Here is a 72,089-nt window from a genome sequence, read left to right as displayed (position 1 = left end):
TCATAATCTCTTACATATGATAAAAATATGTGTGATCTGTTGGAGATCACACATATCATTCAAAATCAGATAGCCAATAAATGTCTAAAGTAAATCTGGAACAGAAATCATAAAACACTATTATTTGAAATATTCCTTAGGAATGAATATTTTAAATTTTACGTAACATCTTTTTCTAGTCATCTTGGTTTCAAGTATCAGTAAATTCAACTAGGCTGCAGAACAAGCACTCAGAACTGTCTTACAATAGATAAAAAGAAATTGAGAATATCTACAGATTTTGAGACTGTTCGGCTGCTAGAATGGACTAGTCAAAATGTTTTGTTTTTGTTTCCCATGAACAGAAAAAGGATAGGTGCTCTTGCCTCCACATATCATTGTATTACTTTTACACTTTTAAGAAACTTACAAAAAAGGAATAGATGGGCTTCTCCATGACCCTGATTCATCATTTATAGATATATTATCTTCAAGTGGTGATATATACAATATGATGTCATGAAAAACCTTGCTACTAAAATATCACATTTTTCTTTGTCTAGTTGCTAATAGCCTTCTAAGTTCCTATATTATATTTCCAGAATTGCTGCAGGTTAATTTTACTGGAAACAGTGTCAAAATTTATTTTGGGGGGCTCCAAAATCACTGCAGATGGTGATTGCAGCCATGAAATTAAAAGATGCTTACTCCTTGGAAGGAAAGTTATGACCAACCTAGATAGCATATTAAAAAGCAGAGACATTACTTTTCCAACAAAGGTCCATCTAGTCAAGGCTATGGTTTTTTCAGTGTCCATGTATGGATGTGAGAGTTGGACTGTGAAGAAAGCTGAGCTCCGAAAAATTGATGCTTTTGAGCTATGGTGTTGGAGAAGACTCTTGGGAGTCCCTTGGACTGCAAGGAGATCCAACCAGTCCATCCTAAAGGAGATCAGTCCTGGGTGTTCATTGGAAGGACTGATGCTGAAGCTGAAACTCCAATACTTTGGCCACCTCATGCAAAGAGTTGACTCATTGGAAAAAACCCTGATGCTGGGAGGGATTGGGGGCAGGAGCACAAGGGGATGGCAGAGGATGAGATGGCTGGATGGCATCACCCATTCGATGGACATGGGTTTGAGTAAACTCTGGGAGTTGGTGATGGACAGGGAGGCCTGGCCTGCTGCGATTTATGGGGTCACAAAGAGTCAGATACGACTAAGCAACTGAACTGAACTGAACTGAACTGAACTGAATTTTACTTTCTTTTGCCCTTTATTATGTAATTTCAAAACCTCTTTTCTCTCTTTAATATGGCTCATTCTTGGTCACTCAGATCATTATATTGGGCATGTGTGATCTTTAGTAACTTAAGCCTTTATTTCTTCATCTATAAAATGGGGATTGTAATTATACTTTAACATGTAGTGCTCAAGATAGCATTTGGAACCTACTAATACTTTTTAAAGTAGATTACATTATTCTTATTATATAGACTTTCAGACTTGCTATCTTGACTTTGAAATTCCACATATATATTTGAGTTCTGTTCTTTTATTCTATGGCCCAGAAGATTTACCATAAGAAGCCAAGTGTCACACCTACCTGATGGCTCAATCTGAAAGAAGGGCAGACTTCTTTCAGAAGGAAAGAGGTCACCAGATTCTTCTATCAGGGGTAGTAGACCCAAATACCCTTGAGCTTTCTGATTAACTGGGGACAAATATTCTGCAGTTTTCAAAATGTCACCCTTAATATCTCAACCTTTTTGAAAACAAGTATTCTCAGAGTCTATCTGTAGTTCATTCACATGTATATTTTTCTGTTTTCTTATAACCAATATTAAGCCTACTGAAAGTAAATACATTTGTTTTTCTGAATGTGCCTGCAGCAACAGTCTTCTCAGTGTGAATTGCATATTCAAGTTTCCTGCTGTTTTCAATCCATCTAGCATTAACCAGAATTTACCTGTTTACAATAAATGGAGTGGATATTGGGTATTTGATCAAAGGCAGTCCTCAGGCCTTATAGTTTCTTCCATTGTTGAAATTTAATGTCATTTAACCTCTGAGAGTAGAGCACAAGCTTTCTTCTAGACCAGATTTTTCTAATTTATAGAGGAAGCCTTTTGAATGAAATGGAGCTGCAAGGCTGGTTTTTATTTGTTTTGACTCAAAATGTTTGTGTTTTTATATCACTTGCTTGCCCTGGGGTGCCACAGAATGGGTGATTTTTATAGATCGGAAAAATAAATCAATCGATATAAGAATTTATTGGTCTGTATTTGCCATTAGTATTACAATCTCTTTTCTCCTGTGACATCTTCTACATACTCAGTTAATAAAAGAAAAGCCTTTGTAGTGTTTTAAGTCATGGTTATACTAAAGATGAATAAATAAACCACAAAACCTTACATCAGTCTTACTCCAAAAAAAAAAAAAAAAACGGGAATGAACAGCGTTTGGAGACTAAAGAGCTAATAGCAAGGCCCATATAGTCTTTACTACTGTGTTATGTTTGTGATTGCCATTAATGTTTTTAAGCATGTTATGCTGACAAGATTTTCTCAGTCTGTAATGTCTTTGTATTAATGGAGGGATCTAGGTGGTTATATTCCTGAAGTAGGAAATGGCAACCCACTCCAGTATTCTTGCCTGGAAAATTCCATGGATCGAGGAGCTTGGCGGGCTATAGTCTGTGGGGTCACAAAGAGTCAGACATGACTGAACACATGCATGCACATAGGAGGTTATATTACATTTGAGGGAATAGAAAATGATAGAAAGCAAAGAAAATTGGGAAGGAAAAGGCATGATTTACATAATACAAAGGAAATACAGAGTGTATGACTTTATGAACACTTACTATAATACACAACATTTCCCTTTTTAAAAGTCTAAATAAATATTTGACTAAAGATATTTAGGTCAAGAATAAAATACAACACTTCTTTGTATTAATGCTTAAAATACTTAATGTGAATAATGAAATACCTTTTAATTAAAATGGATATAGCATCTGGTGATATGTAAAGGTCCTTTAATTTATTTATAAGTAGTTTTTAAATGGAAACATCATTTAGATTTTATGAGACTAATTTAAATAATGAAAGTAAACAGATGTGGTGCTGGGACTGGAACATAGTGGGTATGCAGTAAGTGTAAAGTTAACATACCAGGGATAAAAATGAAAGATAACATATGAAAAAACAGTCATATTCAGTATGAAACAGAAAGGAAATTGATTTGGGTTCTTTTTAACGTGTGTAACCCATATAACTTAATATTATTTTCTATGTCCCAATTTCTTAATCTAAAAGAAGTTGATATGTTAGTATTAACCTTGATAAATTTGCAAAGTTACTGTGACAATACAATTTAGTGTTAAAATAAACAAATTCATTCCTTCAACTAATTTGTGTTGGGCATGCATAAACTTTGTTCCAGCTATGGATTAGTTACTAGGAAGGTCATAAGATCCCGCCTACGAGAGATGGATAATGTTTACAGAGAGACCAAATACACCAAAGGACAATGACCAGAACATATGTAAAAATGGAACTCTAGCCTACAACCCTCTGCATCAATGAGTTGTAAGCCAAATCAAACTTCTAGAACAATTGACCCCATTTGGGGTCAATTGGTCAGTAATTGCTTGCTTCTTTAATTTTTGCCCTCACTTTTAATCCAAGACCAATCAGAGAAAGCCAGATATGCTTCTCAAACCAATCACATAGGCTGCCTCACTGATAAGCCTGACCTCAGCATCCCCAGCCAACAACCCCAACCAGAGGCCATGTAGAGCCTTCCCTTTGTTCACCATGAAGAGTCTACATTCCTCTGCCTTCAAGTTTCTGACAAATGGAAGTGATGAGGGCTTACTCCCTGCAAGTTCAGAATAGGTTTCTTCTGCTTTTTCTCATTTGAGTGGTATTTATATCCACTTTACACAAAAAGACATATCTTATATCAATAACTGAGCAATGTTAAGGGGGAATTTGTTAGTGTGAATAATATGGTAGACCATGGTGGATAATGATCTTTACAAGGAAACTAAGGAAAATTAAAAGGCAACAGTGGATTTCCAATTTCAGCTAAAGGGTATAAAGAGATTGAAGGTCATCAGTCTCAAACTTATAATAAGAAAAAAAAAAAAACTGGACAAAATGAAAAGAATGATTTTTCTTAGTCTGTCACAGACTAAGAAAATGTGGAGGATCTGCTGCTTAGAGAGAGAAACAGCATCCATGACTTATTTAATAAGAACAGAAGTCAATGGATGTCAGAATGGTAGGAACACTTCAATAGTAATTTTGAAAAATTGCTGAAGATTGTGTGTGAACTAACATAAGAGATATAAGCTCCCATAGTCTTAGAATTCCACCAAGTTGGGATTCAAGGAAAATATCCTTGTGAGCCTAGGAGGCAGAAGAGGAAAATTACCATTTGGAAAATATGCCCAGAGCCTTCTCCATAGCTAAAGACTACTCTGTGGTGGAGAGGGATTTGCCAGAGCAAAAAAGAACCAGGTGCTGAGATTCCCAGACAGGGAATGTAAAATAACTATGATTACACTTGAAGTTCTCTAATGGAAAAAGTAAATGACATGCAAAGGATGGGTATTGTAAGCAGAAAGAAGGGTGGAAATTCTAGAAAGAAAAAAAAAAAAAAGAAATGCTAGAAATCAAAACCATAGTAAGAAGAATAAAGAGCACTTCAGGCTTCCCAAGTGGCGCAGTGGTAGAGAATCCACTGCCAATGCAGAAGATACAAGAGACAAGGGTTCGATCCCTGGGTCAGGAAGGTTCCTTGGAGGCAATCTAGTCCAATATTCTTGCCTGGAAAATTCCATGGAGAGAGGAACCCGGCTAGCTACAGTTCATGGAAGTCACAAAGAGTCAGACACAAACTGAGCACAAACTGATGGAACTACAAAAAGATCAGGCTAAAATTTTTCCAAAACTGAAATTTAAAAGTAAAAAGGAGGGGGATACAGAATAGAACTGCAGCAACTGATGGAGAATCCAAAAAGTCATAAAACACAATCTTTGAGATCTGTGCTTAAAATACTGTAAAGTCATTAGATTGAAAACTAGTCAGAGCATTATAGGCAGAGTGATCATCATGCATGCCCACAAAGTCATGGAATTTGGAGAAGATCTGACACATAGAGGAAAGAGTTTTAAATTTAATATGACTATAATATAGAATTTGTGGGAAGAGAAGAAAATGATGCTCAGAATCAGGTTGTTAACAGTTCACCATATTCTTAAGTTCAGACTTAAACCTGAGAGCACTAAGGAGCTAGTATAGTTCTTTGTGCAGCTTAGCAGCATGAATTGACTTGAATTCTGGGAAATAAACTTTCAAGGAAGCTGAATTGTGGTAGACAATAGAATAATCAGAGTATGTGTTTTGGTTTTGGTTCTTTAAGGGAGAAGGAAGGGTCAAGATGTATGAAAGTTAAGAAGGCCCTACTGTTTTCTATCTCATTTATTTTCCTGCCATAATCTTTCTTGACCCTGTTTTAAATGTCAAGAACTTAAGAACTGAAAATACTATCCTGTGAAGGTGTCATAAGCCAGTCCATAAACCCCTTCAACCTGAGTGTATAATTTTAAATTCATGAATGCTCAGGCAATTTGGGGGGTGAGTGAAATTATTAACTTTCATAAGATCATTCCAAGATTTAGTGGTCTTTGAGAAGGATAGTAGAAAACACTGAAATATAATTTTGTTTTAAAAATACAGCAAACCATAAATTCTTTTTTCTACTACTATTATTATAGTTTTAACTATATGTGAAATTACTATTCACTCACTGAATTTCATCCCAATATCTTTGCCTTAGGGAAGCATGCTATGATATCTCCAAACAGAGTTAATCAGCCCTTTGCTGGGCTTAACTCAATAGTATTGTCCTTCTATTCTTGTCCTTATCACACTGTGAAATATAAACCTGTCTTCCCAATTAGAATATGAATACATGAGCACATTTTCAGAACTTATCATGGCACATAAAAAAGGTGATCCCTAAAATGTTGATTGAAAATTATACCTAGAAACATATAAAATATAAATTATATTACTTATGATATCTATACTTTATAATTAGAAACATTTAAATAAAAACATACTGGGATATATTAGGATTTTGACTATTAATATAGTTTATGTTTGATTAAAAACTGCCTTAAATTTAATCTAATTAAATATATTGAGGATTATTAAGAATTGATTAAGGTAACAGATAATTTTTAGGCATATAAATACCAGAGAATCAGGGCTGAAGTAACAATACAATTGCTTATAGGTTTCAGCATCTAGAAGGAGACAGAGAAGACATCTATATAGTTTCATGCTGTTTTTGTTCATTGATTCTACAGAGTAATTCCTCTGTTAAGATGTATTAGAATATGTAATTTCCAGCATTTAGCTAATCTTCCATTATTTTTCTTCCATTCAAAAAAGCATGTGCTGTGCTGCGCTCGGTCGCTTCTGACTCTTTGCAATCCCATGGACTCTAGTCCATCAGGCTTCTCTGTCCATGGGGATTCTCAAGACAAGAACACTGGAGTGGGTTACCAGGCCCTCTTCCACAGGATCTTCCAAACTCAGGGATCGAACCCAGGTCTCCTGCATTGCAGGTAGATTCTTTACTGTCTGAGCCTCAGGAGAGCCCCCAAATACTGGGATGGGCAGCCTATCCCTTCTTAGGGAAACCTCCCCACCCAGGAATCCAAACAAGGTCTCCTGCATTGCAGGCAGATTATTTACCAGCTGAGTGACCTGGGAAGTCCCCTAAAAAAGCATATATGACTGCAAATTAAAATGTTTGAGGTTACTATAGGAATAAACTAATTTCTAGTTTTCACTGTTAGCAGTAAATTCCTCAAGAAATTCAGAAATTTAATAATTTATAGTAACAACTTAATTACCATCCTGAAAAACTAATGGTGACACTTAAGTATATTATAACACCATTCTTGAAAATCTCTGTTTTAGAGTACTTTCTAAGTCCAAGTAAGTATTTTAAATATTAATTGCAATTATAGCAAAATTTCATTACATGTTAACAGGGTGATAACAGATCCTTTCAAGCTCATAGGTTGCTTTAGTAGACAAAATACTCAGAGTGCAATGTTTTTCAGTATACCTTGTACACTGTGATATTAATAACTCTTCCCCATTATGATCAATTGTTATTATGAACAATAATATGTGTTTTATGAAGTACACCTACATGCATCATTTTAACTGAGAGAGATAAATAGGGCATGTTTTTTGAACTTTTGATTTATCCATAAGTAAAAATTAGAAAAAGTTATTTGCTGAATATCTTTATCTGTTCATTAGAGCTTAGCACAATGATAAATTACAGACTTATTTTAAACTTGGACTGTATTGAATTTCCTGGCTTTGCCACTCATCGAATGGCAAAGCCATTCAAATGAATACCATCTGCTAATTAATCACTTTATTCCTTGTAATTTCTGATGATAGTAAGTCACTTATATATGTCCATTAAATAAATAAAACAGGAAAATTGGTAGTTTTGGACATTCTCATTAAGCAACCAAGTTTACTGTTGTCTACACTTGGTACTGAACCTGCTTCTTCCAAGTTGTCATAGTAAAGCACTGCCTCATACTAATATCTAAGGATTTTTTTCTTTCACCTGAAGACAGAGAACATTTTTGTCTAAGTCTCAGTGGTATAGCTCCAAAGCATATAGCTCAAATGAAGAATAACCTCAGGCTTCCATGAGCACCAATATGGGAGTCTGACACTTGTCCTATGACCAGACAAGTAGTTTGGTTTCTGATTCCCCAGAGGATCAAAGTGTTCTGTAATACATAGTCTCTTTGTAAGACATGCATAGTTGCCCCTGCTCAATTTAGAATCAACTGATTCTACAGGAAAATTTTCACATATTCTACTAAAAATTTCAGTTGAATTTTTCCTTATTTTCCTGTTGAGAGTCACTATGGATTTCAGTAACATCATGCAAAATCGCCAGCCCTTGGCTTAAAACTCAACATTCAAAAAACTAAGATCATCACATCTGCTCCCATCACTTCATGGTAAATAGATGGGGAAAAAATGGAAACAGTGACAGACTTTATTTTCTTGGGCTCCAAAACCACAGCAGATGGTGACTGTGACCATGAAATTAAAAAACACTTGCTCCTTGGAAGAAAAGCTATGACAAACCTAGACAATGTAATAAAAAGCAGAGGTATACTTTACCTACAATTGTCCATGTAGTCAAAGCTGTAGATTTTCCAGTAGTCATGTATGGATGTGAGAGGTTGACCATAAGGAAGGCTGAGCACTGAAGAATTGATGCTCTTGAACTGTTTTGTTGGAGAAGACACTTGAGAGTCCTTTGGACTGCAGCAAGATCAAATCAGTCAATGCTAAAGGAAATCAACCCTGATTATTCACTGGAAAGACTGATGCTAAAAGTTGATGCTATAATACTTTGGCCATCTGAAGAGAAGAGCCGACTCTTTAGAAAAGACCCTGATGATGGAAAGATTGAATGCAGGAAGAGAAGGTGGTGAAAGAGGATGAGATCGTTGGATGGCATCACTGACTCTATGGACATGAATTTGAGCAAGCTCCAGAAGAGAATGATGGACAGGGAAGCCTGGCATGCTGCAGACCATGGAGTTGCGAAGAGTCAGACATGACTGAACAACTGAACCACAAAAAGAAATGGAAATGTATGCTCTGTTCTTTAATTGGAAGAACTAATAGTGTTAAAATTTTCATGCTACACAAATTGTACCTCAGATGAAATGCAATCCCTATCAAAAGAACCATAACATTTTTCTCAAAACTAAAATGAATTAATCCTAAAATTTATTTGGAATTCCATTTGAGCTATTTGAGGTCCTAAGAGATGAGGTTGTGAAAGTGTTGTATTCAATATGCCAGAAAATTAGGAAAACTCAGCAGTGGCACAGGGCTGGAAAAGTTCAGTTTTCAATCCAATTACAAAGAGAGTCAATACCAAAGAATGCTCAAACTGCCACACAATTGCACTCAACTCACACACAAGCAAAGTAATGCTCAAAATTCTCCAGGCCAGTCTTCAATAGTATGTGAACCATGAACTTCCAGATACTCTAGCTGGATTTAGAAAAGGCAGAGGAACCAGAGATCAAATTGCCAACATCCATTGGATCATTGAAAAAGCAAGAGAGTTCCAGAAAGATATCTACTTCTGCTTTACTGACTATGCCAAAGCCTTTGACTGTGTGGACCACAAAAAACTGCAAAATACTTAAAAGAGATGGGAATACCAGACCACCTGACCTGCCTCTTGAGAAACCTCTATGCAGGTCAGGATGCAATGGTTAGAACTGGACATGGAACAACAGACTGGTTCCAAATAGGAAAAGGAGTATGTCAAGGCTGTGTATTGTCAGTCTGCTTATTTAACTTATATGCAGAGTACATCATGAGAAATACTGGGCTGGAGGAAGCACAAGCTGGAATCAAGATTGCCGGAAGAAATATCAACAACCTCAGATACGCAGATGACACCACCCTTATGGCAGAAAGTGAAGAAGAACTAAAGAGCCTCTTGATGAAAGTGAAAGAGGAGAGTGAAAAAGTTGGCTTAAAGCTCAACATTCAGAAAACTAAGATCATGGCATCCAGTCCCATCACCTCATGGGAAATAGATGGGAAAACAGTGGAAAGAGTGACAGACTTTGTTTCGGGGGACTCCAAAATCACTGCAGATGGTGACTGCAGCTATGAAATTAAAAGACGCTTGCTTCTTGCAAGAAAAGTTATGACCAAACTAGAACACATATGAAAAAGCAGAGACATTATTTGCCAACAAAGGTCCATTAGTCAAAGCTATGGTTTTTCCAATAGTCATGTATGGATATAAGAGTTGGACTATAAAGAAAGCTCAGCACCAAATAACTGATGCTTTTGAACTGTGGTGTTGGAGAAGACTCTTGAGAGTCCCTTGGACTGCAAGGAGATCCAACCTGTCCATTCTAAAGGACTTCAGTCCTGAATATACATTGGAAGGACTCATAATGAAGTTGAAACTCCAATACTTTGGCCACCTGATGTGAAGAACTGGCTTATTTGAAAAGATCGTAATGCTGGGAAAGATTGAAGGCAGGAGGAGAAGGGAATGACAGAGGATGAGGTGGTTGGATGGCATCACCAACTCAATGGACTTGAGTCTCAGTAAACTCCAGGAGTTGGCGATGGACAGAGAGACCTGGCAAGCTGCAGTACATGAGGTCGCAAAGAGTCAGACATGACTGAGCAACTGAACTGAACTGATTGAAAATGTATAAACTGCAAAAGACCCTGAATATCCAAAATATTTTGAGCATGAAGAATAAAACTTGAGGTATCATGCTGTCTGATTTCAAACTATACTGCAAAGCTACAGTTATCAAAACAGAATTTTTTGGCAAAAAATCTGACACATACATCATGGAACAGAATAGAGAGCTTAGTAACAAACCCACACACCAAAGTTCAGTTAAGCTATGACAAAGAAGCCAAGAAAAATCAATGGAGAAAAGACTGTCTCTTCAGTAAGTGGTGCTGGGAAAACTGGACAGCTACATGTAAAACAATAAGATTAGAATATTTTCTCACACAGTCTACAAAAATAAAATCAAAATGTGTTAAAGACCTAAATATAGGGTCTGAAAAAAAAAAAAACTCTAGAAGAAAGCATAAGCAGAATTCTGGCATAAATTATAGCAATATTTTTTTTTTTTGATCTATCCCTTAAACAAAATAAATAAAAGCAAAAGCAAGCAAGCAGGACCTAATTAAACTTAAAAGGTTTTGCACAGCAAAGGAAACCATAGTTATCAGCAGGCAGAGGGACATGATAGAGGTATGCGATTTAAAGATACAGACTACTATATATAGAATAAATAGGGTGTATTTACATACATACAATGATATATTATATAGCCCAGGGAAATATAGCTATTGCTTTGTAGTAACTTTAAGTGGAGTGTCATGTATAAAGTTATTGAACCACTATATGCACACCTGAAACTATTATAATATTGCAAATCAATTTAAAAAAATCACCAGCCTTTTAATTATGCCCAGATCAAAGGTCTGTCTAGTCAAGGCTATAGTTTTTCCAGTGATCATGTATGGATGTGAGAGCTGGACTTTGAAGAAGGCTGAGCAATGAAAAATTGATGCTTTTGAACTGTGGTGTTGGAGAAGACTCTTGAGAGTCCCTTGGACTGCAAGGAGATCCAACCAGTCCATCCTAAAGGAGATCAGTCCTGGGTGTTCATTGGAAGGACTGATGTTGAAGCTGAAACTCCAATACTTTGGCCACCTCATGCAAAGAGTTGATTCATTGGAAAAAAACCCTGATGCTGGGAGAGATTGGGGGCAGGAGGTGAAGGGGACGATAGAGGATGAGATTGTTGGATGGCATCACCGACTCCATGGACATGAGTTTGAGTAAACTCCAGGAGTTGGTGATAGACAGGGAGGCCTGGCGTGCTGCGATTTATGGGGTCACAAAGAGTTGGACATGATTGAGCGACTGAACTGACTGACTGACTGACCTGTATCTCCAAGGTGCTGGAAATACTAATATGCTTTTTAATTCACTTCATAATCTTTTCTGTCAATATTATTTATTATCTCAAAGAGACACTTAAGACAGACTAGTGATAGATTCACTGATAGGCACCTTTTTATTTTATTTATTTTTTTTAATTTGGACATTTGGAATAAATTTGGAGCCAGGAGCAAGAATGTTGTAAAAACCATTTTTGGTGATGAGGGGGAAAAAAAGATAATGATACAAAAATCAGAGTTCTAAGAACATAAGCAATGTGGTTCATGAATATGATGTTTCTACTCACCTCCATCAATATCTATTATTTTGTCTAAATATAGGATAACTCCAAATTTTTACAGTGTTTTGCATGGCTTTTATCAATAAAATCATGTTTTAATCATTCAAAAGAATGTCCTATAACCTCAAATATTTATATCATTATAATGATTTATATATATATAAATATATATTTGATATACATATACATATTTGCATATATATATTCAATATGTATAAGATATACCCATTTGAATGCAGAGTTCTAAAGAATAGCAAGGAGATAAAAGAAAGCCTTCCTCAGTGATCAATGCAAAGAAATAGAGGAAAACAATAAAATGGGAAAGACTAGAGATCTCTTCAAGAAAATTAGAGATACCAAGGGAATATTTCATGCAAAGATGGGCACAATAAAGGACAGAAATGGTACGGACTTAAGAGAAGCAGAAGATATTAAGAAGAGGTGTCAAGAATACACAGAAAAACTGTACAAAAAAGGTCTTCACTACCCAGATAATAATGATGGTGTGATCACTCACACTCACCTAGACCCAGACATCTTAGAATGTGAGGTCAAGTGGGCCTTAGGAAGCATCACTATGAACAAAATTAGTGGAGGTGTGATCGAATTCCAGTTGAGCTCTTTCAAATCCTGAAAGATGATGCTGTGAAAGTGTTGCACTCAAAATGCCAGCAAATTTGGAAAACTCAGCAGTGGTCAAAGGACTGGAAAAGGTCAGCTTTCATTCCAATCCCAAAGAAAGGCAACGCCAAAGAATGATCAAACTACCGCACAATTGCACTCATCTTACACACTAGTAAAGTAATGTTCAAATTTTCCAAGCCAGGCTTCAGCAATATGTGAACCGTGAACTTCCAGATTTTCAAGCTGGTTTTTGAAAAGGCAGAGGAACTAGAGATCAAATTGCCAACATCTGCTGGATCATCAAAAAAGCAAGAGAGTTCCAGAAAAACATCTATTTCTGTTTTATTGAGTATGCCAAAGCCTATGACTGTGTTGGTCACAATGCATTGTGGAAAATTCCAAAAGAGATGGGAATACCAGATCACCTGATCTGTCTCTTGAGAAACCCGTATGATGGTCAGGAAGCAACAGTTGGAACTAGACATGGAACAACAGACTGGTTCCAAATAGGAAAAGGAGTGTATTGTCACTATGTCAAAAAGGCTGTGTATTGTCACTCTGCTTATTTAACTTATATGCAGGATACATCATGAGAAACACTGAGCTGGATGAAGCACAAGCTGGAATCAAGATTGCCGGGAGAAATATCAATAACCTCAGATATGCAGATGACACCACCCTTATGGCAGAAAGTGAAGAGGAACTAAAGAGTCTCTGGATAAAAGTGAAACAGGAAAGTGAAAAAGTTGGCTTAAAGCTCAACATTCAGAAAACTAAGATCATGGCACCCAGTCCCATCACTTCATGGCAAATAGATGGGGAAACAGTGGAAATAGTGGCTGACTTTTTTTTGGGGGGTGGGTGGTGGAGGCAGGCTCCAAAATCACTGCAGATGGTGATTGCAGCCATGAAATTAAAAGATGCTTACTCAGAAGGAAATTTATGACCAACCTAGACAGCATATTAAAAAGCAGAGACATTACTTTGTCAACAAAGGTCCATCTAGCCAAGGCTATGGTTTTTCCAGTAGTCATGTATGGATGTGAGAGTTGGACTATAAAGAAAGCTGAGCTCTGAAGAATTGATGCTTTTGAGCTGTGGTGTTGGAGAAGACCCTTGAGAGTCCTTTGGACTGCAAGGAGATCCAGCCAGTCCATCCTAAAGGAGATCAGTCCTGGGTGTTCATTGGAAGGACTGATGTTGAAGCTGAACCTCCAATACTTTTGTCACCTGATGTGAAGAATTGTCTCATTTGAAAAGACCCTGTTGCTGGGAAAGATTGGGGGCAAGAGGAGAAGGGGATGACAGAGAATGCAATGGTTGGATGGCATCACTGACTCAATGGACATGGGTTTGGTAAACTCCAGAAGTTGGTGATGGACAGGGAGGCCTGGCGTGCAGTTCATGGGGTCACAAAGAGTTGTACGACAGTGACTGAACTGCACTGAACTGAATGATTAATGAGAATATTATCCTAATTTAGCCCCTTTCAACGAAAAATACAGAATAAAACTATATTTTTACATCTGAAATGTGATTATAATAAAAACTTTGCATTTCCTGTATGGACAGGTAATAATTCTTATGTTATTCTGATGCTATGAGCTAAAGTATGTCTATCTTTTCACTATAGAATTTGTGAAAGCATTCCAAACTCTCCAGATGTTAGAAATAGTTTATTTATTATAGAAGAGTTACTTTACTTTCTATTCTCTTAACTGAAATGAAGTTATTTAGAATCATTAAGTAAAGTCAGGAAGGCAGATTAAATGTACAATTAAAGCTATAAAGGAAATGTGCTAATGTTAATATCTTTCCTTCACAAGAGGCAAATTTCATGACTTCAAAAATATAATGATAATTTTCTTTGGGATTAGTGAAGCTAAACCCAGTTTTCTGGATAGGATTCAGGTCAGATCATTATATTCTTTCCTTTATGTCCTTATAGAAATTTTATTTGAATAGTATTATATCTCATATACCTTTCCTTTTTTTTTTTTTTTTCTATTTTCTATTTAGCTGGCAATAAAATTGAAGACAACTCTTTTAAACTTTATTTCATTTTGCGTTTCTTCTGTTTATGCAAGAATTTATCTGGTCAGTTCGGGGGGTTATACTCAATAATAATGCCAGGTAGCCTTTTTTTTTTTTTTTTTCTTATAGCCTTAGATTTTACAAGGTAAAAGAAAGAAAAAAGTACTTTTGATGACCAAGGCAATAACAAAACTTAATCTCTGAGAAATTTTTTATACAGCAGGTGCTCTTTAACAATAATAGGCATAGGGAGAGATTTTATTAAAAAGGAATTGAGATTACAACTCAAGATAAACAATTCAAACTTTATAATTTGTTGTCAGGCATGTCATGCATTACACCAGAATAAGTCCATTGACTTATTTTTGTTATTTGTATAATGATAGCAAGAAGATACTCTAGACAGTGAATTCTGGAGTCATTACTGCAATTCTGATAAGAAATAGGAATCTTTTCTTCTGACTTCTGCCTTACAATTTCACCAGAGGCATGTTGTAATCATCTCTACATGCATCACCTATTGTGTCTTACTACTACATAATATAATAGGAAGTAACAGCTGAACAATCTGATGAGTTAATTAGAGTTCTGAGGAGCTCAGCTAATACTTACAATCTGCTTTGTCACCTGGAATCACACTTGCCTCTGGGGCCAAAATTTGAAGATACATATATTGCAACCTTACATTGATTCAGATTTTGTTTACCATCAGAGTAGCAGAGTTCAACAACCTGATCTGCATCATTTAAAAATCATTTTGCTTCAGATATGAATGTATGAAATTGCTTCATACATGAAAATGTTTATAGTATTTCAAATAAAATTAGAAAATAAATTCAAGTATACTAATATTGATGTCTATATTCCTCCTTTAGCTGAATCATGTAAAATGTGTTAAAAATATTTAATAGGAGACAAACTACACTATTAGAGCCAATAAGTAGAACATGTTTGGCACTTAAATCTTACTACCAACTCATTTAAATTTTTTTGTATTTCTGTGTTTTAAAAAAGATAATTTGTAAGGTATGACTAACATGCTGGTAAAATCATTATAACAAGTACTCAAATTCTGACACTTTAAATTAAAGCATTATCACCAGAAATGAATAAAAGAGAAATGAGTCAGTCTCCAGTTCCTGTCGGTTTCAGCACCTTTTTTTAATTATCTGTTTCCAACATCCTGGAATTTCGCCTTAAGAAGCATCACTATGAACAAAGCTAGTGGAGGTGATGGAATTCCAGTTGAGCTATTTCAAATCTTAAAAGATGATGCTGTGAAAGTGTTGCACTCAATATGTGAGCAAATTTGGAAAACTCAGCAGTGGCCACAGGATTGAAAATGTCTGTTTTCATTCCAATCCCAAAGAAAGGCAATGTGAAAGAATGCTCAAACTATAGCACAATTGCACTTGTCTCACACACTAGTAAAGTAATGCTCAAAATTCTCCAAGTCAGACTATAACAGTACATAAACCGTGAACTTCCAGGTGTTCAAGTTGGATTTAGAAAAGGCAGGGGAACCAGAGATCAAATTGCCAACATCTGTTGAATCATGTAAAAAGCAAAAGAGTTCCAGGAAAAACATCTACTTTTGCTTTTTGCCTATGCCAGTTCATCCTAAAGGAAATCGGTCCTGAATATTCATTGGAAGGACTGATGGTGAAGCTGAAACTTAATACTTTGGCCACCTGATGTGAAGAACTGACTCTTTGGAAAAGATTCTGATTCTGGGAAAGATTGAAGGCAGGAGGAGATGAGATAGTTTGATGGTGTCACCGACTCAATAGACATGAGTTTGAATAAACTCCAGGAGTTGGTGATGGACAGAAAAGCCTGGCATGCTGCAGTCCATAGGGTCGCAAAGAGTCAGACACAACTGAGCGACTGAACTGGAATAAATTGAACTTCATTAATGGCAATAGCCTACCGTATCCTTAACCCAACCATTCTGAACAAAGTTCCAGCTCACTTCCTCCTTCAAAATGGGCTGGGCTACAGACATCGGCCTATTCTAAGTTGGAACAATCATCATTTGATACCCAGGTATTTGGAACAAAATGGGGTGGAGGAGACAGTCTATGAGAGACAAGGGGAGACAGAAAGATGGGGAAAAAAAAAAAAGAATCAGTTCCACCAAGAAGCAAAACAGAGGGAAACAATATACAGAAAGAGAGAATGAGCACAGGACAAGAGAAGCAGAAACAAAGAGGGAGGTTAGCACATCCTGTTTCCCTGTCAGTCTTTTAGTTCCCTGTTCCAATCTTCCCGTGTCCCTGGATGGACACTGGCACCCTGTGAAAGATTTCTGACTTATCTTTGGAAACTGACATCTTTATTTTGTTCAAATTAATTTCTCCAACCTGCAAGTAGAGATTTATGTAAACCACAAAAATTCTGCATATAATATATTAATAGCTACACATTTCTACAGATGAGATAAACACAGAACAGGTACTTAAATGGGAATCTGTGTATGTTGTGGTATGTTGGTTTCAGCACAGAAGGTAAAGAAACCAAATTTTCTTCCCCCGAGTAACAAAATATGAGGCAATTTAAAATAACTGAGTATTTTAACAGTGAAGGGAATTTATTGAGTTTTTCAAAGAGTGGATATTTTGATGATGTAATTGAAAATTAGTTATCCACTATAATAATTATAATGAGTCAGTAACTTCATTTACAACATATTTACATATATTTTTTCAAGTCTGATTAAGAAGGAACATAATGACCTTTTTCTTCCTTTTCTTTTGGCCACTTGTTTTGAGAATATAAAACACAGATTCTGCCTTTTTACTTCCTCATGTTATAAAATCACTTCACTTATGGTTTTACACTAGTTTAATCTTATTCTGTCAGTCACCTCAGCTTTCCTCGTACACAGCCATAATTATGGTGAAATAATTATTAGTTCTACTGATAATCATAAGGCACTTTTGGCATCAAAGCCATCAAGGAAATCAAATTAGGGTGTGATAACATGCATTGCTTTTCTTTCATCTTACTATTGCTTTTCAACAATGGATCTTTGTTGTCAGATAAATGGTAAAATATGCAAACTAGAAAAAAATGACATAGATGTGACAGCAGTGAAGTGTGTGTGCATGTGTGCGTGTGTTTCAGGGAGAAAAAAAAGAGATAAAGACAGATAGCAATACATTGACATGAATCTGCCATGTGTGTACATGACTCATGTCAATGGATGGCAAAACAAATACAATATTGTAAAGTATTTAGCCTCAAATTAAAATACATAAATTTTTAAAATAAATAAATAAATTCCTTAGCTTAAAAAAAAAAAGACAACAATTACCACTAATAAAGAATGCCAAACAAGAGAAAACATAAGAACATAAAGGCACGCCGGAGAATGACCCTATGTATAAAGATTACAAAGGGCAGCAACTGGCCTTGAATGACAGAATATTCAAATAAATCTGTGCTACTTAAAATATACTCTTTCTAGGTATGCATTTGGGATAAAGATATTTAGTTAATTTTAACCACACCATTTAGTTGAAGCATTAGTATAATTTCAAATGATTAATTAAATCATGTATTTGAAATTATTCATATATATTAATTATAAAATTAAATGTATATTGTTTAAAGGGTTTCATTGAATGTGAACTCTTTAAAACAAAAAAGAAAAGATCATTTCTCCCTATTAACTATGCAAAATAAAGTGCAAATCACATCTTTCATACTCCTTATAAATATCATGACTTTATTGGTCACTGGTTTTATCCTTTTACAATAATATTGTACAGTTATAACTTTATCGTAGGACAACCCTTGACCTATGACACTGATTTAAATGTATTCATGAGTGCTTTTGTAGTGATACAATACCTGTGGATATAACACTGACATTAAACCGCAAGTCTAGAAATTTGTATTTTGATTGAACAGTAATTTAGTCCAAGTTTAGATGTACAGAATCCAGTGTTTAAGTATAGCATTGGCTTTCAACTGAAGGCAAAACATTCTAAATATGTTACCCAAGAATAACAAATGACATAAAATAAATGACAATGTACCGCTTAGCATATTAAGCAAATGGCAAGATGCCAAATGCCCAACCTCTGGTGTAGCAAATATGGTATGCCTTCCAGAGGGTGTGCTAATTGCTCTTGCTAGAAAATTTACAGGCACTCTGGAGCCCGTATTCCCACATATTACACCCCTGAGGACACTGTGGTAGAGTAAAAGCATGGAAAATGAGAATCTTCCTTCCTACTTAGATAAGAATGATGAATCCAGTGGGAAAAGTGTAGATGTTAAAAAGATGTGGGAAGTGATCTCACACCCTCAAAGCTCTTTAGTGTTTCTACAAGGAGCTCTGGGGAATACATTGGTGGAAGCTCCAATTCACCTTCCTGCTGTGAATCTTTGGGGAAATGCTAGATGACTCTGTGGACTACAAATGGAACTTCTCTTTCTCAGACTCATTTAAGAAAAAGTGTGGAATCTTAATTTACATATTTTGGAGCTGATCGTTGCTTTGGTTGTTACCTGAGGCTTCAGCAACATGGATGGTTTACTAAGAGAGTCTTTTCACAGTGGGCTTCCCAGGTGCCTACGGTGGTAAAGAATCTGCCTGCCAATACAGAAGACATAAGAGACACAGGTTCAATCTCTGGGTCGGGAAGATCCCCTGGAGGAGGTCACTGCAACCCACTCCAGTATTTTTGCCTGGAATCCCATGGACAGAGGAACCTGGCTGGCTACAGTCCCTAGGGTTGCAAAGAGTTGGACAGGACTGAAGCCACTTAGCATACACTCATGCATGCCCACAGGATCTTAGACAGGTAGGTGTTAAAGATGATCTATTAAAAAAAGAGAAACTGAAAAATGTGAGAAGTAGAAAACACATAGAATTAATCATTAATCTTCAGAAGAGAGGTGCTCAAAAATGCAGAACAAACAAGTCAAGATATCAGAGAATTGTAAAATAGAAGGAAGAGGGAAAAGAAGAAGGATATTTCAATGATAACAATAGAGCCTATAAATTTTCTTCTTAAAATACCCCTTAAAAGCTGTATATTCCCTACTAAATTTGTTTAACATATAACCTGTCAGATTTCACAGATACATTTATATGATCATTTTCATTTTTAAAATAGATTTTAGAAAGTCAGTCTTAAGAGTATTTTCTGTTATTTAACAGTAAGCTTGATCAAAAATTAAAATAACCATAAGAATTAGAAATAGTTGAGGATAGCTAAAAGGAAAGTGAAACTGGTTAGTGGGCTTCTAAGCAAGCTATAGTAGAGTCACATACTCAAGGTCACAGCCAACTAAGGCATAATATATGATCTAGAAAGGAAAAATGATTGTTTCAACAGTAGTCTACCATTTTGTAATTCAAATTCTCACTTATTTCAATCCAGTTAAGTTTAAACCCTTAGAAAGTACAAAAGATAGGATTAAATAATGGGATATGCTTAATTTTATTTTTACTGTTTCATTAATTTATTCAATTAAAATTGTTGACAATCTGCTATACCAGTAAATACTGAGATCAGGGTAGATAGAATAGGCAGACTTTCTGTCTTTTGAAGTTTATATTAGTCCAGTAAGAAAAACACTGTTCTGCTAATTACAGGTGTGATAATTGCTTATAATGAGAAAAAATAAAGATAGAGTTTAATGTAAAACTTTTGGCTATATTCTGCAATTTTACAACTGCATCAAATAAATGTCATCGATTGTTTAGTATTGACAAATATTACAACATTACTCCATTAGCATGATATAACATCTTTGCATCAGGTAAGGAGACCCTGTAATCCCCATTATATACACAAAGCCAACAAGCCAAGTTACATGAGTCTTGCCTAACATAATACAAGAATCAGAGAACTAGAGTCCATGGGCCAAATGTAGCCTTCTCTCTACTTTTGTGCAACCAACAATCTGGGGATAATTTTATTTTCTCCATTTTAAAGTGACTGAAACATGTAATTTGAAGAATACTGTTTTGCAATAACATGAAATATGTAAAATGTCAATTTCATTATTCAAAAATAAAGTTTTTAATAAAACAGTTATCCTTCATTTACATAATCTTTGTGGTCACTTTCACTGTGAATGGCAGATCTGAGCAGTTAGGAGAGAAATCACATGGCTGACAAAGCCTAAAATATTGATAATCTGTCTTTTCCAGAAGAAAAGTTTTTTTTTTTTTTTCTATACCAGGTAATAAAGGAAACAGTCCTTATAACTTTCATGACATTTGAGTTGTAGTGAAAATTTAGTATATATGAGTCACTACCATTTACTTTTTGTATGTTTTAAATTAACCAATAAACACATTTTTGAGGAAGAGACTCCATTTTAGAAATGAAAAGGTGAAAAAAAATGAGTTTATTTAAGGTCAAAATATGAGTTTGAGTAAGGATTTTAACCTGGGAAAATTGGCTCCAAAACTTGTTTATTTCTACAATTTTATACTTATATTAGAACTAGACTTAGGATTTTCAAGATCCCTTCAAATTGGAAATTGTAATAATTCTTTAATCTGAACCTCAATCAATTTTATATACATGAGTCACACATATCAGACACTTATTTCATAATTTGGATGCTAAAGTTGAACTCTGCTAGTTTTATTTGCTGCTTTACTCTCTGAAACTAAAAGTTAATACACTATTATAAAAGAATTTGCTTTTTGGTTCACATATTTCTACATCTTGGAGATTGTCCAAAATTTCTATCGCCATTCATTCTTCCCTGACAATGGAAATGATTATATTTAAAGATGTGTGGTATACTCATAGCTTCATATCAGTCCAGACATTTTTGTTTATTTTTTTTTCTCTCTGTAATCTATTAAAGAGCTTGGAACAAATTAGGAACTTAAATTGACATTTCTGTTTTGACCTGACTAACACTACTCAAGAAATGAGTCCTCATATTCAAGACTCACACTCAAATAAAAGGTTAATAATTAAACACTACCAAGTTGGATTCTTTGTGATGCATACAGTATTAGAACAATTGTCAAGAAAATTAGCTTCAAATAATCTCACTGATTTTTCCCCTGAATTAGTTTAAGTGAAGGGAATAAGATGGAGGATTTAGGCAGCTTACTTTCAAATTTAATTGTATACTGCAAAACTCTAATCAACACTGCCCTTTGGGAACTTTCAATAAAATGGATGAAAACAGCAAGATAACTTTCATCTAATCTCCATGGAAGCTAATATAGCTACCCCAAAATCTTTAATCCTGTTCCCAATAGTAAGAGATATGAAATAAACAAAGTCCACCAATCCTGTTGAAGGTATGCTTTATGCAAGCTTCTAAGTGTTTCTTTTTAGGTGAGTAGAATCTTGATGAGCATAAAGTCTAAGTCTCTAGATGGGAAGAGCACTGAGGGTCATTTCTTCAAAACCCTCTTTCTTCAATTAATTTTTCATTTGTTACTCAATGTCTTTTCCTGTCATTTTCAAAAATTATTAAAAGTCCTGCACTTGTGTTTATTCTAATATTATTTGGTCATGTATATGTATATGTGTGTGTTTATATATAAAGTCCATTCATCACTAAATTATAATTTGTTTGAAGGCAAGAGTCAAATATTTCTTTTCTGGTTGTCTGATACTTATTTTACTAATATTAACTCTATAACTTTTATTTAACTGTGTTGGATAATGAAATAATAAAATAAAATTTTAAAAACTAACTTAATCTTGAAGTTTTAATAAAAACTTTGAGATATTTGAGATATTTGAGATATTCATGAAGGATATTTGAGATATTCATGAAGGAACTCGATATCGATGCATAATTGCTGTCCATTATAACTAAAAACTATGTGCATTATCATTATACCATACTTACCTTAGGAGGAGTCTGAGCTGTGTTGAACATGCAAAATTTTATTTTATTCTGAGTATCCTAGTGAAATGGGAAACTGAAGATTTTCAAAAAGTCAGAGGTAGGGAACCAGCAGTGTGCCAAGACATGCCTGAATCAAGGTGCCAACTTCTTTACTTCAAGTTCTACTGACTGTATAAACAAATACAGAGAGATAGTGGGGTAGAAAGAAACAGGGAATATTCAATACTCAAAATATAGATGGGTTTCCCTGGTGGCTCAGGTGGTAAAGAATCTGCCTGCAATGCAAGAGACCCGGATTCAATCCTTGGGTCAGGAAGATCCCCTGAAGAAGAGAATGGCTACCCACACCAGGATTCTTGCCTAGATAATCCCATGGACAGAGGAGTCTGGTGGGCTACAGTCCAAAGGGTTTCAAGGAGCTAGACATGGCTGAGCAAGCACAGCGCAAACAGCAGCGCAGGAAGTAAAGAGGAAATGAGAAGTGGTGAATATCGGTAAGAAACAGAGATTGTAGGCAATAATTTATTCAATGTAGTCCCCACAGTGACCCTATGGGTAGGAAAAAATTCACTTCTTCACTTGAAGTTTTTTTAGCTTATCTAATAATTACATTGACATAGGGCAAATTAGCAAGAGAAACACAAAGTTTGTATGTATGAGAGTCCCATAAAATATGAGACTCCACAGCAGTCAGCTAATTGAAGTTTATACACCATTCTGAACTAAGAATAGAGTATGGACCTGGGACTTTACTTAAAGCAGTGGGAAGACAATTCACAGGAAGATGAGAAGAGCAAATATTTGCAAAGCCATGCAGATAAGTCTTTTGGAGATAAGAAAAGTTAAGTGAGGTAATAGCTGTCTTCCTGATACAGGTGTGTGTGTGTGTGCTCAGGTACTTCAGTCATGTCTGACTCCTTGTGACCCCAGAATCTTCCCTCTTTGAGATTCTCTAGGCAAGAATACTGGAGTGGGTTGCCGTGTCCCTGTCCAGGAGATCTTCCAGGCCCAGGGATCACACCCATGTCTCCCCCATTGCAGGTGGATTCTTAACTGCTGAGCCACCCAGGAAACCGTTGTGTTACAGGTCCCCTATTCAAATTCTTTTAGACAGTTAGGGGGAAATGAAGAGCTCTTCCTGAGTCTGCTGGGACCTTTCTGTCTCCGGCTCAGAACAGTCCAAATGCAGAAGTGGCACATTCTGGGGTCATATATTCAGCTCCCCTGCATCGCCAACAACTTTCATTTCCCACCAAAACTTGAAGAAGCATATATCAACAGAGAAGTTATATTTCAGGTTGCAAAGATTGTCAATAAATATTGTAGTCCTGTTCTGTAGCTACATTCCCCACCCCCACCCCAGTGGTTATTTCCACAGTCTATGATGGCAGTAAGACCCAGGGGAGTTCAGTTCAGTCACTCAGTTGTGTCCAACTCTGTGACCTCATGGACTGCAGAATGCCACACTGCCCTGTTCATCACCATCTGGAGCTTGCTCAAAATCATGTCCATAGAGTCATTGATGCCATCCAACCATTTCATCCTCTGATGTTCCCTTCTCCTCCTGCCTCACTCTTTCCCAGTATCAGAGTCTTTTCAAATGAGTCAGTTCTTTGCATCAGGTGGTCAAAGTATTGGGGTTTCAACTTCAGCATCAGTCATTCCAATGACTATTCAGGACTGATTTCCTTGAAGATGCACTGGTTTGATCTCCTTGCAGTCCAAGGGACTCTCAAGAGTTTTCTCCAATACCACAGTTCAAAAGCATCAAATCTTCAGTGCTCAGCTTTCTTTATAGTCCAACTCTCACATCCATACATGACTACTGGAAAAATCAGAGCTTTGACTAGATGGACCTTAGTTGGCAAAGTAATGTCTCTGCTTTTTAATATGCTGTCTGGGTTGGTCATAGCTTTTTTTCCAAGGTGCAATCATCTTTTAATGTCAAGTCTGCAGTCACCATCTGCAGTGATTTTGGAGCCCCAAGAAATAAAGTCTGTCACTGTTTCCATTGTTTCCCCATCTATTTGTCATAAAGTGATAAGACCGGATGCTATGATCTTAGTTTTCTGAATGTTGAGCTTTAAGCCAACTTTTTCACTCTCCTCTTTCACTTTCACCAAGAGGCTCTTTAGTTCCTCTTTGCTTTCTGCCATAAGGGTGGTATCATCTGCATATATGAGGTTATTGATATTTCTCCTGGCAATATTGGTTCCAGCTTGTTGTTCTTCATCCAGTCTAGCGCTTCACATAATGTACTCTGCATAAAAGTTAAATAAGCAGGGTGAAAATATGCAGCCTTGATATACTCCTTTCCCAATTTGGAACCAGTCTGTTGTTCCATGTCCAGTTCTAACTGTTGCTTCTTGACCTGCATACAGATTTCTTAGGAGGCAGGTCATGTGGACTGGTGCTCACAACTCTTTTTAAGTATTTTTCAAAGTTTGTTGTGATCCACAAAGTCAAAAGCTTTGTTCATGTCAGTTCAGTTCAGTCACTCAGTCGTGCCCAACTCTTTGTGACTCCATGAACTCTAGCACACCAGGCCTCTCTGTCCATCACCAACTCCTGGAGTTTACTCAATCTCGTGTCCACCAAGTCTGTGATGCAATCCAACCATCTCATCCTCTGTTGTCCCCTTCCCCTCCTACCTTCAATCTTTCCCAGCATCAGGGTATTTTCAAATGAGTCAGTTCCTCCCATCAGGTGGCCAAAGTATTGGAGTTTCAGCTTCAGCATCAGTCCTTCCAATGAACACCCAGGACTGATCTCTTTTAGGAGACTGGTTGGATCTCCTTGCAGTCCAAGGGACTCTCAAGAGTTTTCTCCACTGTCACAGTTCTAAAGCATCAATTCTTCAGCACTCAGTTTTCCTTATAGTCCAACTCTCACAACCATACATGACTATTGGAAACATCATAGTCTTGACTAGACAGACCTTTGTTGGCAAAGTGATGTCTCTGCTTTTTAATATGCTAAGTTGGCCATAACTTTCCTTCCAATGAGTAAGCATCTTTTAATTTCATGGCTGCAGTCATTATCTGCAGTGATTTTGGAGCCCCCCAAAATAGTCTGACACTGCTTCCACTGTTTCCCCATCTATTTGTCATGAAGTGATGGGACCAGATGCCATGATCTTAGTTTTCTGAATGTTGAGCTTTAAGCCAACTTTTTCACTCTCCCCTTCTACTTTCATCAAGAGGCTCTTTTGTTATCCTTCACTTTCTGCCATAAGGGTGGTGTCATTGCATATATGAGGTTATTGATAATTCTACTGGCAATCTTGATTCCAGCTTGTGCTTCATCCAGCTCAGCATTTCTCATGATGTATGCTTCATATAAGTTAAATAACAATATACAGCATTGACATACTCCTTTTCCTATTTGGAACCAGTCTGTTGTTCCATGATCAGTTCTAACTGTTGCTTCCTGACTTGCATACAGATTTCTGAAGAGGCAGGTCAGGTGGTCTGCTATTCCCATCTCTTTCAAAGTTTCCCACATTTTATTGCGATTCACATAGTCAAAGGCTTTGACATAGTCAATAAAGTAGAAGGAGATGTTTTTCTGGAACTTTCCTGCTGACTCAATGATCCAGCAGATGTTGGCAATTTCATCTCTGCTTTTCTGCCTTCTCTAAAACCAGCTTGAAAATCTGGAAGTTCACGGTTTGTGTATGGTTGAAGCCTGGCTTGGAGAATTTGGGGCATTACTTTGCTAGCGTGTGAGATGAGTGCATTGTGCAGTAGTTTGAACATTCTTTTGCATTGCCTTTTTTTGGGATTGGAATGAAAACTGACCTTCTCCAGTCTTGTGACCACTGCTGAATTTTCCAAATTTGTTGGCATGTTTGAGTACAGCACTTTCACAGCACCATCTTTCAGGATTTGAAATAGCTCAACTGGAATTCCGTCATCTCCACTAGCTTTGTTCATAGTGATGCTTCTTAAGGCCCACTTGACTTGCATTCCAGGATATTTGGCTCTAGTTGAGTAATCACATCAGCTTGGTTATTAGGGTCAGGAAAGTCTTTTCTCTATAGTTCTGTGTATTCTTGCCATCTCTTCTTAATATCTTCTGTTTCTGTTAGTTCCATATCATTTCTGCCCTTTATTGTGCCTGTCTTTCCATGAAACTTCCCTTGAGATCTCTAATTTTCTTGAGGATATCTCTAGTCTTTCCCATTCTATTGTTTTTCTCTATTTATTTGTATTGATCACTGAGGAAGGCTTTCTTATATCTCCTTGCTATTCTTTGGAACTATGCATTGAAATGGGTATATCTTTCCGTTTCTACTTTGCCTTTTGCTTCTCTTTTCATAGGTATTTGTAAAGCCTCCTCAGACAACTATTTTGCCCTTTTGCATTTCTTTTTCTTGGGGATGGTCTTGATAACTGCCTCCTCTACAATATCACAAACCTCTGTCCATAATTCTTCAGGCACTCTATCAGATCTAATCTATTGAATCTGTTTATCACTTCTTGGTGCAGGGGCAAAAAAAAAAAAAAAAGAAACCTCTAAAAGAACTGACTGAGCTCTGCAATCAGTTCAGAAAATAACCCCTACATGAGACATTTGCTTCATTCCACTTGTGTTCTTATAAATCAAGAGGCCCTTGAGTTAGACATTTGAATAATCAACTGCAGTAATTAGGTTTCAGGATTTTAGATTTTCAAGTAAAAATGTCTATAATGTACACAAGGAGTTCAGTGCTAACAAATTACTACTTTTTTTTGACAAATTACTTTATTGTCAACAACTATGTACTTATTTATATAAGTTGTTTGTATTGAGGGTATATCCCAGATAGTGCTATTGTTTATGCAAAGCTATTTATGGAGAAGATTGAGAGATTGATTACCATGTAAAGTTCGTAATGTTCAGATGTACAAATTGAGAACAGGTAACAGAGTTTCTCTTCCATGCAGGGAGATTATAACATAAATTCAGGAAAAAAAAGTAATTTAAGTAAAAGCATGTGATTCATGTCAAATATTAAGAAGTTAAAAAAGATGAAACAGATCACCAGTCCAGGTTGGATGCATGAGACAAGTGCTCGGGGCTGGTGCCCTGGGAAGACTCAGAGGGATGGGATGGAGAGGGAGGAGGAAGCGGGGATCGGGATGGGGAACACATGTAAATCCGTGACTGATTTATGTCAATGTATGGCAAAAACCACTACAATGTTGTAAAGTAATTAGCTTTCAACTAATAAAAATAAATGGAAAAAAAAGATGAAACATGAAAATTTGTCACCTTTGGGGTTTCCCTAGTGAATCGGTGGTAAAGAATCTTGCTGCAATACAGGAAATTCAATCCCTGGGTAAGGTAGATTCTCTGGAGAGGGAATGGCTACCTACTTCTCTATTCTTGCCTGGAGAATTCCACGGACAGAGGAGGTTGGCTGGCTACAGTCCATAAGGTTGCAAAGAGTCAGACATGACTGAGTTACTAACACTCTTGCCAGCATAATGCAGATATCCTATATAGAAAAACTTGAAATCTAACAAAAGTGATTTGCGATCTTAGCCAAAAACATTGATTTATGAATAAGTGGAGAGTATTGCTATGTTTTGTAGTGAGTGAAAATGAGAGATTTCCAGGGGAAACAAGATGTGGTGCGCTCATGCGCACATACAAGAAACTGCACAAATATTCATCATCCCTCTCTTCTGTTTAGTTTTAGATACACACTAAGATTTAACTGTCCATATGGCTGCTCAGCTAGAAAACCACACTCTGTATTCTTTGGCAAAGCCATATGTCCATATTTTGGTTTTACCAATGCGAGCAGAAATGAAACTTCTGATTTCCCTTTGCTTCAAATCCATCCCCTTCCTGATAGCAGGGCTATGATGAGATGGGAAGCAGTTGCTTTGAACCCAGAAATGTAAAACCTGGGGCTAAAGTGTTGGCAACCCTGATATCTCTCATCTGCTTAACTCTGAGCTGTTTCTTTCAGGAGGTATGTACTCCAATTCTATTTAGATTTCCACAGATTGACCTTGATTCCTGAAAGCAAAAGGTTCATTTAACTTAGTTTACTGAAAAAAGAAATGAATTCATTATTATAATTTAAGATTCAGATCAGTTCATTTCAGTCACTCAGTTGTGAGCAATTCCATGCTCTTTGTGACCCCATGAACTACAGAACACCTAGTCTCCCTGTCCATCACCAACTCCTGGAGCTTGCTCAAAAACAGGTTCAGTGAAAAGTCAGCCAGAAGGTATATTTGTTTACAATAGAGGTGCGGATGCAGGTCTTAATATAGAAAAGTAAATAAGACTTGTTCCTCTAAAGAAAAGAAAGAAAGTGAAGTCACTCAGTCGTGTCCAACTCTTTTGCGACCCCATGGACTGTAGCCTAACAGTCTCCTCCGTCCATTGGATTTTCCAGGCAAGAATACTGGAGTGGGTTGCCATTTCCTTCTTCAGGAGATCTTCCCAACCCAGGGATTGAATCCAGGGCTCCCGCATTGTAGGCAGACACTTTACGGTCTAAGCCACCAATCAATTAGGAGAGAACAGGTTAACAGAACTTCTTGGATTTTAGGTGGCAGATAGGAAAGGAGAATGCTGAATAGAAATATAGTAGAACCTATCAGTCTCATCATTTTGGCCGAAATATTGATTTGTTTCACTTCAAACCTGGAGGGAGGGGCCCTGGTGGGATCTATGCTTTCAAAATAGTTGATATGATCAGCAACTGATGCCATTCATTCGACCTGTAACCATTACAAAGCATAAACTAGGCTATATGATGTGGTGAGATGGAGTTTAAGTGAGGATTTGAGAAATCAGGGCTTGATAAGATCAACCATGCTTCCCTGGTGGCTCAGCAGTTAAGAATCATTTACCAGTGCAGGAGACATGGGTTCAATCCTTGGGTCCAGAAGATTCCCTGGAGGAGGAAATGGCAACCCACTTCCAGTATTCTTGCCTGGAAAATCCCATGGACAGAGGAGCCTGGTGGGCTACAGTCCACAGGATCTCAAAGAGTTGGACAGGACTTAGTGGCTAAACAACTATAGTATTCTGCGGGCCATATTAATTTCCTTTAAATTTGTCTTGATTCTGAGGTAAAAGTGCTGGGATTCTTATATTGTAGACTACACAAAATTATTGACCAAACATGGAAGCAGAAGCGGCAGTTTATTATTACCCTGAACGTCTTACAGATAAATCAGTGCATTTGGACCTATGCAGGCAGTGAAGGCTGAGAAAATTTATATGAAGAAAGCTGAGTGTCAAAGAATTGATGCTTTTGAACTGTGGTGTTGGAGAAAATTCTTGAGAGTCCCTTGGACTGCAAGGAGATCCAACCAGTTCATCCTAAAGGAAATCAGTCCTGAATTGGAATGACTGATGCTGAAGCTGAAACTCCAATACTTTGGCCACCTGCCACGATGAACACGAAGAACAGGGTCATTGGAAAAGACCCTGATGCTGGGAAAGATTGAGGGCAGGAGAAGGGGATGACAGAGGATGAGGTGGTTGGATGGCATCACTGACTCAATGGACATGAGTTTGGGCAACCTCCGGCAGTTGGTGATGGACACAGAAGCCTGGCATGCTGCAGTCCATGGGGTCACAAAGAGATGGACACGACTGAGCAACTGAACTGAACTGAACTTGGAATGATGAGAATTTTATTGAATAATATCTCCTAAAATGTGAAGCTTGTGATTGAGCTAATAGCAACAATTCATTAAAAGTAACTCTTACCTTTCCGGCGGTGACGACCTCCTCACGAGAACATGCCTCTCGCAAAGGATCTTCTTCATCCCTCTCCAGAAGAGGAGAAGAGGAAACACAAGAAGAAGCGCCTGGTGCAGAGCCCCAATTCCTATTTCATGGATGTAAAATGCCCAGGATGCTATAAAATCACCACCGTCTTTAGCCATGCACAAACAGTAGTTTTGTGTGTTGGCTGCTCTACTGTCCTCTGCCAGCCTACAGGAGGGAAAAGCAAGGCTTACAGAAGGATGCTCCTTCAGACGGAAGCAGCACTAAAAGCACCCTGTATCAAGATGAACGGGAGACCATCCCAATAAACAAGTTTTGGATACAAAAAAAAAAAAAAAGGTAACTCTTAAATATGGAACTCTTTCAAGCTGACAATATGTGGGGCATTAATACTCACTAGAAACAATGTGATCTTTCGTTCCACTTTGCCTAAGTAAGTGTGCCCTATCCTATTCTTCTGTGTACTTTCAAATCCGAAATACGATGAGCTGCTTTGTAAGCTGAAGTGCCACATGGCAGACACATCTTCCAAACAAGGGTTTGTGCTCTTCAGCAGCTCGGCAGGAAACAGGCTTTTCAATAAATATCATTCCTTAATTGTGAAGTTCATTAATGGTTTTTATTACTTCTGAAAGTGTGCCAAATCCCTCATGGAACTCAATTACATTTCAAGTGAAAGCATAATACGTGGAAACACTGAAATCTTATATAAAGCAAGATTTTTTTTTCCCTCCTTTTTGTCCCTCGTAGGGAAACACTTGAGGATTTAGAACTCTAATGTCTCCTGCTTCATTCATCAACATGTGATATAATGTAGAACATATCCTGATTGGGAGTAGGTGAAATGCAGTTGCTAGCTCTTGAAAAATGTTCTAAACAGGACAAGATAAAACAGAGTCAGATTTCAGGCTCTGAACTTAACTCTTTGTTTGTATATAAAATAAGGAAGGGATTCTTGTAAAATGATTTTTACTCCCTCTGGAGAGAACAAAGTTATTGGGTAATAGGTTATCCTTCAGCCAGCATCAGCACAACTATAAATCTACAGTGTATGAAATCAACAAAATTCATTACTTGCCATTGAATATGAGGCTTAGAAATTTCCATGGAGAAAAATATCAACTGCATGTACCTGTTTTTTGAGACATTTTTCTCATTTTGCAAGCATTTTAGTTGAAACAATTTTGTCTATTACTGAATTTATCTTTATAGGAATGCTATAGGTTTGTAATAAGTATTAAATGAAAAACAATCGGAAGAAACATGAAGCAAAATCTCACTTTAATTTGAAAGCAGGATATCTGACATATAATGGTTTTGTTAGGTAACAAGGTACATCAGAAAATGCTTTTAAATTATAATATATTTTGTAAATAGAATTATCATGGTTCTTTGCTCCTTATACTTGGATATTTCCCTCACATTATATCTAAAGAAAACAGTATCAACATATAACTCTTCATATTCTAACTCAAAAGTATTACTTATTTCATGAAGCCACATAAATGATTCCTAACATGATGACTGCTATTTTTGCATCATGGTTGTGATTCTAATCTAGATAGAGGAAAATGTTATTTTAAAAATATGCCATATAAAGCCATCTGATCATTTATAGACTTTTATTGAAAAGTTTCTGTGAGAATATAGTCTATAAACCATATAAAATTATTTGGTCCAAATGAAATATTATGGTTAATATATGAATAAAAATCTAGTAATGTTTGAGTGTTAATTTATCAGCCATGATTTGATTGCAAAGGTAAAAACTTTACAACCTAAACTACTGGATAGGCAAGTCCTTGATAAATAGTAGAGATAAGAAATTCAGAAATAACTGCCATATACAAAGTAATTATGAGAATGAAGATGATGGTAATGCTGGATGATGATGTCTCATAAAATAAATGTCATTAAATTCTTTAAAACTTATGTACTTTTAAACTTGTAGGTAGAAACATTTTTTAATTAATTTATTTTTTAATTGGAAGATAACTGCTTTACAATATTGTATCGATTTCTGCCATATATCAACATGAATCAGCCAAAGTCTTAATTTAAGGGGATATTTATATTTAAAGTGAAGGTATGCATTAAAATGAAGGTATACATTTAATAAATGAAGGTATACATAATAATAATAATGAATTTTAATAAAGTTCAGGTGTTTTGAATGGCTTCAAAGAATCTAGAAGTGTTACAGAGGAATATGAAAGAAAATACAGTGCTAACATTTTAATATGTTGGTTAATATGCATGCTCAGTTGCTTCAGTCATGTCTTACTCTTTGTGACCCTAAGAACTGCAGCTCACCAGGCTCCTCTGTCCATGGGATTCTCCAGGCAAGAATAATGGAGTTGGTTGCCATTTCCTACTCCAGAGGATCTTCCAAGCCAGGTTATTGAAATCGCATCTGACTGCATCTCCTGCATTGCAGGTGAATTTTTTACCCATTGAGTCACATGGGAAGCCTAATAAGTTGGTTTTGTCATAAGCAAATGCCACTAATTGTGACTGATTAATGAAAGCACTGAGTTTCAATGGAAGCTTGCTTCACTGTACAAAAATTTCTTCTTTTCATTATTTTTACCATTTGTATACATTTTTTAGTAAAGAGACTTCTTTTGTTTAACCATGCTAAATGATATTGTATATGGTAGAATCTGGATCAATTTGATTAGGATTCATACAAACTAAATTAAGAGATTTTATAAGACCTTTCCAGATAAGAGTTTATATTTTGTATTTAATGTAATAAATATAGATCTCACATTCAAGATGGAAGAGTAAAGACATGGGTTTAACCCTCCTTAGGTAAACACCAAAATCATAACTAGATGGTACTCATCTTATTTTTATGATATTTTACTTCAGTGGTTCAACTAATAATAAAACATTCCCCCACCGCATCAGTTATACCTAGGATACAAAAGATATGGGAAAATAAAAAATACACCTCATCCTTCGTTTACTTAACTTCACCTTGTAACAGTGTTTTCTACGCACTTGGCTATGGTTTCTTCTTTGCACTGACATCCTATTTAAACACTGGGATATTAACTTAAGCTGCTTTGCAGCTCAATTTTAAGTTGTTTTTCCAGGAAATAAAACATATACTCTATCTTTTCCAAAAAATACATTATTTTCCCTAGCCATATTTCAATTTCATGCAATCTAAATAAATAGATATGTGTGTGTGTGTGTGTGTGTGTGTGTGTGTGTGTATATATATATATATATATATATATATATATATATAATCGGTTTAGTCGCTAAGTTCTATCTGACTCTTGCGACCCCATGGAGTGCAGACCTCCAGACTCCACTCTCCATGGAATTCTCCAGTCAGGAATACTGGAGTGAGTTGCCATTTCCTTTTCCAGGGCATCATCCCAACAATCCAGGGATCGAACCCGTGTATCCAGCATTGCAGGTGGATTCTTTACTGACTAAGCCACCAAGGAAGCCCATATTATATACATAAACACAAATACATTTTATATATATATATATATATGTATATATATATATATATATATATATATATATATATCAATGCGGGAGACATAAGAGATGCAGGTTTGATTCCTAAGTTGGGAAGATCCCCCAGAGCAGGGCATGACAACCCACTCTGGTATTCTCACCTGGGAAATCCCATAGAAAGAAGAGCCATATATATAATTTGTCTTTCCCCATTATTTACCCCACCAAGTTTCAACATGTATTCCCATTCTCCTTACTTTGATGGTCTGTTTGATATTATTTCCTTAGTTCGTAGATTAGTAAAGACATTGTGATTGTTAATTTGTGAGACTCTAAATTCTTCTGAAGAATGTTGCTTTGTTTCTTTGCTATCTGGCTTTAATACACAGTTAACTTGGTTTGACTCACTTGTAGGTGACAGCTCACATTTCAATATTATTTTTTCATTCTTAACTAGGATGCATGTTGTCTTCCTTGGAATTTACCTGGTTTGGATATCAGCCAGGGACTTTGGCAATAGTTGCAGTTTTGTTTTTTTTTTTTTAAGATTCTTGATATCTAGTTCAATTATTCTCAGAATTTTCCCTGAGACCTTTCACCCTTTGTTTTTGCCCCTATTCTTTCCTTCAGTTTCTCAGGCCAGGAGGACAATCTACCAGAATTTTATCTGCTTAATGTGGCACCAATTAATGCCAACACTTTTTAAAATCCCCTTCATATTTTCCTTACTTTTCTGAGAATTCTTTTTAATGTAAGAGCAATTTTCTTACTACTCATCATATTGAGTCATTTCCTTTGGACAATTTCAGTCATTCTGGTTCTCAGGAAAAATGTGGAGCACCTAAACTCTACCACTAAGTAAGAACTTGATACTCTCTCCCTTCTTGTAAATGACAATAAGAAAATAAAGTGAAGATATATCCACATATCCATAAAGGACACTTAGAAAGCAGAATTTGTTGGTATAGCATGGACGATCTTGCATATTAAGTTGAATGAGACAAAGAAATACTTTTGTTGCTGGAAGATACAACTGGGTTCTAACTTTACCCTAAATCATTACATGAAAAGACGTACGAACTCAGTGAGAAAACAATACGTACATAAACGGAATTATCCTCTGCTAATGTCTTGGCAGTGAGATAGGTTAGGAAGAGTGAGCAATGGTGGGAAGAGACCAGAAAGAATTTTGAGTCTTTACTGAACCTGGAGAGTGGCCATCTTTTTATGATAAAAGAGCTGATTGCTCATAGGCAGTCACAATGATGCTTTTAACTGAAAAAATCACCCATGTAAATCAAATGGAAAACTCTTTCTTAACCACATTTTCTTCACGTTAGTTTTTTCTTGAAATAATGTGCAATAATAATAATTATTATTAATAATAATAGTAATTAATACATCACTGAGCAAAAGGAAATGTTCATCATTGGAAGCATTCATGATCCAGCAGGACAGTTCACTTTGGGACTGTTGTGGATCCAAGGACTAAATCAGGGACAGAGGAGGAGAGTATTATTGTGCATGATCCTTAGTATCACTCCATATTTGAAGTACTGTAATGCAAACATTCCATTTGTCCATTAGTGGGCAGGAGGGGCATTCTGCTTTTTGATATTAGATCACCACAAATGAAACGAGGAAAAGATATTAAAGACATGAGACAAATAAATTTTGACAGGAATTACTATACCAAAACTTTCAGATGTGTCTGTATCTTTTTGCAAAGAGAAGATTTTCAATATGAAGCAATTGAGAGTCTTTCACTGGCATTTTTTAATTTCCTACCTTAAAACTGCTTTGTATCAGGACTGCTAACATGAGTCTACAGTCCATTCAGATATAAAACAGTGAAACTCTTCCACAAATTTCTTCTTGTTATTGGACTACTGGAAGATTGCAAGGGATTTCCTCCTGGGACTGAAGCAACTTTCTTCTGCTGTGATGATCTGTTCCCTGTCTGGAGCTGTGCTGGGCTTGGGACCCACACTTCCCTGGTCTCAGAATGTCAGAAAGGAATCCTAGACCCTTTCTTTCCCTAGGGCCAGCTGAGGCCCACAGTTTAATTTAAATCATGTAAACTGTAATAATTGGAAACTGTAGGGGGCCAAGACAATTTGTTAAATCTGCATACCTGTGAAACAGAAATGGCTGAATTGTGAAAGACAAGTCCCAGACAAGGATGACCTATTTTATACTGTTTGAAATGAAATCTTAGAAATCAATAAACCAGGCCAGGGAAAACAGAGCTGTTACAGAGAAACCCAAGTTTTCAAATGATGCAGAAATTTTGGGGAAAAAAAAAAAAAAGGTATTGGCCCCTGTTTATAAAGCAATCACACACATACATACGCAATTCACAGCACACCACCCAGCACCACCCAACAAATTTATAGAGTCAAATTTGTTATCTTTTATAGGTAACTTGATTTTCATATTCTGTATTTCACTTCTAGGGATAACTAATGATATATAACTTATAAATAGATTGTTTCATAAATATTCTAGGAAGATAGATGGGAAAAAGCCAAGATGACCATGAAGTTGGGAGAAATATGACCTCCTACAGAACATTTGCATTTGAACATTCAGAACAGTTCAGGAAGACAGGTAGATAATGAGAACATCAAAGGAGAAACATCATCTGTGAAAGTGCTAACAATAAATGAAAAGCAGTAGAAGGTATCGAACTTCATTGGAATCACCTTACCCTGTGACAAGAGGAACACATTTTAATTAAGGGAGAGTAAACAGAACAGTCAGCAAACCCATATAGAAAGAGGTAGACTTCAAGCTATGTGGACAGGCTGTGATGTCTTTTCCTATACCCAGATGATTCAAAGAGTAAATGGTCATCTGAGGAAGTTAAAATTCTAACACATTGTCTACAATGTAGGTTGGCTTCCTTGGCTGTGAACATATTTGGTATGCATTAAATATTCTGTCTCTCAGAGATTGCCAAGTTTCTTTGGATTTATGCTCTATTGAAGAGAAAGTTGGATTTAGTCTATTTAAAAAAAGCATCTACAAAGGTCTCTGCAGTGTGTTATTTAAGTTTTAGGATAGAGGGCAGAGTGGACATGGCTAAAAATAGAAAGTAATTTCCAGAATTCCTTTTAAGTGTCGGAAAATTCCACAGTTAGTTAAATCTAGTGGATTTTTTCTACTCTCAGAACTTCAATGGGATGATAAAATTTTATTTATCAAAAGTACAGCCTGAAATAAAATAGTTATTACATGAACCTTATATGGTAGTTAATGTCTCATTCTAACATCACTGGATATTTCCTCAAATTATATATCAGTTGTGAAAAAAAATACCACTTCAAGCAATAGCTATTATTTGATTTTAAGAAAGATAATATTTTGAAAAAATGAACTTTCAAAACTATTGTATCATTCGAAAGAAGTTTATTTAGTATTCTTAAATATTGTGTGCTTTGGCTGATCTGACTGACATGTGGGTAGAAAAGAGCTGTCACTATTTGGTGACAATATAACATGTATTTTGTAAATCCTTTTCTTTTTTTCTTTCTTTATTGAATTGTTTGTCTTCTAAATGCTCCCTATAGGAAAATAATTCTACTTGTTCTTTTTCAAATACTGTAGTGCTGGAGAACTTTGACAAAATGTATAATGAAAGGTTTAGTCCCCAGTAATGAATTTCATGATCTTAACAATAAGATCCAATGAACAATTTGAAGTGATGTAGTGAATGCTGACTCTGTTGTCAAGTACACGCAGAGTCTGACTGGTCTAAATAATTACTGGAGTTTGGCAGAGATACAGTTTGCACAGCCCACTACGATGGCACCTGCTGAGACTTTGCATTATTTTGAAAAATAATAGGTTCTTCCAAAGGAATGAATGCTTTATAATACAGTAATTGAATGCAGGCAGCAATACACTTGCTTTCTCTGTGTTCTTGAGAATCTCTTTACTTGGGGGTTGTGTTTTGTCAGCTATGTTATATTTTAAGGAATGCCAATTAGTCTTAGTATTATTATTTGTTGAGTTCCTTCAAAGAAGAATCAGTAATAGACATTTGGGAGATGTGTGTGCAAAGGATAAAATATGTACTGCTGATGTATTATACTTATTATTTTTTTTATCATTTGCATCAGTGCTAAGTCATGTCCAACTCTTTGAAGCCCTATGGACTATAGCTTGCCAGGCTCCTCTGTCCATGGGATTCTCCAGGGATTAATACTGGAGTGGTTGCCAGGTCCTCCTCCAGGGGATCTTCTCAACCCAGGGATCAAATCGTGTCTCTTATGTCTCCTGCATTAGTAGGTGGATTCTTTACCGCTAGCACCACCTGGGAAGCCCCATTTATTACTTATTTTGCATTATACAGTATATACATACATGGACAAAAGGGGCTGATGTAAGTTTATACAAGATGTTGATTGTGGAAGAGTTTTTTTTTCCCCTACGATTTTGATTATCTATGTCTTTTGCTTTATCACGTTGACCTTCCTGGCTGAATTGAGCATGGTTTAGTACAGACAAGAATGTATAATGTTTAGAGTGCATAGATAACAATGATACTGTACTTAGACACCTGGAAGAAACTTTTTCTCCCTTCATTGTCTTGAAGGACTAAAAATGCCACAGGAAAATAATTTCTGTAGCTTTTTTATTACAAGCAAGAGGTTTGAGAGACAGAAACTTCATGCTTGGACCCTAGGCACTGTCCCTGCTGGGTTATTATTGGACATTTGAATGAATTAGACCGCTGGAATCTACCAGAAATAGCACTATACTTGTGTTTCAAGGAAAGATGTCTTTCTGTGGTTCCCAAAGTGAGATTCATTTTTAATTACGCTGCCTGGTATGAAATAAGAGGACACAAAGCTGGCACAATTTCCCATTCAGATGGTGAGAACTAGGTTAGGTCTAGGTCTTTTAGAAAGTTTTAATATAATGTTTCTAAATGCAGAAGCTTGTGGTGAGATGAGACAACGTGGAGATGGAGCATGTGGGCCCATCATTAAAGAGCCGAGGGACTCAGGGTGATTCTGACTTTGCCGAATTACTTTTCATGTCAAAGTCTCTGCTGTTATGTCTGCCTTACCAATTGCCCTTTCTACCTTCCAAATTTTGAAACTTTGGGCCATTTCTCTTTATTGTCTGTTTTTTCATGGGAAAATGGAACTAACTGTTAAAGTTTGGAGTGACAAGTAGTTAGAGGTGATTTTTTCCCCCTTTATTGAGTATGAAACTGCAGCAGTTCTCCTCTGAAGTATTGTCATTATTTACACGAAAGCAGTATAGTGAAAGTTATCAGCTGGAAATCTCCTGTAATGTGACTTTTGTGCATTTCCTTATGACTGATCATCTACCTGAAAACATAGGCAAGATAAGTCTATGTTTTTATTAACCACCATGTATTTATTTCTTGACCTCTCAAGAAAACGCAGACCCTTCTAGATAGAGGCAAAAACACCCAGTGTTTTATTTATTCAGAAAAAAATTCTCATCAACACAAATAAAACTTCCTTTTAACCATTTATTGTTCAGCGTCTGAAGTCACATCTGACTTTTTGCAACCCCATGGACTGTAGCCCACCAGTCTCCTCTGTCCATGGAATTTCCCAGGCAAGAATACTGGAGTGTGTTGCCATTTCCAGGTGATCTTCCTGACCAAGGTATTGAACCTGCATCTCCTGCATTGGCAGGTGAATTCTTTACCACTGAGCCACAAGCGAAGGCCATGAAAAATTATATATATATATATATATATATATATGTACACACACATATATATATGTATATTTAATCCTCATTTTTATTAAACCTATACCCTAAAGAGGGGGAAAATGAGGTATGCAGTAACTAAGTAACTAGGCCCAGGTCATACAGCTGAAAGTTGGCTGACTTAATATTTACACAAATGCAGTCTGGGACCATTGTTCAATATTTTAATCATTATATCATAGGGACTCCAGAAGAAATACCAAATTTCAGCAGTTATATTAGTTTTTTGATCTAATTATTAGTTTAAAGTACTCAAATTATATTATTTAAATTAAAATAATGATGCACCTGTGCATGCATGCTCAGTTATGGCCAACTTCTTGTGACCCTATGAACTATAGCCCACAAAACTCCTTTGAACATAGGATTCTCCAGGCAAGAATACTGGAGTGGGTAGCCATTTCCTCCTCCAAGGGATCTTCCTGATTCAGGGATCAAATTGGAGGCTCTTGCATCTCCTGCATAGGCAGGTGCGTTCTTTTACCAGAGAGCCACATAGGAAGCCCATAATGTGACTGACAAATCAATATTTGTAGAAAACATGCAATGACAGTAGTAATACATAGGTTACTTTCATACATTATAATGGGTTTCTAATTAAGTTCAAATTTTTTTGAGTATAATTTAGCAATATAGGGAAAGTTCTTTTAAATATTTTCTTTGAGAAAATAACGGTAGTTCTAATACTATTTTGCAAGAAAATAAAAACAAATATGTGAGCACCATGCAAATATATAATTTCTATATTTTTCTCTGCTGTGGTTATTTACTAGAAAAGTTTTTGAGGTATGTTTTATTAAAATAAAATTGAATGATTGATATTTCTCATGAATTATGTATAACATTAAAATTTAATAATCTATTTTCTTCCAAATAAGGAGACTGATCACAAAATTATATTTCATCTGTAAAAAATATATTATGTGGCCATAAAAATGATGATTATAATGATTCAGGTATATAGGTATGACAAGATTTCTAAAATATTTTTAAAAATCATTAGGAAAAGTTATTAAATAAAGCATAATATATACTATTATTATAGTTTGGGATAGTTATGATATACACACGTAGTAAACCTGCATATATAATTTACATATGTGAATATAACACATAAAATGATTATTTTTTGGAATACAAACATATATATCTAAGTCTCTATACGGATCCCATTTTATCCTCTATCTGGAAAGATACTCATCAAAATATTCAAAGTGACTGTTTTATTGCTATGTAGTTTTGTTTTCTTTACTGTTTATTTTATTCAGTGAAAATGCATAGGGTTTATAATAAATAATGGAAATATTTTTGAGTCAAGTGAAAAAAACAAGGTTTAATTCATAAGGTCATATATTAAGCCATATCTAGCTGCCCAAATATAGCACTGCTTTTGTATGTATAAGGTTCTCTTACCAACATGTAAGAAGCATTAGTGTCTAGAATATAGTGTAAAATAGATATTTTATTAATCTTCAGGGATATCATGTGGCACTAGTGCTAAAGAATCCACCTGTCAATGCAGGGGACGCCAGAGATGTGGTTGGATCCCTGGATTGGGAAGATCCCCTGAAGAAGGGAATGACTTTCCACTCTAGTATTCTAGACTGGAAAATTTCATGGGCAGAAAAGCCTGGCAAGCTACAGTCTATGAGGCTACAAAGAATCAGACATGACTGACAGGTTGAGCACACACACATGTCCCTTTTAGTTCTGGAGCATGAGGTTTGAAAAGGGCTCAATTTTATACTAAGTGATGTAATTCTGTGTGTTCTAACATTCAACAAATGACCTGTTAACTTAAAAAGACCATCAAAATGAAAATGAATAGTGAATTGATAATACAGTCTTTCCCCAATACACATAAACCTGTGCTTCTTAATATATATCACTATTGTATGTAGCTCAGTTTAAAATATATATATATGTGTGTGTGTGTGTGTGTGTGTGTGTGTGTGTGTACACACACGTTTCTAACATTTTAAAAACTGAAAGTCTTGTCCTATACATACTCAGTGAATTTACTCTTTTATGAACTAAAATTAAAATCTACAAGTGATATTGAATTTGATTTGTGGAACATTGCTTTATCATTAACATGATATATTCTACTATCATTAATAGTATATATTTTTCTAAACTGTGATATTGAACAGTATTTACGAATAAAGCTTATCTCATTTATATAGCTTTAGAAATTTTTGATAAATGGGTATAATCCCTCCAACTGAGTGTGAGAAGGTTCTTGCTAAATAAAAAAAATGGACTTTCAAGCAAGCATTTAAGATGAATGAAGAAATAAATATTTTGTATCATAGATAGTATAGAACCTTGTGGAAACCACAAACAAGTATCAATTAGAAGAAAGCTGTTAAAGGCAACAGCTTTTATTTCTTTCTAGTTGTGTTATTTTACAAATTGTACCTAAAAATATAAAATCAAATGTGCCAACATGAAATTTTGTCTATTTTCACATACTGACTTTAATATTTGCTTTGCATGCTGTCCTAGTCCATTTGGACAGCAACGACAAAATTCCACAGACTGCTGGCTGACTAACATCAGAATTGTATTTCTCACAGTTTTGGAGACTGTGATCTGAGCGTAGGGTGCCTACATGTATGTTGGGTTCTGGGAGAACCCTCACATGAGGTGGAGATTTTTTGATGTGGCCTCACATGATGGAAGCAGTTAGGGAGCTCTATGTGATCTCTTTTATAAGAGAACTAATCCATTTATGACGGTTCCATCTTCATGATTTAATCACCTCATAACACCAACATGTTAGGCATTAGGATTCAAGCATGTGGATTTGGGGAAGTCACAAATGTTCATACCAGAGCAAATACCAGTTTTCGGGAGGAAATCTTAATGCGTTTAAGCGGCTGTGAGTTAGTGGCTCAGATAATAAAGAATCTTCCTGTAATGCAGAAAACCCAGGTTAGATCCCTGGGTTGGGAAGATCCCCCGGAAAAGGGAATGGAAAGCCACTCAAGTATTCTTGTCTGGAGAACTCCAGAGACAGATGATCTGGTTGGCCACAGTCCATAGGGTCACACAGAGGTGGACATGACTGACTCACACTTCCACTTTCAAACTTCACTGTGGAGTGAAATCTTGTCCCCAGGGTCAGTACAGATCTCTGAATTCTACACTGACCCTCTGTAGTCTCTTCACCCCAAGGGCTAAATGGCTGCTCTCTCCAATGAGTTCTCTAAGTTTCTCAAAGCAAGAAGTGGGGGATAGGAAAGCATTTACATGATCTTCCCTCTGTGTTGGGTCTCTGGAAAGCATAAAGGTCTGTGACAGGCCCAGTCTGATGCCATGACCACTACTGTGATTCTATGATGGCACAGAGAACTCCATGGACACTTCCTCCTATAGCTGCTTGTTTCTGCTCTCCCCTGCTTCCTACATAAGGCTAAAACCTTTTTAAAATATTTTGAAATTCTCGTGTAAATTTTAGCAAAAATTTGCTGATAATTTGTGTCAAATTTATTCATCAACTTTATATTTTCAAATTTGATATGATTGAACATGGTATGTATCATTAATTTGCTTAACAGCTTTGGGAATTAAGATTCAGATAATATGTGAAGGTGGGATTTTCATCTGATTTTGGTCTATAATAACACAAATAACATAGATATTATTTTGAATATAAAGGCTTGTTAAACCTCTGACATAGAAGCCTTTTGAAACAGAGGGAATTCTATCTATGGAATGTATTTCTCTAAGTAAATCTACTTTTTACCTATCAAAAACAAAACGAGATAAGCAACTTCTAGTATAAAAAATTTTTGATGTAAGTTTTTTAAGTGTTATCTCTGATTGAATTTCTTGTTAATGTTTTCTATCTCTACTCCAGTAAATTTTGGCATTAGGAACTTCCTGATAAATACAGTCATTACATTTTCAACATTCTTGATATCAATTGGCAAATGCATCCTCTTGTTTCTGTTTGGTTCCCAGGGTGTAGCTGTGCATCATTCCTAGTGTAGGCATGCTGTTTACAAGTCAGAGGTATCTCCATCACAGGGAAAGGGAGAGTACTGATGTGTAAGAAGTTAATTCATAAGGTTCATAGGAAAGTGAAATAATTTAAAACCTAGATAAATTTTATATACTTAGGCTGGGACTTCTTGGGAAAGGGACAGGCACTGGGACATCTGGATACAAACACTAGAATTCCAGAAAACTTAAGTAGTAAAAACATATTAAAATCATAAAAAAAATTTACTACCAGTTAAGCATAATTTGAAATATAAAAATAAAACTCTTCAAAAAAATTTTGGTAAAGATTATGATGAATTCATTAATCTAGAATAATAAGAAATATAAACTCAGTAACATGTAAATAGTAGGTTTTAGAACATGAAATTTTTATCTTGTGAAAATTCTTGCATATTACAGAAAAGCCCACAGAGTAGACACTTAGATCTACTTTACTCATTTTTTAAAAATTTTACAAATAAAATACTTTACTTTCCTGGAGTATAAAGAAGTTAACAGATTCATATAATCACTACCACAGTCAGGATACAGAAAATTCCATCACTCTAAAGTTTTCTCCTGGGGTTTTGCAGTCAAAACCTTCCAATACTCCTTGTTTCTGGCAGTAACTGATATTGCATGCATACATTTGATAGTGTTAAATATGTATTACTACTCAGTATTTTTAAAAAATATTTCTATTTGGCAACTATTAAAGAATGGAGGAAAAGATTAAATGAAATATCGTTACAAGAGTTTGAGATCTCACATGCTTTCATTCTTTTCTAAACATCGTTACAAGTTTGGTAATGACATTATCACTGCAAAATCTCTTTAATGATGTCTGCATATATGCAGAATATATCCCTACATATAACTGGTTGAAAAAAGTTAGTGAGTCAGTTATCATCTCCAAAGCATTAATTTTCAGAGAACATGGTATTAAAAAACAACAAAACTAGATTTTAAATTTGTTATTTCACTTATTTTTATAAAAAAGAAGTAAATTTTCATAAAAATTTTAAAAGAACCTAAACTAGACATAAAGTGGACATAATAATTACTGAATTATCGTATCGTGCCTTTCACTTATAGTTTTAAACCATACAAATTTGGAATTTCATTTATTAATATATTTAAGGTAATTCACTACCTACATTTCGGTAAATAATCTCATAGTTAATTTCCCCCTGTAAATATGCTTCCACATTTTGTTTATTTATCCCTTTTGCTTCTTTTATATTATAGTCTCCTTTTATAGAATAATTATACTAATCAATGATAAAAAATTTTTCTTCAAAATAATTATATATGAGAAAATGCCTTATTTATTGTTTTTACTTATTAACAATGTCAGAATTTATTTATTTAAATATAAAGAGGGAAAAGTAGTTCTCATTTGTGGTTCTTGGTATTAACCATGTTGAAAGTATTTTTGTTGCTGTTGTTCCTTCAGCTGATTTTGCAGTTTCCATCAAATACTGCTCACAGTTTCCTCAAAGAAGACAGTGATGCTAATGCTAAAATAAAGATATCCTACACTTGATAAACTATTAAGTGACCAAAATTAAAAAAAAAAAAACAGAAACACATGCTATTTTCAGTTGTCTTCAACTATATGTACTCATTTCTTTTCACTGTTTGCCAAGTGAAAAACCAAAGTGTTTATGGTAGGAAAGTACTGTTTTGGAATATCTATTATCCAATTACTTTTCTCATCTAAAGAGAATCCCTTCTCTGATTGATAAGAAAGTCTTCTTCTCCAAATCTGCGTAAGAAAATACCTATGTGCTTGCAGACAATATTAAAATTGCATTTCAGTATCTTCTAAAGGTCATCCCAAACACTGAAGGTCTTTTCCATATTTACTGTGAGATTCTTGAGCATAATGGTATTAAATTATAGACCTCATGAGAACAGGGGTTGAGGACATCATGTTTACAGCTGTTTTCAACTACCTGGCATGGTGCCTGGTACAAAAATATTCAATAAATATTTACTGGCTGAATAAAGGAATACATGAATGAGGGATAAAGACAAGAAAACATCTGACTTAAATCTGAGATTTTTACATCTGATTTTAATATCGATTGTATGGTTTAAACTGAAGAAAATTTGTCTTGTTCTGGATTAATAAGTATATTGCAGTAATAAGTAACGATGCACACTTAAAATGTTAAACCTAGTCTTTCAACATTTTATAGAAGATAAAAGCTAATATTAAAGTGGAAAACATTTTATTTCCTGAAATAAGAAAAGGAAACAATTATCCTCATATTGTTATAGAAGAAGAATTCTGTAGATGTTCATTCAGGCATAGGAAACCTGGATGAAAAAGTATTGTCTTTCTAGAACTGAAAAATATCTCCAGACAGCTATTTTGTTTAATATCAGTGCAAATCTCAAGGGAAACGTATGGAAAGAAAACGTGAATTATCTAGAGCTCACAGAACAACAGGTCTACACAAATTTTAAGTCTATTTTAGCACCAATCTCATTGGAGAACCATTTCAGTTATTTATTACAATCTATAAAGCCCTTAAACGGTTACCACAATGCTTACCTCTTCTCCAGAGGACCATCCTGGCTATTGTAGTGAATTAGAGATCATTTTTTACAGTTCAAATTCAATTTTTTTTTCAATATGTAGAGATAACTTCAAAGAAGATATTAGACCATTACAGCTAAACTTATAAGCAAATTCATAACTTGAAAATGGGTATGTATTAAACCAGTTCATAAGATATCTAAAATTTCATAGTCATAACTTTGAAATGCTCAACTGTGCAATCATTTTAACTAATCCTCATCATATTGATATAATTTACCTAGTGTACCATTTGATCATATACCATATACAATGATCATTAGAGTTATAATATATTATTATCTTGATATAGTTTTCTGTAGTGTGTTTTACATACGTAAATGCTGATTAGCTTGAGGAGTTCATTTCTCATTGTAATACAAATAACTTTTCAATTTTGTGTGGATACTTAATATATCCAAGATTGCATATATCTCACATCAAATTCAGTTGGCTCCCATCTCTGGTAGCATGTTACTATGGCCTCTGGAAAGATTCATGCAAACACACATGATAGCTCTTTACCTTACATTCCGGAGCTGTACTGATGAGGTTCCCACGGTAATCAACTTGGTACCCAATCATGGGCAGTTTCTAAGTTTAACCTGTTCCTCCATTGGTGCTCACCAGGCGAAGACTGTAGAATATTCAAAGTTAGGTTTGTTATGCGCTGGTAGCAAAGAAGACTGGAAACAATGAAATGTTTCGCACCCAACATATAATCATTGTTAGGAAGTTATAATGAAGAATCCGGTTTGTCAGCTTGACTGGGCTACAGGATTCCCAGATAGCTGATAAAACATTATTTGTATGGTTTTCTGTGAGAGTGTTCTGGGTGGGCTGCCGTCTATGGGGTCGCACAGACTCAGGCACAACTGAAGCGACTTGGCAGCAGCAGCAGCAGCCTGTTATATATGTATCTCTATCTCTATATCTATCTAATCTCTCTTATTGCTTCAATTTCTCAGAGAAAACCCTGATTAATTACCATATTACCATAGAATTTTGGACATCTATTAGGAGATTTGTTGGAAAGTTCAAGGAAATTTAGGCTGTTCTGGACTGAATACTGTAAGATGTCAGATATAACTTGAAGAATAATTTTTTTTTTTTTCCAATCTTGAATGCCAGAGGAACAGTGAGGGGCTGGGATGGTCATTGGAGAAGATGGTATGAGAAGGGCATGTTTGGTCATGCTTTCATGCTTGCAAAGTATATTTACTTTTGTCCTTCTTTTTTCTCTTGTTCTATGGCAGTCAGAGAGAGCCCTTGTCTGATGTTGATGTTATGAAAAAAATTGTGTTCAATAAGAGAACACCATAGCTAAACTGGTAGAAACAGTTACCAGATGCTAGAGATATTTACTATCTTCCTCAAAACAACAAGATAAGATGGATTGAATACATTTTGCCATGAAGGCCAGTTCTGAGATGCAGTTTGCATGGCTTGCTTGTGGACAATCCAAATATATCAAGCAATTCATCTCAATTAGATGTGGCCATCTTGATAATGGATCCTTAAATTGGCCCTTGCTGATGTCTGTCCTTGTATTTCACTCTGCCCTATTTCTTTGAAATTATCTTTCTTCCGAATCTCCCTCAGACTCTGCTTTCTGATGAATCTGTGTATGACAGTGGGTACCAGGAAGGATCCTAAATAGTAGATGTCCAGGATGGATTTTTGACCTACATTACTCCTCACTCTGACAACTAAAAGGACCATATTATTGGTGGTAATTAGGTTTCCTATTTCTCCTGAATGTAATACAACATAAATGCTGAGTGTTCCCATCTGTAATTAATTGGAATGAGAAACACTGGATCACAACGTGCCACAATAAGCTTTGACTTTGCTGCCTGAACAGTATAGGAGTAATAATTACAATTGTTGAACAGCTTGGCTTTTTAATAACTGCATTTGAAGTTTGGTAAAAAGAAAATTACAATCCCCTGGAATACATTTGTTCACTTAGGGCAAGCACTTTGGGTAAAGATACAGGGCCTCTATTTCAGATTTTAAGCAGACCCACATCTACTGCAGCCACTATAAATCAAGCTTAAGGTTTTGAATGATGGTCACAAAACTTCAGTGTAAACTCTGTGTCCAGTCTTAATAGGTTTCCTGTGTCAAAGGCTTGGAAAAACCCAGAAAGGGTGAGACCTAGGACAGGGGCATCTGGATATGTGAGCTTTAAAACTCTGAACCCTTCAGATTCTCCTGAATCCTCTAGGGTGGGAAACATAACTCTCTCTTACTTTCCTGAAGAAGGCAGCAGGTATTTTTCTTGGGACTGTACAAAGACCTCACATAGGGCAAGTGTTTTCATGGATTTTTCTTGAGATTTTCAAGATAGTCAATTGCAATCTTCATTGCCTCTTTGTTAAAAGTAAGGGGTGGATCTTATAGTACCCCAAGTTATAAAGTAAAGCCCTTACTCTGACAAGAAATAATCTACGTACTGAAAGAATTGCATGGGCTAGCTAATGTAGGGGCTAATAGATAGGCATTATCAGGGACTAAGACCTGTCCACTAGGTAGGTAGGTAAGTACATTTGAAGTAGCTAATGTCGTTGTTTTACCGTGAGAATAGAGAAGGTCTGATAATAGTTAATGTCGTGGTCTGGGTGCGGTTGAAAAAGAATTTCCAGACATGAGACAGAATGAGAAGGAAATAAAGTTTATTAGAATGGGAGACACTGTTAGAACAACGGGCCAGCTCAAGGGAGCACTAACATTGAATAGGGGTCTTTAGTCCACTTTTATACTGAGGGTACAAGGAGTGGGCTAGGGGTCTTGTGGGTCATTTGCTTATTGGATAAGGCACGTATACTGGGTGGTAAGGCAAATACTTCCTCCCTATGAGGTAGCAGGGCAGATAGGTTATACTGTTCCATTAGTAGTTACAATATGGAGGAGGGAAGGACAATAAGGGTCTGGTTTTTCCATCCATTCCATCCCATTCCATTCCAAGACTCTCCTTGGTTTAATCTGCTCTTTCATCCTTGGGTCACCACAGTTAACAAAACACATTGACATGAGGGCATTACATCATTTCTCTAGATATAAAGGTTTTTAAACATACCTGTAGACAGTATTAATATTTTCCTGAGATGGTTTCTCAAAGTTTGATATAAAGACAGCTCTGGAAAATGAAGTAGAGATGCTAGAACTTCCTTGGCATGGACATCTAGACTAAGCAAACGATTTTAGAATGGGATTATTTTGAAATATATGAGAATGTATTTTATCTAATGCAGTTATGTACAGGAAAGTTTATGTACATCATTTTCCTACAGGAAAAAGAAATATGCTACTCGGAGGGTTTGAGGGAAGAGGGTAGTGTTTATTGCATATTGGGCACTCTAGGTTTCTGGAATGGCAGAAGCCCAATTATATCACTTGCGAATTAGAGTCAAGGCCTGAATGAAGCTTATGGTGCTTTGTTCTCAAGGATGTGTAGTGATGACTAAAAGAGTTTGGTGTACTTGAGGCAAGATAGACAGATGCCCAAATATAGTATTTGTCAACTAGATCAATATTGACCAAATACAGTATCAATAAGGTTTTTAAATTGAGATCTGGCAAGCAGATATCTGGTGGTAGCCTCTGCAGTGAAAGGTGACAATACTTTAATTAGTTCTGTTTCTAAATCAGTTCATAGATTAACAGCTTAATAGACAAGGGATAGGGACAGGTCCCATTGAGAAAGAACCTGGAATATCACCTTAACTACATGTGATCCCCAGCTTGAAAGCAAATTGGAAGCCAAGGGGACCTGTGGATATTTCTCTGGTAACTGCACACTGCTGAAAAGAAAAAAACTGCTGTGCCATTCCAAATAGCTGACACAGCAACGTATAGATAAAACAACAGACTTTAATTCCACCAATTTTTGATTGGTAAAATAGTTTAAAAATTGTTAACAGGAAGGAATGTTAGCACATATTTTCTTTTTGAGATTCTTTAGTTTTAAGCTTTCAAAACAAAAATAAATGCAAATCAGTACTTGAGAGCTTTAACTCATTCATCTTCACACTAATTTAAAAGGCAGTCATTATTTTTATCTTTTGACTGCCTTCGTTCTTCTGAGATCTTTATATTCTTTTAATGTAAAGTACATCTTTTTATTCTTTCAAAACCAGGGCAGCTACTTTGTTCTTTTTCATAATTGTCACTTATTTATGTTTGTAATATGTTCCCTTTCTTACTCTATCAGTATATTTATCTTAGATTTAGTTCTATTTATTTTGTCACCTTACTATCTGCTACAAATTGTTTGTGGCTTTACATTAGGTGTATGTGCAACTTAGAATGGAATTCATTTGGGGCTACATTTTTTTCCTTCCTATGACACAAGCACAGTAGTAGCTATCTTTATGGATAAGAAACACAGGGCATTGGTTACATATGCAAGCATTTGGTTTTTTTGTTGTTGTTGTTATATTCTTAAAGCCCTTAAACTCTTGCTAGAAACATCCCAAGGACAGAGGAGCCTGGTGGGCTACAGTACAAAGGGTTGCAAAGAGTTGGACACGACTAAGCTAGTAAGCACACAAACCCTTAAACTGCTGGCCTTAAGTTTCCCATTCCTTTGTAAACTGCCAGATTTATTTTGGCCCTATAATAAAGGAAGCTCTACTCTGGTCTAGATAGAAATTTCTTACCCAGGTTGCGTTTAATCCCAAGTCTACCAGACTGATGTGGAGAGAGAAAATCCCCTATTCTGGTACTTCCCACCTGGGCCACATCCAAGTCTATTTGCTCACAAACAATCCTATTGCTTTCTTCACCTGTTTTATTATCTCCAGGCTTTCCTAAATTTATGTCATAATTGCTGCTCTGTTTTGCTCTTCCTATTCTGGCAAATACTAGACTTGTAGCTCCAGAATACAATTAGTCCTATCTACCCTTCTGGTCAAGGCTTTCCTGATGGCTTAGCAGGTAAAGAAGCCACCTGCAATGCAGGAAGCACAGGAGACATATGTTCAACCCCTGGGTCAGGAAGATCTCCTGGAGGAGGAAATAGCAATCCACTCCAATATTCTTGCATGAAAAATCCCAATGACAGAGGACCCTGGTGGGCTACTGCCCAAAGGTCACAAAGAGTCAGCCATGGCTGAGCAAATAAACATGCAGCACTATCATGGTCAGTTTGAATTTTTTCTAAGCTGTACTGGTGTTTGGCAAATTTATAGATGCCTCATTCAGGTTTCAGCAACAGTTACACATCCCCACATTGCTACACTGAATCTAGCTCAATTTGGATGTAATGCAAGGCATTTACCTTAAAATTAGAGTTTGGTAAAAAGCCAGTGACTTACTTCTTTCTTAACAAAGAAAGAAAAACACATTCCTTTTCCTTGCTTTCCAGTGTAGTTTAGTTGTTGAAAATTTCGTCATATCATAGCCTGTCGCTATGACGTGTATGCCATTTGATCAGTAATTTCAGTTTTAATCAAATAAGAACATTCTAGAAAACTGACAGTTCAATAATGAAATGTGGAACTGAAGCTTTTCATAGGAATGCTATTATTGACATTTTTTCTCATATACTTAACAGTCTCATGTCTATGGATTTTATTTTTCTGTAGTTTTTAATACACTACAATGTATTTAAATAATATGACAACATAAAAAATTAATAGATCCTAGAGTTTCCAAATGATACCATTGAATATAAAGATGCTGTCAAGCTGAAATATGATCTTGAATAAATTTGCCCACTTTTTGTTAAATCCAAATATATTTATTTCTGTCCTGGAAATTATTCTGTTGAACACACTACTGAGAATAGCAAAAAATTAATCCAGCCAAAGACTAACATAGTATCTCAGCTTTATTCTTTAACCTTGAAGCATTTAATATTGCTGTTGCTATTGGACTCTGTGTGTATGTGTGTGTGTGTGTGTGTGTGTAAGTGTGGGTGGGCACATGTGTATGCATATGCATTTTCCAGGGAGACAGCCTATATATATATATATATATATATATATATATATATATATATTTTGCATTTGTCTCTTGATTCTGTTAAAAAATATTTTTTCTCCAGGTGTTAAACAAAGGTATATGTTGTCAACATTAAATTTCTCCTGTGGAATTTTATAGTTTTGGATAATGAGCAGATTCTATAGGTTACTATCATAGATATGACAATTGTACCTCATTATTAATGTATCTCTAATATTCTAAATATGTTTTATACCTTTACTGAACTTATAAGTTGCATGATAACAAAAGCTAATTTAAGAGTATATTTTAATGATGTATAATGTCATGTTGCTTATAATAAAATCTACACTTTGCCACTGGAAATGTTCTAGTGCAAACCAGAAAAATTCCCAGAATAATTTCATATTTTAAAAGCAACAGTCAATTAAATGGATTTCCAATCTGAGATTGTTTAAACACAATTATAATATTGAGTTATTTTAGAATATATTTTATTATCTCAGTAACATTGGAGAGATGAAAACCATTGTTAGTTCTAGTATCACACATAGTGAAAACTTAACTATTCCTGTTTTCTATGATAAGAAGTTGCATTTTGATAAAACAAATGATGATGAATATTTCTTCTATCAACACTATCTTTTAATATCTTGACTATACTAATAGTCAAATATGAGGTCATTCTGTATATAAAGTCTATCCTTATGTTGCAGAAGATCATTCTTTGATTTTGAAGGAGTAATAATGTTGCAGGAAGGGGGACCCCTTCCAGGGCCCCAAACTGGGCTCTTGTCTAACCCTCAGAAATGAACTGTCCGAGGAGACACGTGTGCTGACAAAGCAAGAGATTTTATTGGGGAAGGACACCCGGGTGGAGAGCAGGAGGGTGAGGGAGCCCAGGAGAACTGCTCTGCCACGTGGCTTGCAGTCTTACGGTGATGGGATTAGCTTCTGGGTTGTCTGTAGCCAATCATTCTGACTCAGAGTCCTTCCTGGTCGTGCATGCCTTGTTCAGCCAAGATGGATGCCAGAGAGAAGGATTCTGGGAAGTGGTCAGACTGGAGTTTCTCCTTTTGACCTTTCCTGAACTCTTTCGGTTGGTGGTGGCTTATTAGTTCTGTGTTCCTTTCCAGGATCTCCTGTCGCAAAACAACTCTTGCAAATGGTTACTATGGTGCCTGGCCAGGGTGGGCGGTTTCAGTCAGTGTGCTTCCCCTAATAAGGAGAATAAAATATTTAAAGGACAGCAACGAAAATTAAGAAGTATGTCATAATTTTAATGACCTAAACTAACATGCCAGGAATAAAGTCAATAATTAATATTTTATTTAAAAACAAGTAGTATGAACAATATTTATACTTCTAGTTAATGTTGGACAGGACTGAGCGACTTCACTTTCACTTTTCACTTTCACGCATTGGAGAAGGAAATGGCAACCCACTCCAGTGTTCTTGCCTGGAGAATCCCAGGGACGGGGGAGCCTGGTGGGCTGCCGTCTATGGGGCCGCACAGAGTCGGGCACGACTGAAGAGATTTAGCAGTAGCAGCAGCCGCAGTTAATGTTGGAGTATACACTTTTGATAGGGTACCCTTTTGGCATACTAATTTCTTTCCAGATTTATCCCTATAGGAATCTCAAAAGAATGAGAAGTTAAATCTTATACTCAAGATTTGCCTTACCTTGTCCAAAGATGGTGGTATTGCATCTAGATAGAAGTATAACGTAGTTAGAATGTTTTCCTGGTCTTACGGACTTTTCTAAGCTTGATTCTTTAGGCTTCATTGAGATTCTGTGAGTTATTTCCTACACTTCACTTAATTGATGTTCGACTTAAACAAGATAGAGTAAGTTGTTTTAGTAACACACATCGGATAGATGAATTATTTCAGCCTGGTTTAAGTGAGAGCAGTGTTAAGAAAGTTTTCAAGATGGAAGGTTTCACAGAATGTGCCAGGCTTGATAATTGCTAAAAGTTAATTAGCAATGATTTAATAACTTTAATATCTACCTGAAGAATAGTTTTTCTTGAATTTATTCAGAATGTCAAGGTCACTTGACTTTTTCCTTTTCTTTCATTGGCTGACATATCAAAATGTAAGATTTTCCCTGTCAACTGTGTGGAGGTATTCCTTACTGTTACACATAAGGAAGGGAAAATGACAAGCTGCACCATGTTCCAGGGAAACATAACACATATGAAGTTGGTTTGTCAGTGTCAGAAATTTTGTATAATTTGAGGAAATGAGAAAAGATCATAAACCAAAAAATAATAGTCTCTGTTTCTACAGAGCACTGAGAGCATGCTAATGTCAAATGCTTTCTTTTAAGGGTCATAGAGTCTACCTTTTTTTGAGGGATGTTGCCGCTGATGCTGCTAGGTCGCTTCAGTCATGTCCGACTCCTAGCGACCTTATGGACTGTAGCCTGCCAGGCTCCTCTGTCCATAGGATTCTCCAGGCAAGAATAGTGGAGTGGGAAAAAAAAAAATGGAGTGTGTTGCCATTTCCTTCTCCAGTGAGAGATGCTATAAGCTCAGAAACAAAATATATGTCATTCACAAATAATCAAATCATCTTGAGATGATTTTTAAATTATGCACAAGAAGAGCAACTAATGATGTGCAAAAGTTTAAGACTCCACTGACAGAATATTTTTTAAGTGACCCTGAGATTGAATGTATAAATGTGTCTTCCAGATCTTCTTGTTATTAGATGCCCACAACATTTTTTTTTTTTCAAGTCTATCCATCAGCAGGCAAGCAGATTTGGTAAGAGAAAAAGAAAAATATGATCCAACATACACAAAACTTCTTTAATATCTTTTCATATAGGTAAACCTAATACATGGGAAGGCATTTGAGATAGAAATAAACATGCCTATATACTGGAAAAGTATTTTGATTGATGTGCTGTTTCTTTCTACACCCCTCCTCCCACAGTAGGAGTGGAAGTCCCCACTGAAACAATAGAATCACACCTCACTAACTCTATAATTTCAGCCTTCCTAATCTTCACGCACTGCACCTGGTTCATTGTCTCCATTTACTCAACCAATTTCCACAGGCTAGAGTTACAGCCTTAACTGGCTGCTGGCCAAAAATACAAAGGGAAAAATAAGTGAGTCTCAGATATCTGTGCCTCCTCAACACGACACTAGACAGAAAGAAGAGTTTTTAATCAGAGCAGCATTTTTTAAAATATAAAATCATGCCACTATTATTTTCAACATCTTAATTTTAAAGATATTATTTAATTGTAATTTTGAAAACATTACCTTTTTGATCCTGTGGTGGAATTTCATTTCCCACTGACTTAACTGATCATATATTATTCATTTTAGGTCTTGTGAATAGATATAATGGGTTTTGCTATAGTAAACACTATTGATAGAGTGTTTGGGGAGCTTGCTAGAAAATTTTACACGTATTTTAAACAAGAGAGATACATCTGTGAAAATTTATGTATGCAGTGTTAGGTATTATGGTACATATGAAAATTTGTTTGTAAAATATGCAAATCTCCTGTTATTAATAGTAACACCTGTCCAAACCATGTGTTACTCAAAGAAAATGTATGTATTTGTTGTAATGCAAAGATTCGCTATCTTGAATTTTTTCAACAATTATGTTTAGACTTTTCTGCAAGTTTTCATTTTGGCTCCCAATTTGACAGAATAAAATCAAAATGTATCATGGTTTTATGAATAGATATCTAAAAAAATACTTTTTGATACATGCAGAAAAGTAATCAAGAATGAAGCATATTTCTCTGTGGAACTGTAATTTGAGTTTTTAATGCTTCTCATCAATTAATTATTCTAGTAATTTTTGGTCTTGAAACTCAGTATAGATTATAAAGCACATTTTCCTGGGAAAAAATTTATAGTGTATAGAATAACACCCAAGCTACAGATAAAAAGTAACTGAGCAAAATGACAAATGTGCTAAGGAAGAAGAGATGGTGATGTAGTTCTAATCCAGGGATTGAGAAAAATTAACATTCCAGTAGACTATGCAGCCAAATCTTAAAGCATAGGCAAGTATTTGAAATACAAAACTATATCCTCCTACTGTAGATTTTAGGGGAACCATCTTAATTTAGGTTGTGCATGTTGAGTTGCTTCAGTCATGCCTGACTTTTTTGACCCTATGGACTGTAGCCCACCAGTCTCCTCTATCTATGGGACTGTCCAGGCAAGAATGCTGGAGTGGGCTGTCATGCCCTTCTTCAGGGTATCTTCCTGACCCAGGGATCAAACCCACATCTCTTATCTCGCCTGCATTGGTGTGTGAATTCTTTATCACAAGCACCATTTGGGATGCAATGATAGACTGTTAGACTACAGTCATAGGTTTGTTTTATTTTTAAGTATCTTTAATAGTTATCAAGGTAAAGATCATTGTGTATAAACTGAACAAGAAAATCAGTAGAAACCAAAATTCTGACACTGTCCAATAGGTGTTGTTTTTAAGCCCCTTTCAAAGGAATGGTAGTGTGCAGTGAGTTTATGAGTATTGATCTGAGTCATGAGATTTTCAAACTCTGCTTTGTTATAAGAATCTGCTAGAGAGAACAAACAAGTCCTGGCTTGTGTTTCCTGCTTCTTGACTAAGGCATACACAGGCCCTGAGACACCAAATTAAAGCTGAAAGGTGGAGGTTGTCTTTCTTGTCTTAAGATGTGCCCTTATATCTGTTACTGACTCCTTTTAAGTTCCTTTCTTCCAGTTACTCTAATTCCACCACAAGTATTTCAGGAAATAAAAAAAGAAAAGAAAAGAAACATATATATATATAAACATGTATATATTATATTATATATAATTTATATAATTATATAAATTATTGTAATCAGTTTTGAGGATGTAATTATATATAAATATATCCTCAAGACTGATTTATTTTATTTGGAAGTTTATTAAAAAAGAAAAAAAAAAACCTGGACCAGCATCACCCATTTTCCTTCTTCCTTCCTCTGATAACCATCAGTCTATTTTCTTTATTTATGGATTCTTTTTTCTTTTATTCCACAAATAAGTGAGATCATATGCTACTGTTTTCTCTATGAATTACTTCACTTAGCGTAACACCCTAAGGTCTACCTGTGTTGTTATAAATTCTTTTTATGGCTGAGAAATATTCCATTATGTGTATTGCATTTTTCATGCATCCATCTATCAATAACATTTACTTTTTGTTGTTGTTCCATATTTTGGCTATTGTGAATAATGCTGCAATTAACAGTGGAGAGGGGCAGTCCCTGGGTTGGGAAGATCCTCTGGAGAAGGGAACAGCTACCCACTCCAGTATTCTGGCCTGGAGAATTCCATGGCTTGTATAGTCCATGGGGTCACAAAAAGTCGGACACGACTGAGTGGCTTTCACTTTCACTTTCACAGGGGAATGTGCAAATATCTCTTCAAGATGGTGATGTTGTTTCTTAGCATATATCTCTAGGAGTGGAATTGCTGGATCATTTGTCAGTACTACTTTTAGTATTTTGAGGATGTCCATATTGTTTTTCATAATAGCTGGACCAATTTACATTGCCACTAACACTGCACAAAGTTTTTCTCCACATCCTCACCAAAAAATATTATCTCTTATCTTTCTGATGACAGCCATTCTATCAGTCAAGAGATGATATCTCATTATGATTTGACTGCACTTCCCTACTGATTAGTGGTGCTGAGCATTTATTTTTAATATATAGAGTTTATTTTTTAGAGGCACTATAGATTCATAGAAACAATGAACAGAAGGTATGGAGAATTCTCATACAACACCTGTTGCTGTTGTTTAGTTGCTCAGTCACGTCTGACTCTTTTGTGAGCCCATGGACTATAACCTGCCAGGCTCTGCGGTCCATGGGATTACCAGGCAAGAATGCAGCAGTGGTTTGCCTTTGCCTCCTAGAAGGGATCTTCCCAACCCAGAGATCGAACCCACATCTCCTGCATTGGCAGGCAGATCCACCAGGGAAGCTCTCATATCTGCTCAGTTCAATTCAGTCACTCAGTCGTGCTGACTCTTTGTGACCCCATGGACTGCAGCACACCAGGCTTCCCTGTCCATCACCAACTCCCAGAGTTTGCTCAAACTCAGGTCCATCGAGTCGGTGATGCCATCCAACCATCTCATCCTCTGTCGTCCCCTTCTCCTCCTACTTTCATTCTTTCCCAGCATCAGGATCTTTTCCAATGAGTCAGTTCTTCCCATCAGGTGGCCAAAGTATTGGAGCTTCAGCTTCAGCATCCGTCCTTCCAATGAATATTCAGGACTGATTTCCTTTAGGATGGACTGGTTTGACCTACTTGCAGTCCAAGGGACTCTCAAAAATCTTTTCCAGAAACACAGTTCAAAAGATGAATTCCTTGGCATTCTGCTTTATTTATGGTGCAACTTTCATATCTATACATGACTACTGGAAAAGCCATAGCTTTGAAAAGAGAACCTTTGCTGGCAAAGTGATGTCTCTGCTTTTTAATATGCTGTCTAGATTGGTCATAAATTTTGTTCCACAGAGCAAGTGTCTTAATTTCATGGCTGCAGTCATCATCTGCAGTGATTTTGGAGCCCAAGATAAGAAAGTCTGTCACTCTTTTGTTTCCCTATCCATTTGCCATGAAGTGATGGGACTGGATGCCACAATCCTCATTTTTTGAGTGTGGAGTTTTAAGCCAGCTTTTTCACTCTTCTTTTTCATTTTTCATCAAGAGGCTCTTTCGCTCCTCTTTGCTTTCTGCTATAAGGATGGTGTCATCTGCATATCTGAGGTTATTGATATTTCTCCTGGCAATCTTGATTCCAGCTTGCACTTCATCCAGCTTATACTTCATTTCATGTGATGTACTCTGCATAGACATTAAATAAGCAGGATAACAATATACAGCCTTGACATACATCTTTACCAATTTTGAACCAGTACATTGTTTCATACCCCATTCCAACTGTTGCTTCTTGGCCTGCAGACAGGTTTCTCAGGGGGCAGGTTAGGTGGTCCAGTATACACATTTCTTGAAGAATTTTTCACAGTTTATTGTAATCCACACAATCAAAGGATTTAGTGTAGTCAATGAAGTAAAAGTAGATGTTTTTCTGGAATTCTCTTGCTTTTTCAATGATCCAATGGATGTTGGCAATTTATTTCTGGTTCCTCTGCCTTTTCTAAATCCAGCTTGAACATCTGGAAATTCATGGTTTACATACTGTTGAACCCCCTGGCTTGGAGAATTTTGAGCGTTACTTTGCTAGCATGTGAGATGAGTGCAATTGTGCCATAGGTTAAACGTTTTTGGCATTGCTTTTCTTTGGGATTGGAATGAAACTGAACTTTTCCAGTCCTGTGGCCACTGCTGAGTTTCAAAATGTGCTGGCATGTTGAGTGCAGCACTTTCACAGCATGATCTTTTTAAGATTTGAAATAGCTCAGTTGAATTCCGTCATCTCCAGTAGCTTTGATGGTAGGCCCACTTGATTTTGCATTCCAGGATGTCTGACTCTGGGTGAGTGATCATACCATCGTGGTTATCAGGATCATTAAGATCTTTTTTGTATAGTTCTTCTATGTACTCTTGCCACCTTTTCTTAATATCTTCTTCTTCTGTTAAGTCCATACCATTTCTGTCCTTTATTGTGCCCATCTTTGCATGAAATATTCCCTTGGTATCTCTAATTTTCTTGAAGAGTCTCTAGTCTTTCCTATTCTATTGTTTTTCTCTATGTCTTTGTACTGATCACTCAGGAAGGCTTTCTTATCTCTCCTTGCTATTCTTTGGAACTCTGGATTCAGATGAGTATATCTTTCCCTTTCTCCTTTACCTTTCACTTCCCTTCTTTGCTCAGCTATCTGTAAGGCCTCCTCAGAGAACCATTTTACCTTTTTGCATTTCTTCTTCTTGGGGATGGTTTTGATCACTCCCCCCTGTACAATGTTACATACCTTGTCCATAGTTCTTCAGGCACTCTGTCTATCAGATGTAATCCCTTGAATCTATTTGTCACTTCCCCTGTATAATCATAAGACATTTGATTTAGGCCATACCTGAATGTTCTAGTGATTTTCCCTACTTTCTTTAAGTCTGAATTTTACAATAAGAAGTTCATGATCTGAGCTATAGTCAACACCTGGTCTTTTTTTGCTGACTGTATAGAGCATCTCCATCTTCAGCTGCAAAAAATATGATCAATCTGATTTCAGTATTGAACGTCTGGTGATATTCATATGTAGAGATGGACATGGACCCTCTTGTGTTGTTGGAAGGGGGTGTTGGGTATGACCAGTGTGTTCACTTTGCCATGCTTCATTTTGTACTCCAAGGCCAAACATGCCCTTTACTCCAGGTATATCTTTACTTCCTACTTTTGCATTCCAGTACCCTGTGATGAAAAGGGCATCATTTTTCTATGCCCACACAAATGCATAATCTCACCGGATACCAACATGCCCCATTAGAATTATAATTTGTTACAACTAATGAAATATATTGGCATAAAAACACTGTTTTGTCCATGTTTTGTATGTTTAATCCTGGTGTGCATTCTATAAGCTTGGACAACTCTAAAATGACATGTATTTATCATTACTGTATCATACAAAGTCTATTTACTACTGGAAAAATCCCTGTGTTCCACTTATTTATCCCTTTTCACTAATCCCTGGCAACTACTAATCTTTTTACTGTGTCCATAGCTTTGCCATTTCCAGAATGTTACATAGGTGGAAGTACACAGTATGTTGCCTTACTCAGATGGGCTTCTTTGGCTTAGTATTATGTGTTTAAGTTTTCTTCATGTCTTTTCACAGCTTGATAGCTCATTTCTTTAGCTTTGTGAATAATAGTCATTGTCTAGATGTTCCAATATTTTTACACATTCACCTACTGAAGAACATCTTGATTTCTTCCAAGTTCTGGCAATTATGAGGAAGGTTGCTATAAATATCTGTATGCAGGGTTTTGCGTGGTCATAAATTCCAACTCCTCTGGGGAAATACCAAAAAGCACAATTGCTGAATCCTCAGGTAAGAGAGGGTTTAGTTTCATAAGCAATTGCCAAACTGTCTTCCAAGCAGCTGCACCATGCTGCATTTCTTCCAGCAATGAATAGAGTTCTTGTTGCTCCACATTCTTGCAGCATTTGGTGCAGTCAGAGTCCTGCATTTTGACCATTCTAGTTGGTGTGTAGCAGAATATCATTGTTGTTATTGTTTTCATTCTAAAACTTTACATTGTTTTGTTTATTTAAATTTATATACTACTTTTCTATATCTCAGTTAAACTAAACAGCTATAGGCTAAGAAAAAAATATTTTATCTTTTTTAGCTATGAATTTCAGAAACTCTCTGAATATTTCCAAGTTATTTAGTTAACACACCTGAGAAATAATTACACAAAACTTCTAGCTCTGTGGATTCAGAGATACATAATCTATATCTATATAAATTATATAAATATATGTAATATATTACTTCTTGCTGTTTTAACTTGCATTTCCATCATGACATATGATGTGGGGCATTTTATCTTGTGCTTATGTGTTGTCTATTTTTTATTGAGATGTCTCAAAGCTTTTGGCCCATTTTTTCATTAATTTGTTTGCTTTTATTATTGATTTTTAAGAGTATTTTAGATAATGATTCATTATTCAGCAGTGTTTTGCAAAAATGTCTCATTGTTTGATGCTTGCCTTTTCATAATTTAACAGTGTCTTTCACAAAACAGTAGTTGTATATACTTGCTTGTTTTATTTTAATGAAGCCTGGCTTATTAATACTTTCTTTCATGGATGCTGTTTGGTGTTGTATATATAAAGACGGGCTTCCCAGATGGCACAATGGTAAAGAATCTGCTTTCCAATGCAGGAGACGTAAGAAATGAGATTCAATCCCTGTGTCAGGAATGTCCCCTAGAGTAGGAAATGGCAGCCTGCTCCAGTATTCTTGTCTGGAAAATTCTATGGAAAGAGGAGCCTGGAGGGCTACAGTCGATGGGGTCCCAAAGAGTCAGACAAGACTGAGCACACATGTTTAAAAACACCTCCAAACCCAAGGCAATAAAGATGTCCTATTCCATCTTCTAAGAGTTTCATAGTTTTGCATTTAGGTGTGTGGTTCATTTTGTATGAATTTTTGTGAAAAATATCAAGTCTGTGTCTATATTCACTTTTTTGTTGGATATGGATGTTCAGTTGTTCCAGAACCATTTGTCAAAAAGACTGCTTCGCTTCACTGCATTGCCTTTGCTTCTTTTTCAGAAATCTGTGGAGTATATTTATATGGGTTTCTTTCTAGACTCTCTATTCTGTTCCATTGATCTACTTGTGTATTTTACTGATATCCCATTGTCTTGATTATAGTAGCTTTATGCTTTCTTAATGTTGGGAGTTTTAGTCCTCAGGCTCTGTTACATGTAATCACATTTTAAATAAATTAATCACTTTTAAATTGGAAGTCAGCATTGCAACAAATTAAGCAGGAAGTTATGTGGATTAAATGAAGGCTTTGGTCTCAGTTTAGGATTGAATGTTAGCTCTGTTCCTTACTAGTCCTCTGAAGTTAGACATAGGCAAACTACTTTACTTGCTTAATTTCAGTTATAAGTAAAACCTGCTCAGCTATGTCCAGCTCTTTGCAATTCCATGGACTGTAGACCAGCAGGCTCCTCTGTACATGGGATTCTGCAGGCAAGAACACTTGAGTGGGTTGCCATTTCCTTCTCCAGGTGATCTTCCTGACCCAGGGACGGAACCTGGGTTTTCTGCATTGCAGGTAGACTCTATCATCTGAGCTACCAGGGAAGTCCTATTTGTTTCAGTTCGGTTCAGTTCAGTCACTCAGTCGTGTCTGACTCTTTGCGATACCCTGAATCACAGCACGCCAGGCCTCCCTGTCCATCACCAACTCCTGGAGTTTATTCAAACTCATGTCCATGGAGTCGGTGATGCCATCCAGACATCTCATCCTCTGTCGTCCCCTTCTCCTCCTGCCCCCAATCCCTCCCAGCATCAGGTATTTTTCCAATGAGTCAATTCTTTGCAAGAGGTGGCCAAAGTATTGGAGTTTCAGCTTCAGCATCAGTCCTTCCAATGAACACCCAGGACTGATCTCCTTTAGGAAGAATGGGTTGGATCTCCTTGCAATCCAAGGGACTCTCAAGAGTCTTCTCCAACACCACATTTCAAAAGCATTAATTCTTCAGTGCTCAGCTTTCTTTATAGTCCAACTCTCACATCCATACATGACTACTGGAAAAACCATAGCCTTGACTAGATGGACCATTGTTGGCAGAATAATGTCTCTGCTTTTTAATATGACATCTAGGTTGGGCATAACTTTTCTTCCAAGGAGTACATATCTTTTAATTTCATCGCTGCAATCACCATCTGCAGTGATTTTGGAGCCCCCAAAAATAAAGTCTGACACTATTTCCACTGTTTCCCCATCTGTTTCCCATGAAGTGATGGGACCAGATTACCTCATCCTTAAAATGGGAATATTGGAGAGTATATCCCATTGCATTGTGAAACTAAATAAAATTTTTGGCATGTAGTATTATGCAAGGGCATATACCTCCAAGTCAAAGTGAGCTGTATTATTCTCAATGGTAGTGGTTTTATTATCATTATTCACATTGCTAAAGACCATCAGCCACTCTAGACTTCAACTCTAGTTCTGAGTATTTGCTATATATATAGTTGCATAAGGTATTATGAACATGAAACCTAAAAATACCTAGCAAAACCTTGCACAAGTCAGCTCTTAAAAATATTAGGGAATTGGATAATTGGAAATCAATGTTCAAATTTTCTTTTCTGTAAAAAAGCATGATATGTAATACCTGCCTTTCAGTGTTCTTGTCAAGAAGAAATCAGATTATGCATTTAATTTTTTGGGATACTAAAAAGACTGAACAAATCATGTTATCATTATTATATTATTGAGACACATTTTAGCTACAGAACTTGAAGTTTATTGTTTGCCTTATACCAAACTATATATTTGAGAAAAATGGAATGCTACATTTCATTTATTTTGGTTTTTGTTTGTTTGTTTTTATTTAATGCACTGATTTGTTTGTTCAAATGAAGGCTAGCTTCAAAGTCCAAAATAAATAGAGGGAACAAGCAGAACTGCTGTGTTTGAAGCAGTGGGGAGTGAAAGTTTCCTCTTACTGAACCCATTACCCATCCCATCAAAGTGTCCTTGAGGTATACCTGTGAAAAACAATTGGAAAAGCAATGATATATTCCACCTCTCGTTTCACAGAGAAAGGCTGAAAAATGAATTTACTTCAACAAAGTTGCAGAGGAAGTTAAAGACAGGAGTAAAATACAAGATCCTAGATCTCTGGTCTGTGCTTTTCCTAAGTAAAAGGCATGAGAATGACAGTGGGCTTGACAGTGACAACATGATATATGGATTGTACCAGAAGTTTCCGGGAGGCAGGGACAGTGGCATTTACTGTTGCGCTTGTACTTGCTCTGCTTCGGGCACTTACACACTGCTTCATTCACTTCATTCATAGTTGAAATTTATTGACTGGTAAACCTTTGGTTTTACTTTGTAAAATAAAATTTAATTCATGTCTTAAATGATTATGAGACTACTCTGCAAAGTAGGATAAAATTAAAAATTTCATAGATCAATGTTCTAAATGGCCATGCCATAGAACTATTCTCCTGGACCACATGAATATGATTTAAAACATATTCTTTTCTAAAAAATATCACAAACAATATTTTCAAAGGGTTTTCAGTGATAATATGTTGGTGTCAAAAACATTGTTGGATTGTAATAAAGTGACAACATATTTGTCAGTCATTCAAGGAAAATGGCAGTACCATTCTGGTTTAGGATTATATATATACTTACTACTAAATTTAAAAATATATTTCAAAAGTAAACAATTTAATAATTCTCAAATGGATAGCTAAAAGATAGTAAAAATAATCTTCCCCTTTATGAGGTTTTCTTTTTTTTTTTTTGCCTTCAAAAATGAAATATAACAACAGACTTTTAAATGTGTTGGTTAATAAAAATTGGAAGCAAATGCGTTAATCTGAATAGTGTTGAATGTGGGTTTCCCTAAAATATTACCAGAACAACTTGAGTTATTGCTTACTGTAGCAAAGGAAATAGCCATGTCCATATTTAGTGAGGGGAAAATTTAGGATATTTATGAGATTTTGAAATCTGCTTTAAGATTACACATTCAGCGGGGGCTTGGTTAGAATTCCATAGGGTCATAATGTAATAGTTAAGGATTGGTGGGTACAAAAGGGAGAGGGATTTGGGTCAAGCAGTCAAGTGGTGGAGTCAGGGTGTTGGTATGTAAATTGTCCTTTGATGCTTTTCACTGAAGAGTCTATGGGCTTCAGGTAGTTTCTAGTATAAGTAATCAAATGATTTGCCACTTCTATTTTCTCATGCAAAGTTTGGCTCTTCAGAGTATTAAAATCATGATAATGATGGGAATAAATATTCAGATCACATTAATGAAGACAGTAAGCCACGTAGATTTAAAATTTTTGGTTTTCAGAGCATTCACATGTAAGAAAGATGAGTGGGGAAAAAAAAAACAAAAAACACAGATTGCCTTCTCTTGCAGATTTCTAATGTGCATGCTCAGTTGCTTCAGTTGTGTCTGACTCTTTGCAACTCTACGGACTGTAGTCCACCAGGCTTTTCTCCGTCCTTGGGATTCTCCAGACAGAACTCTTGAATGGGGAGCCATTTTCTTCTCCAGGGGATCTTCCCAACCCAAGATCAAGCCCATGGCTCCTGTGGCTCCTGCATTGCAGGCGGTTTCTTTACCCACTGAGCTACCTGGGAAGCTCAGATTTCCAAGATATAGATAAGGGCTTTACTTTCCTCCACAAAATCGACTCATATGTACATTTTCAAACCCTCTCCCATGTCTGTTACTAATTTCTATTGAATTGTTTGAAAATGTGTGCTCTGGAACCTTAAGCCTACTTCTCACTACCTCAAAGAGTTAATGACATTTTCACACACAGTTTACACCTTGTTTCTTTTTTTTTTTTTTTAATTTTTATTAGTTGGAGGCTAATTACTTTACATCATTACAGTAGTTTTTGTCATACATTGAAATGAATTAGCCATGGATTTACATGTATTCCCCATCCCAGTCCCCCCTCCCATCTCCCTCTCCACCTGATCCCTCTGGGTCTTCCCAGTGCACCAGGCCCGAGCACTTGTCTCATGCACCCAACCTGGGCTGGTGATCTGTTTCACCCTAGATAATATACATGTTTCAATGTTGTTCTCTTGAAACATCCCACCCTCGCCTTCTCCCAGAGTCCACAAGTCTGTTCTATACATCTGAGTCTCTTTTTCTGTTTTGCATATAGGGTTATCGTTACCATCTTTCTAAATTCCATATATATGTGTTAGTATACTGTAATGGTCTTTATCTTTCTGGCTTACTTCGCTCTGTAATGGGCTCCAGTTTCATCCATCTCATTAGAACTGATTCAAGTGGGAATGCAAATTAGTACAGCCACTATGGAAAACAGTGTGGAGATTTCTTAAAAAGCTGGAAATAGAACTGCCATATGACCCAGCAATCCCACTTCTGGGCATACATACCAAAGAAATCAGATCTGAAAGAGACACGTGCACCCCAATGTTCATCGCAGCACTGTTTATAATAGCCAGGACATGGAAGCAACCTAGATGCCCATCAGCAGACGAATGGATGAGGAAGCTGTGGTGCATATACACCATGGAATATTACTCAGCCATTAAAAAGAATACACCTTGTTTCTTGAAGTAACCCAGGGAGTATTTGCCTCCAGCTGAAGCTACCAGATAAAGAGTCTTCAGAGAAATTTGCCCTTACTCTCAGTAGCTGCCCCATTACCTGCATATATTCTGTATCTAATCTTTTCTCTCTTCAATTCCTTCTTTCTTTAATTCAACAAATAAATACTGTTTTCTGGTATGGACTAAAAAGGAGAGCAGCAATGGGACCAAGAGACAAAAACATAGTTCTTTAGCTTCATTTCTATCTGATGGGAAAGTAATGAAATGAACAGTGAACACTGTAATCACCATAAGGGATCTGAAGGAAAACAGGCTGGGGCCCAAACAAGCAAATAATAAGAAAAGCAAACCTAGCATAGTCAGGAATGGTCTAGGAAAGATTTTTTGCAAAAGTAAAGTTAAAGCATTGCATTTCATGATGAGTATGATTTAGCCAGGCAAAACGGTAGTGGGAGGGAGAAGACAGATAGCAGACACAGAAAAAGTATTCATTTATTTATTAATTAAACAAATGTGCATTCTACCATCTGGTATAACTCTCTCTCCCATTGTGTGACTGTAAGCTTATTTCCCCCCACCCCTTTGTTGTGGTCATTTCCTATTTACTGCTATATCTGTAATAACTAGAAAGGAGAGTAGCTGTGATCTGATGGCTGCTATGTGGCAGTTATTCTTTTCCTTCCTGAGTTCCCCCAAGGCTCAGCAGCTCACCTTTGGTGATGGCTCCAGTTGCTGATGGCTGTGACATCCCTTGTTTACAGATATGGCAAGCAATATTCCATTTCTCAGTCAGGTGAGGACACAGACAGAAGACAACTATCTATGAAGAGGAAATAGACCTTCACCAGACACTGAATCAGCTGACGTGTTTAAGCTACCCAGTCTATGGCATTATTGTTATAATAGCACAAACTGGCTATAACACCCTGATTAAATCAAGAAACAGAAAAAGACCATCAATAGAAAAAGTGATAAAGTCCACTTGAGTTTTAATAGTTATATATCAACGTCAGTCTCTCAGTTTTGACAAAGGTACCTGGTAATGTGAGATGTTAACAATCAGAGAAACTGGGCAAGAGTTTTACAGGAACTCTTTGTGTTTTTTTGGCAACTTAAAAATGATTTCAAAATAAAATTCTTCAACCCCCATGGGCTACATTTCATTGGGTCACAAAGAGTTGGACACGACTGAGAAGCTAACACACAAAGTTTAAATACAAATAAATAAAAGGTAGCGTCATATCAATTAAGTCCTGTAGGACACTACACCTCAGCCAGGGTCTTGTCTTTCCTTAGATGCTGAGCACCCATGGAGATGTCTTCATGCACAACAAGCTAATTATATTTTAATGGATATTGGCTCTGAAATGTTACTGGGCTTTTTTTTTTTTTTCTCAAGTGGGCCAGAAAACACTTCAAGAAATGATTTGTGTTGGCTTTTTTTTTTTTTTTTCATCTATTTGGAATAACTGCCATCAAAAGTAATAATTTTAAGAAATAAATAAAAGCAAGCATGTTCTCAGGAAACTATTAAAGGACAGAGAAAATATTATATTTGACAAGTCGATATTAAGCATCTTATTTTTTTTGTAAATCTCTGTAGATGTCAGCAATAAACATTATGAGAGTAGGAAAAGTTAGTTTTTAACATGAAAAACATTCAAAATTATGTATTCCTTGGTGACTTTTAAGATGCAGTTATTTTTGGAGTGTTTTTCACAAAAACGGGGCCATAACTCCACAGCATGACTATGTGCAAGTGTCTTCTGACTTGTTTCTAATGGATTTCTGGGTTTTTTTTTTTCATTTAGACCTATGTGACACTGCTCTTGCGGCTCAGTAACGAGCAAGTTGAGTGTTCTATTCCACAGAATAGTTATTTCCAGAAGTCACTCCTGATTGGTCAGAGGCAGAAGAGATAGAATATACGGCCAAGGTTTTTGCATCCGTTCATGAAGTTCTTCTTAAGCATGAAGTACTCACAAATCCATTCTACTTCAGTAAATCCAAAAAAAAGGGGATATATGTATATGTATACCTGATTTACTTTGTTATACAACAGCAGAGACTAACACAGATTGGAAAGCAACTATTCTCCTATATATATATATACATATATATATATATATATGTATATATATATATATATTTTTAAAGAATTCTGATTGCCTTAGACTCATTATGATCAAAAACTTACCTCAATAACCTGTGTTACTTTCTTATTTCTATATATATTTGCAAAGCACTAAACTTTCTAAGCCTTAAGAACAGTGGTCTCTGATCTTTGAATTTATTTTACTCCACCCATTTAATAAATGGGGAGTATGTATTGATTCTGATTTTGAGTTATTTCTTCATACTTCATCCTCTGTATGGAGAAGGCAATGGCACCCCACTCCAGTACTCTTTCTTGGAAAATCCCAAGGATGGAGGAGCCTGGTAGGCTATAGTCCATGGGGTCACTAAGACTCGGACAGGACTGAGCGACTTCACTTTCACTTTCATGCATTGGAGAAGGAAATGGCAACCCACTCCAGTGTTCTTGCCTGGAGAATCCCAGGGATGGGGGAGCCTGGTGGGCTGCCGTCTATGGGGTCACACAGAGTCGGACACGACTGAAGCGACTTAGCAGCAGCAGCAGCAGCATCCTTTATAACTATGCCTGATAATAAAATTGTTTTCTTGGTGACCTCATGCTTAGACAGCTCATTTCACAAGCTATACATAGGCATCTCTGGCTATCGTTCATCTCTCTCTAACAAATTCTGATAAAACTGTGTTTAACAATCTTTCCCAATCTCCCAAGGAGAAAAAAATTTCTTTTTTCCCAGAAAGGCTATTGGCCAACGTGGTGACCATCATTCATTAAAATCAGACTTTTTGTTTCCCTTGACTTTTTGGCAAAACAAACGCAGCATTAAAACATAGAAACCAATTAACCAAAACTCTAATCTTCAGGGAAAAAACTGCTTATCTACACTTTTTTTCTAATGCTTTTGTTCTCATTGCGCTTGTTTCTCTGTCTGTTAGAGAGTTGTGTTCCAAGTATCCTTCATTAGACCTTTCCTACAACTGCTCTAGCATCTTGTAATGTTTCATTTTCAGATCATATATATTATCTCCATGCATTTTCAGCTTTATACTGTTATCTATTTTGTCTTTGTTTAGTTTGTCTCTTCAACAAAAGAGAAGGCTCTGCAGATCTATTATCTCTCAACTTATCAATGAACATAGTTCAATGAACTTATGAAAAAAGGGAAGTAATTTTAATTGCTTGAAACTCAGCCCTTACGTATCTGGTGCCCTTGATGTTGAGGTGCATGACCACCTCATATCAGAAATCTACAGAAGTGACTGTGTCTTTCATATATATCTGTCTCTATCTCTACTAGCAAACATTTTATAATGTGTACAAATATAATGTATAATTAAAAAACTAGCAATTTTCACACTTACAGTTTTGCCATCCAGAGATCCTTTATGGAACAGGGAAACTCTGTTCCAACCTCTGCCTTCATCTTCTTATGCTTTTCTCCCTGTGCACATGTCTAAATTCAAATTTTCCATTTTTTACAAGGGCACCAACCATATTGGATTAGGGTCTACCACCCTAATGTTCTCATCTTAACTTGATCATATGAAAAGATCTTATTTTCAAATAAGGTCACATTTATAGGAACTGGAGTTTAAGATTTCAACATATTTTAGGGTGTTATAATTTGACCTCTAATAGGTATCTTATATTGAATAGGTCTCTCACTGGTGACTCACATGACCAATCTTCACTGGGGACCCAAGCGCTGCCAAATATTGTGATTTTTTCTCTACTTATCAAGATATTTTATTTGCTGTTTTCCTATATTATCATTATATTCTTATAGTTGGGTATAATATGAGCAATAAGCATAATTTCCATGAAGTGAAACATTCTATTAAGACATAATTTAAAAGATTATACCAAACTCATTTACAATACCACTACTATTTGGAATTATATGTTTTACCTGTATATTTGTGCCTATCTATGATTGTTTTTTCAGGAACATGTTTTAGACTATAATTTCTGAGCAAGAGTATGTCAACATGTGAAAGCTGTCCTATATTGCCTTTTCATCAAAACGATAAGGAGGTATTGGTCTTACTTTTCTGATGTTCTCTCATTTTTTTAGTAGTGAAGTAATGTTATTGTAATATTTTATAATTTATTTGTATTATATCCCTTGTACATTTTAATTTGAAATCACAATTTTCTCTTCAGTAAGCAAATCCTTAATGCTACTTAAATAATATAAACCTCTTATCCACTATGTTTTCAAAAATTATTCTTTTTATTTGTAATGTTTGTACTTTAATCTTATTATATATATGTGTATCAGGGGCTTCCCTGATAGCTCAGCTGGTAAAGAATCTGCCTGCAATGCAGGAGACATGGAGAAAGGAAAGGCTACCCACTCCAGGATCTTGGCCTGGAGAATTCCGTGGACTGTATGGTCCATGGGGTTGCAAAGAGTCAGACACAACTGAGTGACTTTCACTTTCACTTTTCACCTTCATAACATTATATGAAGTTCTGAAGATAAATTTGTTATGATGAAATTGATCAAATTCGCCATTTTGGCACTTTCCATTTTACTGTAGAAAAACATTCTCATTTATATATGAGAAAAACATTCTTTTTTTTTTAAACATTCTCATATATATATGTATTTCAAATCACCTTTTATTTCTTTTTTTTTGTAATTTAGCAAAGTGCTTTATCTGAAATCTATTTTATTGTGTTGTTGGAAGTAAATATGTAAATATATCCTTTTTCAAATAAAAAGTTTTCTTAAAACCATTTACCAGATTACATCTTTTTATCTGATGTTTGGTCTTGTCATATTCTAAATATTCATATATAATTTGAAGTATCTGATATATAAATACCATAATTTCTTTTTCAAATAACCATTCATTACTGTAAAAGCTATTAGGGAGACAAGTTGAATGTTAAATCTTGTTTTTTTTTCATATTTTGAGTTACTTTTATCTACTTTTACTTCCAAATATATTTTGGGGTCATTTTGTCAATGTGTTATATTTATAAAATAATATGTAAAACATAAGATTTTTAACAAAATTAAGATTAATCTTTTCATTGAAGAATCTCTCTTAATGTCATTAAGTTTTCCCTTTTGGCTCTTTAGATAAATTATATTTTAGCATTTACCTTACAAGTCTTAAAATATTATTGGTATTTCAAAAACTCTAAATTTTAGTTTACTCTATTGTTTCCTTTTTATATCACAACTCTTCACCTTGGTCACTGATGTGATAAATAAACATCTTAATTCACCATAAAAATGTCTAATATACTGTTACTGCTGAAGTTGCCATTACTACAAACACCATTACTATATCTAGTATTTTATG

The 72,089-nt window shown here is 36.0% G+C and overlaps 1 pseudogene; it reads left to right on the top strand.

The window, feature by feature from the left end:
- The first annotated feature begins 30,101 nt into the window (after positions 1 to 30,101).
- Positions 30,102 to 30,458, top strand: LOC110122578 (small ribosomal subunit protein eS27-like; annotated as a pseudogene).
- Positions 30,459 to 72,089: the final 41,631 nt, after the last annotated feature.

The sequence above is a fragment of the Odocoileus virginianus genome, chromosome 21, assembly GCF_023699985.2.
Source record: "Odocoileus virginianus isolate 20LAN1187 ecotype Illinois chromosome 21, Ovbor_1.2, whole genome shotgun sequence".
Classification (NCBI taxonomy): Eukaryota; Metazoa; Chordata; class Mammalia; order Artiodactyla; family Cervidae; genus Odocoileus; species Odocoileus virginianus.
Note: the sequence above shows the minus strand (reverse complement) of the source record. Positions and strands in the feature narration are given on the sequence as shown.